General features: G+C 41.9%; 2 protein-coding genes across 4 annotated transcripts; one reads left to right on the forward strand and one right to left on the reverse strand.

The window, feature by feature from the left end:
- The first annotated feature begins 25,885 nt into the window (after positions 1 to 25,885).
- On the forward strand, positions 25,886 to 36,745 carry LOC133481026 (uncharacterized). The gene is made up of 3 exons (XM_061779891.1): positions 25,886 to 26,439; positions 36,094 to 36,333; positions 36,621 to 36,745. Exons 1-3 carry the CDS (start codon positions 26,420 to 26,422, stop codon positions 36,646 to 36,648), a joined length of 288 nt encoding a protein of 95 aa, XP_061635875.1. The 5' UTR covers positions 25,886 to 26,419; the 3' UTR covers positions 36,649 to 36,745.
- LOC133481025 (uncharacterized) lies at positions 36,578 to 40,446 on the reverse strand. 3 transcript variants are annotated; one of them, XR_009789430.1, is made up of 6 exons: positions 40,001 to 40,446; positions 38,015 to 38,185; positions 37,641 to 37,886; positions 37,389 to 37,560; positions 37,028 to 37,162; positions 36,578 to 36,955 (listed from the first exon to the last, which is right to left on the reverse strand). XR_009789430.1 is itself a non-coding variant. In XM_061779890.1 (4 exons), exons 1-4 carry the CDS (start codon positions 38,133 to 38,135, stop codon positions 37,066 to 37,068), a joined length of 636 nt encoding a protein of 211 aa, XP_061635874.1. In that variant the 5' UTR covers positions 38,136 to 38,487; the 3' UTR covers positions 36,578 to 37,065. The 3 variants fall into 3 exon arrangements, 1 of the variants encoding a protein (XP_061635874.1); XR_009789429.1 differs by lacking the exon at positions 40,001 to 40,446 and having other exon boundaries at positions 38,015 to 38,487; XM_061779890.1 differs by lacking the exon at positions 40,001 to 40,446 and having other exon boundaries at positions 36,578 to 37,162; positions 38,015 to 38,487.
- Positions 40,447 to 72,089: the final 31,643 nt, after the last annotated feature.

The raw sequence follows: 72,089 nt of genomic DNA on the forward strand, positions 1-72,089 counted from the left end.
ACAAGCGGAAATGAAACATGACTTAGGCAAAATAGTCTTAGGGTCGGACAAAGAATTCTCTTCGGAGAAAATACGTGACAAAGCATCTGGCTTACCATTTTTAGAACCAGGTCGGAAGGATAATGTGAAATTAAATCTAGTGAAGAACAGAGCCCATCTAGCCTGCCTCGCATTTAATCTTTTAGCAGTTTTAATATACTCAAGGTTCTTGTGATCTGTCCATACTAAAAACGGAGTCTGTGCCCCCTCGAGCCAGTGCCTCCACTCCATCAAAGCCACCTTGACTGCCAGCAGTTCACGGTCACCAATGTCATAATTTTTCTCAGCTGGGGTCAGTTTTTTGAAGAGAAAAGCACAATGATGTAATTTATCATCCTTGAGAGATTTCTGGGAGAGCACTGCTCCTATTCCGGCATCAGACGCATCGACTTCTACCACAAACTGCTGTTTGAGATCTGGCAAAGTAAGGATGGGAGCGGAGGTAAAGCTCGACTTAAGTTTTTGAAAAGCTGCCTGACAAAGCGGGTTCCATACAAAAGGTTTGTGTGGCGAGGTAAGATCATGCAAAGGAGAGGCTATAGAACTGAAATTTCTGATGAATTTTCTGTAGAAGTTTGCGAACCCTAAGAACCTTTGTACATCTTTGCGTGACGTGGGAGTAGGCCAATTAATAACTGCATCGACTTTGCAAGGGTCCATTTTGACTTCACCTTGAGCCAGGACGAAACCCAGAAAAGAAACGGACGCCTTGTGGAACTCACATTTCTCAGCCTTGACATATAGTTGATTCTGCAGTAACTGCTGCAAAACAGAGCGTACATGAATAATGTGAGTCTCCTCATCTGGGGAGAATATCAAAATGTCATCCAAATAAACAAAAACAAACATTCAACATGTCACGCAGGACATCATTGACAAGGTTCTGGAAAACAGCTGGAGCGTTAGTAAGCCCAAAAGGCATTACCAAATATTCATAATGTCCCCTTGGTGTGTTGAATGCTGTTTTCCATTCATCCCCCTCCCTTATCCTGACTAGATGATATGCATTTCTTAAGTCCAGTTTGGTCAAAATCTTGGCTCCCTCCAGGAACTCAAAGGCGGTGGAGATGAGAGGAAGAGGGTACCTGTTTTTTGTGATCTCGTTGAGATTTGTAATCGATACAGGGTCGCAGGGTCTTGTCTTTCTTGTCCACAAAGAAAAATCCTGCTCCCGCAGGGGATGAAGATGGGCGAATGATCCCGGCTGCCAGTGATTCTTCCACGTACTCCTTCATGGCCTTGTGTTCCGGCCCTGAAAGAGAGAACAACCTCCCTCGTGGGGGTGTGGTTCCAGGCAGCACGTCAACAGCACAGTCATAAGGTCTGTGGGGTGGAAGTGATTTGGCCTTGGACTTGGAAAAAACATCTTTAATATCCTGGTAACAGGTGGGCACTTGAGATAAATCAGGATCCCCAGATGGGGTCTGTGGATCGTCCTTAGAAACATGACCCTGAACATCACATGGCGACTTGAAACAGTTCCGGGCGCAATTGCTGCCCCATGACATAACCTGCCCAGAGGACCAGTCAATGTGGGGGTTATGTAATTTCAACCATGGGACCTAAGATAAGGTCATGATTCATGGCGTCAAAAACATGAAAACTAATGCGTTCCGAGTGAGAATCAGGAAATGTCAATGTGAGTGTTTGGGTGCGGTGAGTGATCTTGCCCATAAAACTGCCGTCTGCAGCATAGGTGTTGCGGAGGCGTTTTATTCCAAAGGTTCTAAGGTGCATACGTCTAACGAGGATGGAGTTGAGTAAGTTTGCGTCAGAACCAGAGTCAATTAATACAGGTGTATGAATTTCTTGATCAGGAGAGCATAGTGTCACTTTAGGAAGAACCCGTGTAGGGTCTTCCTTAATGAAATTCAGACTCACCTCTCCCGTGCCCTTGCTACCGGCACCGGCAACTTTGACGTGACAGTTGCTCACGGAATGACCCAACTGACCGCAGTAGAAGCACCGCCCTTCCCTCAGCCGGCGTTGATGTTCCTCAGGGGAGAGACGGAACCTGCCCAGTTGCATGGGTTCATCCGTGGGGACGCTAGCCAGTGGGTTGAGACCGGAACCAGGGGATCTGCCTTGGTCACGAGGCTCGTCCTCCAAGTGCGCGGTGATGCAGCCCTCCGCCGATCTCCATCTAGCTCGCGATCCAAAAGCCTCTTGTCGATTTTTACGGCGAGAGCGATGAGAGTGTCCAAGTCGGTCGGCAGGTCTAGCGGGACTAAATGATCCTTGACGGCGGGGGATAGTCCTTGAAAAAAGGCATCGAGTAGCGCCCGTTTATTCCAATGACTCTCAGCTGCTAGAATGCGAAACTCAATCGCGTAATCTGACACCCTGCGCTTGCCTTGTTGTAAGGTGACAAGGGAGCGAGCTGCCTCATGATCTGGAGTGGAAAATTGAAAAATTTGCTCCATAGTCTTTACGAAAAAAGCCCATGAATGACACCCAGCGGAATTGCGGCTCCATTCAGCAGTAGCCCACGCCTCTGCACGACCAGTCAGGTGGGAAATGACGAAAGCGATTTTTGCCCGCTCGGTGGGGAAGGCAGCTGCCTGCAGCTCAAAGTGGAGTTCGCACTGCGTGATGAACGGCTTAATGTTCCCAGAATTTCCAGAGAACCTCTCCGGTCGAGAGAGCTGTGGGCAGACAGCAGCGGAGGTGGCAGGTGGCTGTATGGTGACTACTTCACATGGAAATACCGTGGCAGTATTGGGTGTGGTGCCAACTGGTTCCTTCTCTTGAATAATTTTCATAAGAAGTTCAAACTGCGAGGCCACCTGTCTCATCATATTGTCCTGATGCCTTGACAGTCCCTCTAGATGAAGGTGGAGGGCAGCAATCTGCTCATCCTGCTTCGAGAGGCGTTGACCCTGCGCTTGAAGGGCTTTGCGCACCGGGTCTGAGTCTGCTGGGTCCATGTTACGGCCAGTCCGTTCTGTCATGAACGGAACAGAGGATAGGACCCAAAAATGCACGACTCCAAAACAAATGGACAGTTTCCAAAAAGAGAGGTTTAATAGACGGGCATAGGTCGGTACACAGGCAGGCAATCCAAGAAAGGCAACAGTATCCAAAAACATGAGGCAAAGAGGCAAGATCGATAATCGGAAAAGGGTCAAGTCTTACTGTGAGTCTGTGACGTGGAAACAAGGAATGCTGGAACGCGACGACAAGGTACAACGAACTGGCAACGAGAGGGAATGAGACACGAGGTTAAATACAATGGGTAATTAGGGTGAACGAGGCACAGGCGATGAAGATGCTCACAGGAGCAGGTGTGTGTGAAACAGAGGGGAAGACAAAACCCGGAACACACACACACGACAACGTAAGGATTTAAAAAAAGTTTTATTCATGACAGACCCCAGACATAAATATTAAAAATAAGGCATTTTTAACAGTTTTGGTTGTATTGTGTGTGGTGTGCTCTGATAATCTCAACACATAACACCACACACAAAGATTTTGCTCTGCCGCCGATCGACAAACAAGTCGTCGGAGGCAAAAATCTCGTGGGATCACACGTGATCACACAAAAACGAAGACGAGCAGACACTTCTGGGTATGTACCGATGTTACTTGAGTGTTTCCGAAGGTTGCCAGAAGCAAGTCTTAGTCTCGAATAATGTGGTCTTGAGCACAACACAAGACCGTGACAGCTGGAATTGGTTGAGTATTACTCCAAGATCAATGCTGTTTGATAGCTCATTTTATCATGTTAAATTGTTTGTTTAAAGTGTTAATTTATGAAGTATCATGTTTACATGCATTTTTTGACAAGAGGTCCCCCCTTTCCTTTCGGCGGCACGTTGGACGACTGGTTAGTACATCTGCCTCACAGTTCTCAGGACCGGGGTTCAAATTCTGTGTGGAGTTTGCATGTTCTCCCCGTGCCTGCGTGGGTTTTCTCCGGGTACTCCGGTTTCCTCCCACATCCCAAAAACATCCATGGTAGGTTGATTGAAGACTCTAAATTGCCCGTAGGTGTGCATGTGGATGCGAATGGTTGTTTGTTTCTATGTGCCTTGCGATTGGCTGGTGACCCGCCTCTCGCCCAAAGATAGCTGGGATAGGCTCCAGCATGCCTGCGACCCTAATGAGGATAAGCGGTACAGGAAATGGATGGATGGATGGGGTTTTTTTTCCCCAAGAGGAAAACCTTTTCAAATTATCTCTTTATTATTTGTTTGAAAGTTAAAACAAGTTCTGTTGCGAGATTGCAAAATTTGGCTCGTCCCATAAGGACTCACGATAGCGAGTACCTTGCATGATTTGTTTGCCACAATTTTTACATTGGATACCCTTCCTGATGCAACCGACCAATGTTTATGCGGGCTTGGGATTGTCAGTGGCTGGATAAGCTGATGCAAGTTAATGCTTGGGAAAAAAACTAAGAAAAAAAAGCTTGCTATAAAAAAACATGTTCCAAAGCTTGTTTGGGATCAGGAGAGGGAAAACAAATCCCAAAAGGGAGAAAGCAATGGGGAAGACTTACCAACATTTCTAAAATTGGGCAGCACATTTTGCTCCAGAATGCCTTTATAAGCTTAAAATTTCATCATATATGTAGTTTGAAGACACCCTGTGCCAGATGTAGCAAAGCAGCCCTAGATCATAACCAAGCTTCCTCCATATAACACAGTAGGTACAGTGTTCTTTTTTTTTTTTTAATGCTAGATTTCTGCTTCTGTAAACAGAGAGCTGATGTAACTTGCTAAAAAGCTCCTGTTTTCTCTCATTTGTCCAACGGCTGTTCTCTCAGGCGTTTCGTGACTTGTTAATATTCATTTTGGATCCAAGCAGACTGTACACTACAGTCTGACTGGGATATGGCATTGACCGTAATATGAAAACCTATTTGTACACCCTGAACTGGTATAAACAAACAACCATTCACACTTACAATGACACCTACGGGCAATCTAGTCTTCAATTAACCTACCATGCATGTTTGTGGGATGTGGGTGGAAAGCGGAATAACCAGAGAAAACCAATGCAGGCACGGTGTGAACATGCAAACTGCACACAGGCGAGGCCGGATTTGAACCCGGGTCCTCAGAACTGTGAGGCAGATGTGCTAACCAGTTGTCCACCGTGCCACCATATAATTAAAAAACATAATTTTAAAATAATTACTTACTGTGTAAATATTTTTTTATAGAAATTGCACAACTTTGAACATTTTCGAAATTTGCCAGCTGGAAATTTCTGAAAATGCACAATGTTTTTGCCTCTGCCGAAGTTTTTTTTTCCCACCCTTGAAAGTAGCATCAATGATGCTCCATTGCCAGCATTAATTCCACATTCATTATTGGTAATATATAAGGGGTTTTAATCATTTTTAGTGCCTAATTACCATTTAAAGTGCACGCTTGTTTATAGTAGAAAAAGAATGATTAGTTCAAGCAAAGAGCCGTTTCCAAAGCACCCAGAACAGTTTCACATACTGTAGGTCCTTCCCATCACTGCCTATTCATCTCTTTACATGCCACCTGACAGAACGACAGTCACAACAAGAAAAGGAGAGGGGGCTCTTGGCACAGAATCCTGGCTTTCCCGAATTTATTTGAGCAGCTGTGTCTCATGAAGTGAATTGCCCTAGATAAAAAGAAAAACTTGTACAGTACTTAATCCGGTGCCAAGAGAAAGGCAATGAAAGATGAATAGTGAAGAGATTTTGTTAAAAAGCAAAATAGACACAAGACAATTTCCAATCCAAAAGGACAAGCATCCAATGAGCCTACTGTTTGGTTGATTGGCTCAGAGGGTGGGTATCCTTCTCTTACTGCCTACATCAATCATATGTTTCATGTGCATCCATCCTTTATTTATTGTAGTCTTTTTAATGACTTTGACTTCTTGGGTCCTGTTTACAGTGTTTTATGTTTGTTTTTTGTTTGGGTTTTTTTTGGGTTTTTTTTGGGGGGGGGAGTGTTAAAACATTTGAAACACTTAAAAATGTCTCAAAGTCCAGTGTGTCCCAGTGTGTGTTAATTGGGAACTAACACGCACAACAAATCGGAGCGAAGCTCTGATGCTTTAAACGACATCGCTGCAGTGGAGCAAGCGACTTTACTCGTTAGCTCGCAGGCTAGTCATTGGCCCGCGAGCTAGCTTGTTAGCTCACAAACACAACAAACAGTTAATTTTCCCTTAAGTGTCTCTGGTTGTCTGAATCTAGGCATTGCACATTGAGCAAGGACGTGGAGTATTGGACGGAGCCAACACAGGCAAATGTGTACTGGTCCGCCGGCATTGCATGAGCCCAATAGCGGCTAATGACACAGCCATCCAACTCTGCCGGCTCACCACAACAGTGACAAAAATATGCATAATGGACAGTGCAGGTGAAATTTCCTAGATTCCTGTTGTTTCTTGTAAGGGAATGCGGTCAAATTAATTCTGGTCATTAAATGTAAAAATGTCTTGATGTACTTTCCTTTTGGGTCTCTCATTTAATATTTTTCAGTATGTGTTTTCTAATGGACTATAAGTCTGCTTAATGGATAGATGTATTTCTTTGCAATAAAACAAAGGGGGAAACAGCAATTGTTATTTATATTATTCCAGCTATTCCTTCGCTTCTGCCATTCATCAGACAGACAGACATCTTAAACTTAAAAAAAAGTGATGAAAAAAAAAAAACACATACGTATATCTATATATATATATATATATATATATATATATATATATATATATATATATATATATATATACACACACACATACACATATATACACACACATACACACACACATATATATATATATATATATATATATATATATATATATATATATATATATATATATATATATATATATGGTCAGAAGTGGTTTTATTCATTATTATTATTATTATTTTAGCACAGTAAGTAAGTAGTAAGATGAGCCTTAATGTTCATTTTGGTCAGCAGTGGTTTTGGCCTTGGACCTCTGCCATGAATGCCAATTATCCTCAGTCTCTTCCTTATTGTTGAGTCATGAACACTGACCTTAACTGAAGCAAGGGAGGCCTGCAGTTCTTTAGATGTTTTCCTGGGTTCCGTTGTTAAACTACTGGATGAGTCTTCACTGTGCTCTTGGGGTAATTTTTGTAGGCCGGCCACTCCTGGGAAGGTTCTCCACTCTTCTGTGTTTTCTCCATTTGAAGATAATGGCTTTCACCGTGGTTCGATGGAATCCTAAAACTTTAGAAATGGCTTTGTCAGTCTTTCCAGTCAATTATTTTATTTCTCGTCGGTTCTTGAATTTCTTTGGATCGTGGCATTTTTTTGCAGCTTTTTAATATCTTTTGGCTGACTTAATTTTGTCAAATAGGTTCTATTTAAGTGATTTTTTTGGACTGGACAGATTTGGAGGTAATCAGGCTTTTCAAACAAGTAGCTTTAAATATTTTCCCCCTTAATATATAAAATCCCAATTAAAAACAGCATGTTATGTGTTATGTTTACTTGGGTTATCTTTGTCTGGTATTTACATTTGTTTGATAATCTTAAAGTAAGGCAACTATGCCAAAATATAATATTTTGACATGGGGGAAAATATTTTTTCAAGGCACTGTAAAAACTTAATATTTCTGCTGGTAAATAATAATAATAAAACACCCTTGAAAATGATCATGGCAAATAACACTGAAATTCCCATTTTTTCTTTCAAGAAATATCTTATTATACATAGGACTTCTGGCCTGTTGCTTCTGTGGATTATAACAGAGTAACCTTTTAATTAGACTCTACATATTTGTGTATTTTTGATTGAAGTAGAGATCACACTTGGTAGAACATCTCTGTAAAGTTTTGCAAGTTTGTGTCATGTATAGTCAGAAACTGAGCCTTTCTATTGCATGCCATTCTATGAATTCATCTAGCAATGGCACAATGTCATCAAGGTTAAAGTAATCTTCATCCTTGTAGGCTCTACATTGACTTGTTAAGTGTTACTTACTTTTAAGACACTGCTAAGTACAAATCAACAGGGGCAAAGTTAGATTTGTAACTCAGTAAAGGCACTGACAGAAGCTACTTTTCAGATGCATCCCACTGCCCTAAGGTTAACTGAAACCAAAGAAAAGTGTTTTTAGACTACAAGTTTCTCTGAATAACAACTCATATTTGACAATGAATTTTGCTGGCGCAAGTGAAGAAAATGGATGGATGGATGGAATTTATTAGCTAAACCAAATATTGTCTTGTTGAACGCCGGCATAAGCTAAATGTGTGAATTACCATTACCTTGTAGCGGTAAATTGCATCATTATAATCTTTCAACACTCCATTAGAAAGTAGTTTGGTTCCATCCAAGGTTATGATGAACGCTTAACTGAAGTGAATCCAATTGCACTTTGAGATGTTTTGTATGTACTGCAAATATATTGCATGATTGCCAATTGAATGGAAATGTCTAGTACATAACATATACAGTATTTCCCCCATTCTGAAGTCTGCGCTGTCTATTGACGTCACATTTTCCCTTAGTGACATTCCAGGGGCAATGACATCATTTGAGCAGTTTTTGTTCATGGTTTACTGAACTCTATCCATCCATCCATTTTCTTTACCGCTTCTCCTCATGCGGGTCGCGGGCTGCTGAAGCCTTTCCCAGCTATCTTCGGGTGAGAGGCATGGTACACCCTCAACTGGTAGCCAGCCAATCGCAGAGCACATAGAAACAAACAACCATTCGCACTCACATTCACACCTACGGGCAATTTAGAGTCTTCAATCAACCTTTTGGGATGTGGGAGGAAACCCATCCAGGCACGGGGAGAACATGCAAACTCCACACAAGCGGTGCCGGGATTTGAACGCCGGTCCTCAGAACTGTTAGACAGATGTGCTAACCAGTCGTCCACTGTGCCGGTTACTGAACTCTAACATACCTAATTTATTGTGTATTTTCTTCAAGGCAAGAATTAAATGACGGAGAACAGGATTTAGAAGAGCAAAAAAACATGATGGCCTTGAGAACATGGATGATGCTTGTTTGTCGTAGAGTGCCATAGAAAAGAGCTGTGTGCGTCGGTGTGTGTGTGTGTGTTTGTGTTTGTGTGCGTGCAAGTGTGTGTGTGTGCAGTAGTGAAGGAAGGAGGTGGTGCAGGGCTGTGTGACAGTCTCTCTGCATTAATTGCTTAAATTGAAGCGCTGCCACGTCTGTGAGAGAAGCTTTGATATGATAATGGAAGCCTTCTCGGCTCAGGAGAGGCTTGCTATATGTGTGTACTGTGTGTGTTGTGTATGTTTGTGTGTGTGTGTGTGTATGTGTGTGTGTGTGTGTGTGTGTGAATACCATGCACCTGCCAGTATACACCACTGTCTCCTGTCTCCATCACTATGAGAGCCAGGAAGAGTCAGACAAACAGACTAAAAAAAACACAATTAAGCTTGGCAAATCAATTTTGGGTGAAAACGGTGACCAAGACGTGAATTCAGCTCTTGCCAACAGTGTCAATGTCAATACTTTTGTGTATTTGTAATATAATATTGTATTTTATGTCTGCATCATTTATAAATAAATGCTGTTTTTTACTTTTGTTAAAACAAACAGCATTGGTTGCTCTTTTGTCTATTGCTTCACCTTTCCATTTTGTGTTAATCTGCTGTAGTTTACAGAATTTATAGAGAGAATCAGTCAGCTATTTCTGATACCTTTTAATTCATTTGAAAATGATTTTTCAAAAAGATAGATTATTTCTAGTATGCAAATCCCACATAGTCACTATAGATGTATACATACGTTAAAGGGGGAAACGCATTTTTTTTTAATCATTCTGTACTTTTTGGTAGACTTTACACCGATTTTATCGGCTTTATCGGTATAATTAGCATTTTATGATGATCGGCTTGAATGTCATATTTCGCCAATCCGATCAATCTGCAAAAGACATTTACTCCGCGCCGCCATCGTGCACAGTATATTTGAATCCAAAAGCTAGTTTTATTTTTAGCCTGGTCGCGTGTCTTGTGACATAGTACTGTAAATATCTGACGGCCAATAAAGTTATTAAAACAAACAAAAAAAACATGTTGTCGGTGTGTGGCACGTAAGCCAGGGTAATTTGTCTTGTAGTCTTCAGACGACAAGACAAATTTGCACTATATCAGACTACTGCAATAAAATCTTGTATTCCGATACCACCGCATCCCGTTTTTTATGATCATTTGACTTTATCTTGTCAACTCAAATGCGACCGAATACACTCATTAGCATGGTGACGACAACAAGAGTGGATCGTGGCGACTGTATTATAAGGACAAAATGGGGGAAAACATGTGTTGGTGCTCACCGGTGTCCAGGACAGGAGAGGACGTTAGATTTAGTTGAGGTATGTTCACGTACTTTTAATACGATACGGCTCGCAAGCAGGCAACAAAAACGTTAAGTAGCCTAGCAAGCGAGTGGTAGCACTAACGGCTGTACGTAAACATGCTGCCATTCTGTCGAATCATGCTCCAAAGTTTCGGTGTTGGTGAAGTAATTTAATTACAATAATTTAATTACAGTGATTACCCATTATTTCTGTCATGTTGTAATGTTGGTTTGACCTGACTGATTAGAATACACGATCTGACTAGAGCAGTGATTTCCAACCTTTATGGAGCCAAGGAACATATTTTACAATTGAAAAATCTCACGCCACACCAACAAACAAAATGTCACAAAAGTGGATACATTAATTACTGTATGTACTTCCTGCCATCTAATAGAAGACCATACATTTGTTCTGTCTGTCACTATACCTCACTGGCATAAATAGATGAACAAAGATACATTATTTATTGTAAATATAATCTTTTAAGCAATTAAGTACACAAATATATACAGTAAATGAACAGGTCATTTAAATAGACACATTGCTCCATCTTGTGATCGGCTCTCGTTTTTTTAAACTCGCTGATCGGCCCCAAAAATCCTGATCGTGTAAACCCTACTTATTGGCATTTGCAGGTTCAATTTATTCACCCACAGAGATCAAGGTCATCTGAAGCGCACCTCTGGCTGCTCACAATTATCCAAAATGTTCAATCAAATTGTTTGCTCCTCTCACCCATTACCACAGTATCGAAAAACCCTCGCCTGCAACTTATCAATTAAAAGACTTCATTTTCCGACCAAGTCAAATGCAGCCTTCTCCACAACCTTCACCCTTGTGGGGTCAGCAAGTCTCAGTTGTATTTAATAACATATAGTTGCTAATTAATCAAAATGTCACAACCATTCAAAGCAAAATGGCAAACTGCACATCACAACCTAATAGGCCTACTGTACAGTATATTCAATAATCGGACAAAACATTGGGGAACACTGTACAAATAAGCTTTGATTTCATACTTTTATTTCTATATGGGTGACTGAGTCTTCACTGTGCTTTTTAATAATTACTGCAGTAACCATTAATAAACATGTTTCAGGAATTATTACCACTCAGTGAATATTGGACATTATTATCTTTGTAAAGGACATTTTTTATATACTGCTCTTTTATCACATCTCAATAGATTGTGCAGGTGTATCTCATGTTGAGGCTGGTGAGTACAAAGCAGGTAGGTCAGTATCATTGGAGGAAAGTATACAGCCATCCATCCATTTACCTTATCCTTACTAGGATTCTCTAAACTAAAAAGCAAGGATTTGTAGGAACAGGAACATGATTAATGATATTAAAAGGGTATGTGTAGTTCAAAAAAAAAAAGAAAAAGAAAGAAAAATACCTCCCCTTAAGGAACTGCAGAATGACACAACTTGTGCTTGGTTAATATGAATGAATGAATGTTCTTTTGGCTGTTTTTTATTTCCTTGTGTTCCCATTCCAGATGACTTGGTCAATCAGACTGTCTGAGTCACCGCCCTACAGGTTACCAACAGCCCTGCATCATCATGTCAAGCCAGCACCAATCAACTGCAATCTTTCCTGATGATGTCATAGGTCAACAAGGCTGCCATTAAAACACTGAGAGAAAACCGTGGCAACGGCGGATACGTTGCCGATCATCGTTGTTGTGAGAGGATTACTGGAAGGGAAGTGTGAATGTGTGTTCATGAAAGTGTGTGTGTGTGTACACGTGTGTGTGTGTGTGTATACGTGAGTGTGCGCGCGTGTGTGAGTTTTCTCCAACAAGGTTTGGGGCACTTCGTTGAGTCAGCGGCTACCCTCAAGCCACTGCTGCAACACGAGGAGAAAGGAAGCACTGTTTTCAAAGGTCTGAGACATACACAAAGAAGGGCCAGATCAAACACACACACACAAACAAACACACGCACACACACAGCACAGCACACAGACCTCCTGGCTGGTTGCTAAGCCAGCTGACCTTTACTCAGCCCACCCACAGCTGACCTGTCTATAACCATGTGACAAGGTGGGGGGGGGGGGGAGGATTAACAAACCAGGCTTGGGCTTTGTGATTGATATTGGGAATTTGTTTTTTTTTTTTTAATCATCAATTGGTTTGTATGGTTGTAGTAATACTTTAAATGATTGAATCACCCATTTTCTATCATAGGTGAGCTGGAGCCTATTGTCGTGGTACACCCTGGACTGGTTGCTACTCAATCGTAGACATTTGAATACATCTGATATCATAAATAAATAAAGTAGCTTACCACCACCAGGGTGTGACTGTGGAGTTAATGAATAATGTGTGCAACTCTAGAGCGTCTTTGAGTGCCTTGAAAAGTGCTATATAACTTATTATTATTATAATTATTATATACAAAAAAACTGACCACCATTTCCTTCGCCAGGTGGGGTGGGGGATATTTGCTGGATATTGGCAGAAACTGGAACACGCTGTTCTATACCTTGATCCAGAGCATCCCAAACATGCTCAATGTCACACATGTCCGGTGAGTTTGCTGGCCATGCAAGAACTGGGATGTTTTCAGGTTCCAAGAGTTGTGTAGAGATCCATGCAACATGGGGCTGTGCATTATCATGCTGCAACATGCAATGTGGATGAATGGCACAACAAAGGGCCTAAGGGACTGTGCATTCATAATGCCATCAATAAAATGGTCCTGTGTCCGTTGTCCACAACATGCGCCTGCCCATATCAAAACCCCACCGCCTGCATGGGCCACTCGATCTACGCGTGTACAACGCTGACATCAGCAAACCACTTACCCACACAATACCATACATGCTGTTTGCCATCTGCCTTGTACAGTGAAAACTGGGAAGACACCATTGAATGTGAGCATTTGCCCACTCAAGTCGGTTACGATAACAAACTGCAGTCAGGTCGAGACCCCACTGAGGAACACAAGGATGCAGATGAGCTTCCCTGAGACAGTCTCTGACAGTTTGTGCAGAAAATCTTTGGTTATGCAAAGCAATTGCGGCAAGAGCGGTCCGGCTGGCTGGTTTCAGATGATCCTGGAGATGAAGTTTCTGGATGCGGAGATCTTGCGACCCATTTTTGTGTCATTCATCCTTGACCATTGTAGTATGATAATACATAGCCCCATGTTGGAAGGATCTGTACACACTTCCTGGAAGTTGCAAACTTACAAGTTCTTCCATGGCCAGCCAGTGGCGTGCAAAGAGGAGGGCAGAGGGTGTGGTGGGCCCTGGGTATTCCACTCAGGGTGTGGGGGGCATTCAAACGGGTTTGTGTGGGCATTAAAACTGTGTGTTTTTCTTGGAGTGCGCCCTTGGAGTGACAATATCATCCATCCATCCATCCATTTTCAACACCATCCCAGCTGACTTCGGCCGAAAGGCGGACTACACCCTGAACTGGTCGCCAGTCAGTCGCAGGGCACATATAGACACAGACAACCATTCACACTCACATTCACACCGTCACTGAGTGGGAACTGAACCCACGCTGCCTGCACCAAAGTCAGGCGAGTGTACCACTACACCATCAGTGACGACAATATCATTATAAACATAAAAACAGATGACCTGAACAGGAGGGGAAGAAGGGAATGAGGCATATTGTGGGGAACCAACTCTGACAGATTTATGAGTGGCTCACCAAGTGTGTTTTTAGTGTGCACTTCTTCCTACTGCTGCCAAAGGCCCCTTTCCCATCCCTTGATGTGGAACATAATGTGCTTCTGTCACAGAGGCAGAGCAGCCTGAGAAACCGAGGGGCCTCAAACACACACAGGCACACACACACAACACAACAACAGCCATATTAAACATACATAGACAATAGTAAACTAGCACTTCTGCATCCAAACATCAACTAAGTATAATTCCAGTTTTCCACACATAAATGCAGTATGACATTGCAGAGACTCCACTCACACACAAATAGGTCCTTGTCCCATGAATAATAAGTGTTCAGCTATGGCAAAGGTCAATCCATGCTCCACTCCCCACAGCTTTCCCAACCGACACCCTCATTAGGGAAATATTTGTCCCAGTTGGGAAGGTGGAACGGGTGAGAGACTGTAAAGAAAAAACTTTTGAGGGTGAAGGGTGGGGCTTTCCACAACTAATTAAAACATGTTCATCCATTCTTCTTTGTCATCTTCTTCTTAACTTTTCCCTATTTGGGGTCAGCGCTATAGAAGAGTCTTCCCAAAACACACCCCTTGGTCTACTTCCTCCCCCCGCCATTTAATTTGATGAATCTTCGAATATCTTTCATCAAGCTTATATTTTTATATTTACATAACCTATATATCTATGGCATAGGTTATACGGAGGAATTGCCTTCCTGACTCCAACTATTTATACTGACATAGTCTCTCCAGCGTGTCCTGAATCATCTCCAGGGCCTCCTCCCGGTGGGGTGTGGCTGGAACACCTCACCAGAGAGGTGTCCAGGGGCATTCTTCCATCACTCATGAACAAGACCACAAGGTACTTGAACTTCCTCACTTGGGGCAAGATTTCTTCCTCGGCCCGGAGAGGGCACTCTCCTCTTGTCCAACTGAGGACCATGGCCTCAGATTTGGAGGTGATGATTTTTATCCTAGCTGCTTCAACACTCGGCTGCGAACCGCTCCTGCGAGAGTTGAAGAACGCAGCTTGTTGAAGCCAACAATACCACATTATCTGCAAAAAGCAGAGACACAATGCTGTGGTCACCAAAACAGACCCCGTCAACACCTTGGCTGCGCCTAGAAATTCTGTCCATATAGGTAATAAACAGAATCGGTGAAAAAGAGCAGCCTTGGCGGAATCCAACTCTCACTGGAAATTAATCCGACTGACTGCCAGCAATGCGGATCAAACCGGTCGTACAGGGACCGAATAGCCCTTAATAAGGGGTCTGGTACGCCATTCTCAAGGAGCACTCTCCACAGGACCTCCCGTGGGACACGGTCAAACGCCTTCTCCATGTCCACAAAACATTGTAGACTGGTTGGGTGAACTGCCACGCATCCCCGAGAACTCTGCTGATGGTGTAGAGCTGATACACTGTTCCCCGGATAGGACCCAGGGCCTTGCCATTGAGGAGCTTTTTAAACACCCCAGTGACCTCAACCCCTGAGATAGGAGAGCTCACCTCAGAGTCCCCAGACTCTGCTTCCTCATATGAAGGCGTGTTGTTGGAATTGAGAAAGTCTTCGGCCCACCGACTCACAACGTCCGGAGTTGAGGTCAGCAGTACCCCGTCCCCACTATACAGTGTTGATGGTGCACTGCTTCCTCATTCTGAGATGCCGGATGGAGGACCAGCATTTTCTTGAAGCCGTCCGGAAGTCGTTCTCCGTGGTCTCAGTTTTTGCCTCAGCGACCACCAAAGCTGAATTCCGCTTACATACCAAGTGGTGATCAATAGACAGCTACGCCGCTGTCTTCACTCAAGTGTCCAAGACATGCGGCTGCAAGTCTGACGATATCACCACAAAGTCGATCATCGAACTGCATCCCGTGGTGTCCTGGTGCCAAGTGCACATATGGACATCCTTATGTTTGAACATTGTGTTCGTTATGGACAGTCGAAGCTCACAAAGAAAGCACAACTGTAGTTGAGATCGAGGGGTGTGGGGTGTTCCTCCCAATCACACCCTTCCAGTTGTCATGGTCATTGCCTATGTTAGCATTGAAGTCACACAGCAGAAAGAGGGATCCCCAGCAAGAGCGCTCTCCAGCACCCATTCCAAGGACTCCTAAAATGGTGGGTACTATTTTCTCCGGGTACTCCGGTTTCCTCCCACATCCCAAAAACATGTCTGCTAGGTTGATTGAAGACTAAATTACCCATAGGTGTGATTGTGAGTGCAAATGGTTGTTTGTATTTATGTGCCCTGCGATTGGCTGGCGCCCAGTTCAGGGTGTACCTCGCCACTCAGCCAAAGATAGCTGGGATAGGCTCCAGCATGCTCCCTAGTGAGGATTAGCGATACACAAAATAGATGGAGACTCAAAGACCGCTCCCTATCTTTGGCCTCTGCTCAAATGCATACCACGACCTCAACACTTGGTTCCAGCAGTTTTATTAACCTCTTCGTTCCCAAAGTACATACTATTTTTGGCCGACCTTTTACATTTTCTAGCCCAAACTTCTGGAACAATCTGCAAAAAAAATAACAAAAGGGGTTGGGTGGCGGCCACTGGACGAGCACCGCCGGAGCCGGGACGGGAGATGGCCGCTGGACGAGAGCCGCCGGAGCCGGGACGGGAGACGGCCGCTGGACGAGCGCCGCCGGGACGGGAGACGGCCGCTGGACGAGCGCCGCCGCAGTGAGGTTGGGAGACGGCCGCTGGACGAGCGCCGCCGGAGCGAGGTTGGGAGACGGCTGCTGGATGAGCGCCGCCGGAGCGAGGTTGGGAGACGGGCGCTGGACGAGCGCCGCCGGAGCCGGAAGGGGAGCCTGGCGGAGCTGCCGAGGAGCCGGCACGGGAGCCTGGCGCGGCTGCCGAGGAGCCGGAACGGGAGCCTGGCGCGGCTGCCGAGGAGCCGGAATGGGAGCCTGGAGCGGCTGCCGAGGAGCCGGAATGGGAACCTGGAGCGGCTGCCGAGGAGCAGGAACGGGAGCCTACCGCAGCTGCCGAGGAGCAGGAACGGGAGCCTGCCGCAGCTACAGAGGAGCAGGAACAGGGCCTATCATCGCTTCCTCAGCCTGCCGCCATTGAGGTTTGGGAGTTGAGGGTTCGGGAGGGGCAGAGTGCACAGGGTCTCGGGAAGATGAACTAGGAAAAATGGCTGGTACTGAACATGGTGGCTTGGGGGCAGGTTTGACTAGACGTGACTTAATTGGAGCCGTGGAACAACGTGTGGGAAGGGGTGAAAATTAAGTGACTTAGGAACAGGGGAAAAAAAATGAGGGCAAAATTTGACCTTTACTTGGGCGCCTCCGTTGGCCACCACGCGGCGGTCCAGGGTAGATGGCCAAACGGGTGCCCAAGAAAAGGTCCGAGGGAAAGGATTTAGACTCACTGGGGTTGGAAACGGGGAGATGTGAGAAAAACTGACGAGGACGGATAAACTAGGGAAGGAATCAAAAAAATCTAAATCTATGTCAGAGTCAGAATCAGACAGGAGGTCAACTAAATCGGGGCCATCTTCACAATCCGAAAAATCAGAATCTAAAAAAACGTGGATGTAAAATAGTAGGGCATGGTGAATAACTAGGACAAGTGGGGGGCACAGATGAAAAGGACAGAAAAGACTGAACGATAGAGCTTACTGGAGGAGGGTAGGTATGGTTGGCAGGCTGAGGACGGTGGGAGGCAGTTTGGTGGTGTCCAGGGTGACGCCATGTTCTTCCCGCTGTGTCCTGTGTTGGTCGGTTCATTCTGTCACGTACAGGGTTAGGTCGAAGGCGAGGAACGCAAGGCAAGAACATGGAGGACCCAAGTTCAGGGAAGCAGGGAGGCAAGGCACGAGTGCAGGAGTCTCAAAAAAATAATATTTAATCTTCAAAAAACAGCCAACAAGGAACGTGGATAAAGAAAAACTAAACAAAGTACCACAACCAAACAGAAGTAACAAAGAAACACTTAAATACCTAAAACTGGAAACAAACTATCACTGGTGAGTAGGACGTAGAACAGATAGGGAAAATGACACCTGACAATGACATACTGCAAAGACAACGACCACGGCAACGACATGAACTGAAGGAAACCAGGGAACTAAATACAAACAGATTGACGAGACAACGAGGAACACCTGGACAAGACACGAGTGGCTGGAGAGAGCTGATTGGTCGACAAGGTAGACTTGCAGGTGGACACAACAACCTAATGAGCACACGACAAACATGGAACACAGGAAAACATGGAACACAACTAAACACAACCCAAATCAAAACCCAGACCATGACATTTTTATCTGCTGTCTGCATTCCAAATGAGAATCTGCTCTCAATTGCCTTACCTGGATAAATAAATATATACTGTGTGATTTTTTTAGATTCAAATTTGGCAGAATTGTTCACGACTCTTCTCAGTGGTGTGTCAAATTTACATCGTATCATAATGTGATGACACAAATAAAAGAGGTTACCGTGCTTCGCCAGGTATAAGTGTAGCATAGCGTGAGTGCAGGTTGGTGTGGATCGGGATGGATGTGTATTCATTTTATTGACAGTCCGGTGTTAGTGAGGAGCACATATTCAGAAAAAGCTGATGTGGACTATTATTCATTAGTCATTCTTCAAGTTTTTGGGGCAAAAGTTTAGAAGAAAATCAAGACTTTTCTAAATCTTCCTCAGAAAATAACACACACACACACACGCACACACACGCACACACAGCCCCCTCTGCTTCCTCTGAATGAATGAAAGCTTCTGTTTTGTCTGGCTCTCAGCCCTCTTCATACAATTGAAGTAACAAATTGCTGCATCCTTTGAATGATAATCAGCAAAGCCTTGAAGGCGGTTTTGTCTAAAGGAATCAAGTCAAACTTCCTGCTTTTTCTGACCACCAGACTGACTTCTGTGTTCCTGAACTTTTGCAAAAGTCCGAGTTCACGTTAACTTCTTCACTTTGCTTGCATTTCAAAAGTAAAAGTGCAATTCGTGTGCAAGTCATTTTTCAACACCAGCCCAAAGCCAATTTTAAGTCATGAACATAATAAACTCTCAGCAAAAGGTCTTGGATTGTTTTAAGTCTAGAAAAACCTTTGACTGATGTTTTTGACTAGTGAAGAGAGAGGCTCTATCCCCACTAGAGTGGGGAGAGAGCTCCACTCTCGAGCTCCAGCAGCTCCATCAACAAGTCAATAGAGGCTCTGGCTTGCTCAGACATTCGCTTGAAAGCAATGTAGGTGAGCAGGGCTTATTATAAGCCTCTTAGTGATTCTGTGAGAGGTAAAGAAAATGTCTCTTTTAGGGAAATCAATCCCTCAGTAATTACCAACCACACTGCCTGCATCTCAGGAGGAATACAACCGACCTGTGGCTGCGGAAGCTGGTGAGCTACAGTTCAATATGAGCCTCTTACGAGTGCCCACTGTCTCAGACTTACGGGAGGGGAGTGGCGTGATCATGGTAATCATGATGACAATGGTGATAAATACTAGGCCAGTCATCAAGTGGTGTTTGAGGAACACAAGTGCACAGCAGGAAATTTAGCTGCACATTGGCAGCCTATCTACGATCCATCCTTCCTTTCAGAATCCTGACCCAATGGGTCGAATGATGATGAAGATGACCATCCATCTATATCTGTGAGACTTTCTTATCTTTAGGGTTGCAAGCTCAGTATGCAGCGAGAGAGACAGGGAAACACCATGGCATGGATTAAAATTGATATATGATTTTCCTGACTGTGTGGGTTTTCTCAGGGTACTCCGGTTTCCTCCCACACAGTGATGCCGGTAACGCGTTACTAAGTAACTAGCTCAAAGCCAATTTTACAAAGTAACGCGTTACTCCAAAATGCTGCCATTTTGAGTAACGAGCAAAGTAACGCATTACTTTCCCCAGGAGAGTAATCAGACTACATTTACTTTTTCTATCCAGCAGTAGTTATATTTGAATCATCAGTGTTTCTCAGAAAGTACTGATTTGTGGTTGGTGGCTCAAAAACTCACAGTCCAGCCATTCAACAGCATTTAACTGTTCACGCAGACTGCGGATTTCTAAGTAAGGGAAAGAAAGGGATTGGGAGATGATTGTTGATTCTACAATGCACAGTGCAGTGCAGTACCATAAAAATCCAAAGAAATGCACGATTTCACTATCGCCACACTATTTTTGGTATTTCCTTTGTAAAAAGTGTATTTGATTGTTGTTAATTTTTTATTTACACATAAAGAATACAGTTTTACTGGCGTGTTAAGCAAAGCAAAGCAAATTTATTTATATAGCGCATTTTATACACAAGGTAGCTCAAGGTGCTTAACATGATTAAAAGCGTTTAAAAACAAAGAAAAAACAGCTTATAAACATTTAGCACAAAGAGGAAAACAAATTAAATAAAAATACAATTAAAACAGCGTACAGTGCAAGAAATATTTAAAAGTGGAAATGCTCTAAAAAGCATGGGGGGAAAAATAGTTTTTAACCTGGACTTAAAAACATGCACACTTTGGGCTGACGTCACTTATCTTTGTGTGTAGCATAATAGCTAAATGCTGCTTCACCATGTTTGCTTTGGACTCTGTGCTCCACTATTTGACCTAAGTCTGTCGATCTCAGAGACCGACTGTGTTTATATTCCATTAGCATTTAATTCATGTATTCAGGACCTAAACCGTTTAGTGATTTATAGACCAGTAGCAGAACTTTAAAATATATTCTAAAGCTGACTGGAAGGCAGTGTAAAGACTTGGAGAATTGGAGTAAGTTCGGACCTCTTTGTTCTGTTCAGAACCCAAGTTGTAGCATACTGAATGAGTTGCAGCTGTTTAATGCTCTTTTTAGGTAATCCAGTCAGAAGACCATTACAATAGTCAATTCTACTTGAGATAAAAGCATGGATAAACTTCTCCTGGTCTGCCTGACACATGCAAGCCTTCACTCTGGATATGTTCTTCAGATGGTAGAAGGCAGTTTTAGTAATTGATTTGATATGACTGTTGAAAGTCAGGTCGGAATCTATCAGAACACCAAGGTATCGGACTTGGTCTTTGGTTTTTAAAGAGAGTGACTCCAGGTATTTACTAACAGCAATCCTCTTTTCTTTATTGCCAAAAACAATTATCTTTTTTGTTGTGGTTTAATTGAAAATTTTGGCTCATCCAGATATTTATCTGTTTTAGACAGTGACACAACACCTCAATTGAACTGTAGTCATCTGGGACACTGCAAGATATAATTGTGTGTCATCTGTGTAGCTATGATAGTCAAAATTAAAGTTCTGAAGATTTGACCCAAGGGTACCATATACAGGCTGAACAGGAGAGGTCCCAGAACTGACCCTTGAGGGACCCCATAGGTCACTGCCATTCGATGAGATCGAACACTTCTAATGGTTACGAAATAACTGCTTTCCTCCAGGTAAGACCTGAACCATTTAAGGACTGTTCCATTTAGTCTTACCCACATTTCCAACCTGTTCAGCAGTATATTATGATCCACCGTATCAAAAGCCGTACTGAGGTCCAACAAGACCAGAATTGACACCTTTCCCGAGTCAGTATTCAACCTTATATCATTTAGCTCTTTGATAAGAGCAGATTCTGTACTGTGATGAGTTCGGAACCCTGATTGAAATTTGTCAAAAGTCAATTTAAGTTCAAGAAATTGCTGAGTTGATTAAAAATAACTTTCTCAACAATCTTTGCTATGAAAGGGAGATTTGAGATGGGTCTATAGCTTGCTAACATGGAAGCGTCCATTGTTCTATTTTTTAGCAGAGACTGAATGGCAGCTACTTTAAGAGCTTTAGGAAACTTGCCTGACTGAAGTGAGCAATTGAATATTTGCTGCAAATCAGCGAGCACAGACTTTGCAATAGCTTTGAAAAAGTCAGATGGTATTGAGTCAAGACAGCTCGTTGATGGTTTCAGCTGCTGAACCGTTTTCTCTACAGTTTTTTTGGTCAACTGTATCAAATTCTGACATGGTAATAGTTTTTTTCTGGGTGGCTTCAGATGTAGTATCATTTTGCTGATTTGTGCTAATATTTAACCTGATGGATTGTATTTTTTCACTAAAATAACATTTTAAATTCATTGCATTTATCTGCTGTTTGGAGTTCTGGAGCTATCTGATTCGACAGGGTGTTTGTGTGGGGTGGGGTGCGGCGGGGGGGTGTTGTGAGTGCGAGTATTGTTGAAATTCTTATTGATGATTTCAGAAAAGTGTTGCTGTCTAGCCCTGACTAACTCTTGGTTAAAATTACAAAGACTTTGTCTGGAGAGGTCATAGTCAATTTGGAGTTTAGTTTTTCTCCACTTACGTTCTGCTTTCCTCCACTTTGATTTAGAGGTCTTTACCATCATTGTGCTCTTCCACAGTGTTCGAGGTCGCCTCAAGATTGTCTTAGTTTTAATACAGCATTCAGGACATTTTAGATTTTACAGGTGAAATTATCCAAAAGTTAATCAACTGTCTCAGCATTCCCAGTTTGTGGCACAGCAAATGGTCTCCATAAACTCTCTCATGAATGTACCTTTTCTTAATAGACAGAGGTTGTCTGAACTATTGGAAGAATCTGTAATTCAAAGAATACACAAAAATGGTCAGAAATAGCCATATCCTTAATGTCAATTGATAGAATTTCAACATCCTTAGAGATGACCAGGTCTAAGATGTGACCTTGAGTGTGGGTTGGACTCTTAATATGTTGAGAGAGGTCAAATGTGTCTAGTATAGCAGAGAGTTCTTTGTTATTGTCAACATGAATGTTAAAGTCTCCCGTTATGACAAAATAGTTTTAGTCAGTCCAAATAACTAACAGCAGTTCTGAAAAGTCCTCCATACATTTTCTATTGTATCTTGGAGCCCTATAAATTATTAAAACAATAACCTTGGGGTCACCTTTAACTAAAAAACAGATATTCAAAAGAGCTAAAATCACCCAGTATAATTTCTTTACACTGAAATAATGACTTAAAAATAACAGCAATACCACCGCCTTTATCCCTATTCGACACTTGTTCATAAAATTAAAATTTGCTGGTGTTGCCTCATTTAAAATGGTATTACAGCTACTTTCTGTTAATCACGTTTCATTAAGTAACAAAAAGTTCAGCTCATAGGTTGTAATGATGTCATTAATCAACATTGATTTATTACCCAGTAACCTGATGTTGAAAAGAGCTACTCTCGCAGAGATAACTGGAGTCAATGGTTTGATAGATTCACATTTTATCCTCACTAAGTTTGTAGTTCTACTTTTTTGTGCCATATTTCTTTGACCAACTTTCTGTCCCTGGGAATTACCGGGATCTAAAATGCCTGATCTCCTTAGGGGTCTGACTTATTCTCGTAAAGACCCCGCAGATAGTCAGATTCGCAGATAAGGTTCTTCATGGGTGGAGGAGGGGCCCTTCGCATCTTAGTGGACAGTGGTTTCACGCGAGGGGGGATGGGAGGAAGATCTTGGCGTGGTGTGTGTCGGATTCCAATATTGACAATCGCCTTCATCCTGTCCGACAAACCTAGGAGATAATTTAGGCTAGTAGAGAGTGAGTTTTGCGTTGGGCTTTGCTCCAATGAGGGAGGGAGGAGAGTGGGAGATTCAAAGTGCTGGCTCATCTCATTTGTCATTCGCTCCTCCGATTGTTTGGATGACACTGATGAATCCGTCTGCGCCTCGTGTCGCCTTATCTCCTGTTCCTCTGATTGTTTGGGAACAACTGTATCTTTTTGTCCTTCAGCCTTGTCACCAAGGCCAGTGTTTTCTTTTTGGGCCGCTGAATGACATACACAGTAAAAAATGTTGGCAGCCAATAACTTAAGCCCTTGTCTATTTAGACAGAAACCGTATGCCTTGTAAAGATGTCTGCGCTCCCAAAAAATGCAGAAATTGTCAATGAAACTGACGGTTAATGCCGTACACACTTCTTTGAGCCACTTATTTAATTGACTGAGCCTAGAGAAATGTTCATCTCCAAATCGTACAAGTGGGAGAGGTCCACTAATAAAAAACCCAGCATCCAAAGATTGCACTTTTGTTAGGAGATCAATGAAATCTCGCTTCAATACCTCTGATTGCTGCTTGAGAACATCCAGGGCCCCTGTGTATATAATGACATATTTCACAGTTGGGTGCTGATTAGTGATCTCCATGATTTTTTAGAGATATCAGACACCATTGGTAAAACACAGTACTTTGGTGTTCTTCTCACTGCAAAAACGTTTCACATCCTTGACAGCTCCATCACCAACTATTAATGTTTGGGGTGCCATTTTTTTCTTTCAGGGGTGATGGGGTATGAGCATTCTTGGCCAGGGTCTTGTAAAAGTGGCTCAAATCTATTTGTAAATCTGATGTCAATGTTGTGCATTGACTCGCGTCCTTCTTTCTTGCCGTTCGCTGTAGCGACCGTCCATGGCCGCTCACTCGGGGTTGAAACAGCCCGCAACGCAGGCCAGCCGGATTCCTCTGTAATCTGCTGGTGTTGTGTCCTCCCTTTTAGAGGTTGTCCCATATCTTTGGGCTTTGCTCCAAGTAAATTCCAGGGAGAACTGCTGGATGGTCCATTACTGTTTCCACAGTCTGCATCCGTCCTCTTTGTTGAGATAAGTGGCTGTCTGTTAGCACACTTCTGCTCACCATTTTGAGACATCGGTAGAGTGGTTTCATTCCCCGACTGTCCATTTACATCCACATACACTTCAAGACAGTGGATTTTCGTTTCCAGGATTGACATCCTCTGTAGCAGTCCATGATAGTCCTCAGTGGAAAAGGGAAGCATCTTGATTGCTGGTCTTGTTGCTAATAGCAGGCTTGTGCTAATTAGCAACAAGGCCACGCTCACGTAATGGTGAGAGGGTATCAGAAAATATTGGAATATAGCAACAACTGATTATCTACAAAATAAAAAGTACAGTACCACAGGTTTAAAAATATACAGGAGTCGCTGCTTCAAATTGTTTTACAAGAAAAACAAGCTTATCAGCAAGAAAAATGTAAACAGAAGCGAAGCAAGCAGAGCGAGCAAAAAAGTGTGTGCACTGTACGAGAGCGCACAATATATTGTGGGTCATACCGAACTGGGCGTTCATAAATTGGTCATGGTTAAGGACCGTCTCACCGAGGGACTTAAATACTATACTAAAGTAATATTTACAATGAAGAGTGAGAGCTTTCAACTTCATTGTAGTCAGGACTGTGAGCTGGTTTGACGCGTTACACGGCTGACGTCACATAAGTAACCCCCACCCTCCGTCAATCACCCACAGCTTTGCTAGTGAAACAGCTGCATAATCTTGTCACCTTTCCGCACTCTTTGCATTAAAATGATGGTGGGAGCAATGGTGTGTGTGTGTGTTTGTATGCCCCCAATATCAAATCGCCACTCATTTTCAAGTTTACGTACATGCACCCACAAACGCACGCAGATGCACACACATACACACACACACACACACACACACACACAGTTGCCTTCATGGACCACAATCGGCATCCAACTATCTATCAGTTAAGAGTCTTTAGAGAAGTGTACTGAGAATGGTCTGCTTGTTTGCGTTTAGGTACTTACTGTACTGTGTTATGTCAAGTCTGCACAAAGTTGCTGATTTAATGTGGCTTCAACTACACTAATATTTAAGTTATTGGTTCATGTTGATGTAACTAACTTGTGTGGCGTACATTACCAATGGGTACAGTGAAGCTAATGCTTTATTGTACTGTGGATAAGTGATATTCCTGCCACTTGGCAGCTGCGGAAAGTAACTAAAAAGTTACTTTTTCTAACATAGTTACTTTTGACATCAAGTAATCAGTAAAGTAACTAAGTTACGTTTTCAAGGTAACTGTGGCAACACTGCTCCCACATTCCCAAAATAATGCATGGTAGGTTAGTTGAAGACTCTAAATTGCCCGTAGGTGATAGCTGGGATAGGTTCCAGCACGCCCACGACCCCAGTGAGGATAAGCAGTACAGAATATGGATGGATGAATGTCACTTAAACTGCTTTTAACAAAGTCTGTTAGTTCCAGAATTGGCCGCTGTGGTGCAATGCAGGCAGAGAATGGGAGTGACGCATTTCCGGGTCACATATATACAATATGACTAGACGTGCCTCCCATGCTTACTTGGCGGCCAAGTTGAATGTGGGGCATTGACATGGCGGCCATGTTTTGATGGATATATCTATTGACTATTGTACATAGACTCACAGCGCAGAGAAAGAGCACGGCATAGTTTCACTCTGAAGAATACAAACAAGTCTCTTTGAGTCTGGAACATACTGTTTTTGGAACAGTAACTTTTTTTGTTTTTGTCAAGCGTTTCGCCTTTGGCAATGGATTCGGAACTAGGAAGCACCAAATTCGCTCCGGCTCATGAAAGCGACTCGCCTATGATGAGTACTGTACGTCAACAATGTCACCATGACCAAGCACACTTGCAGGTAAGTTAAGTAAGCAGTCATTTTGGATACAATCTGAAACCTTTCCAACATTTTCAAGCGTTTTCTATTATTTAGAAATCCCAAATCCCAAATCATATCAAATAATAGTCTGTTGTATCCAAGTTCCACTGCAATTTGATTCAATATTAGTAAGTGCGTAAGAAAAAAGTGGTTGGAAAAGAAAGGTGCAGAAATGCTTCTATTGTGGAATGCCTCAGACGTGTTGAAAATGTCCATCCATTTACTGAGCCGCTTCTCCTCACTAGGGTCGCGGGCGTGCTGGAGCCTATTCCAGCTGCCATCGGGCAGGAGGCGGGGTACACCCTGAACTGGTTGCCAGCCAATCGCAGGGCACATAGTAATAAACAACCATTCGCACTCACAGTCATGCCTACAGGCAATTTAGAGTCTCCAATTAATGCATGTTTTTGGGATGTGGGAGGAAACCGGAGTGCCCGGAGAAAACCCACGCAGGCACGGGGAGAACATGTAAACTCCACACAGGCGGGGCCGGGGATTGAACCCGGGTCTTCAGAACTGTGAGGCTGACGCTCTAACCAGTCATCCACCGTGTCGCTGTTGAAAATGTATCTTCTCTTTAATCAAAAAGGTTAATTGATTTTAATTGAACTATAAAACGTGACATTAAATACTGATTTAACAAACAGAGAAACTGACTGGCTACGAGATACTAATCCTGAATAAGTAGACATACTATATACTGTGATGGAAAATAAGCAGACAGGCACATTGCTGAGGCCTTGCTACTGTGACAGCCAGGAGGTAATTTGCAACAACATAATAAGGAGAGAGAGGAGAGAAAATAGGTAAAGCGAAATCACTCTTTAATTTGAAATCCAAGAGTTTGGGGGGCAGAGTTCATCCATAAGTGGAGCTGCTACAACACAGCACAAAAAAAAAAAATCTCATTCTTTAATTTTCAGAATAAAATGGCCAGCCATTTCAGGGCGAATAATTGTTTGAACCAATGATTTTATCATTAATCCGACAGCAGCCCCTGAGAGCTGGGGGTCACACCAGAGGTTGATTAGGTACGAGGCTGCACAAAGAGCTCTCCAGTCGATGCCATTGAAAAGGAGCAAGTCATTTAGATTGTGAATTGGTCCCGGGGTTGCGGGTCTCGCTCCATTACAGGCCATTTTCAATTTTAGCCTCACAATAAACATCAAGCCGGGCAAAGGAAATTACAGCATCTTGGCGATGTAGCCGAACAGATAGTTGGGGCATAGACAAGATCAGTAAGACTGTTGGGAGAGGCAGGTCATCAAAAGATTTTGAAAGGAAAAACTAGAAAACAGGGAGAGTGACAGAACAAAATTCCAACCTCTTTGACTGACTGAAATCTGAAGATTTTTACTCGCAGAATAAGCCCTGAAAACACAAAACCAATGTAATATTCATAAAGGCTGTAAATTTCGATGGACCAAAAGAAATACAGCTAATTTAGGCTTCCCACTTTTACATTCCCTTACAGCAGTGGTGGGCAAACTGTGGCCCGCGGGCCACATCCGGCACATTGATCATTTCAATCCGGCCCACCAAAGATTGGTACAGAATCGCCCAATGCCCAGTGGTTCCACCAGGTTGTCCTGTAATGCCCAGTGGTTCCACCAGGTTCTCCTGTAATGCCCAGTGGTTCCACCAGGTAGCGCAGTAGGTACAGTGATACATTGACTTGACTTTGGCTGTTCTGTTTTTACTCTGCTACTGCTCTGAACCCTTCCTCAACCAAGAGTGGGCCAAAGAAAAGAAAAGTCGACATTGAGTGCCGAGTGTTTAATATAAAATGGACTACTAAATACTTTTTCATTGAAGTCCAGTCAAAGGCTGTATGTCTAATTTGTTGAGAAACCATTGCAGTTTTAGAAGAATATAACATTCGTCAGCAAGCATGGTGATTATGCTAACAGCCAATTAACGCGGGAACTGATGGCTACGGCTCAGCGGTTAAAATCAAGCTTGCAGGCTCAGCAAAACACCTTTATCGGACAAACTTCCATCCAAGATTCAGTCACACAAGACCCTGAAACAGCGCCACGGGAGCTGCAGATTGAAATAATTGATCTCCAATGTGATACTGTCTTCAACTCTCAAACTGGATGAGTTTTATACTTCATGAAGCGCAGACATTTTCAAAATCCAGAAGATGGCACAGAGGATGCTGGTGGTGTTTGACTCTACATACGTGTGAACAGACTTTTAGTATGATGAACACCAACAAAACATCCTACAGATTCCAGCTGAGTGATGAACACCTCAAATGTGTTCTGAGAATGGCCACAACAAAACTAACACCAGACTTAGATGCACTTGCAAAAAAAGGTGATCAACAAAACAACACTCTTCCCATTAAAAGTAAATCAAAGTATTAACACTACAATGCATTTTTTGTTTGTTATGTTTATTTTTTATATGTAAGCATCTGATCCTGGCTTGGCCCGCCTGTCAAATTTTAAAAGTCAATGTAGCCCCCTGAGCCAAAAAAGTTGCCCACCCCTGCCTTACAGACAGACATATTTGATGGGAGTCATAACGAAATCACATAAAAACAAAATGTTGGTCCAATTAATAATACACTCATGAATACACGCACCTAGATAAAGCGGTATATTTAGAATGCCAACAAATCATCATCTAAGTACCATTATTAATTTCATACAGCTTTTAATTACAGCCAGACGGGCCGGAACAATGGAGGGTTTGTCCATTCAAATTGTGTTTGACACTTGCTAATACATTACTATCTAATCTCAAAGTGGACATATGGTTGGTTGTAAATATCTTTGCAGCATGTGACTACAACTGCAAGTGTTGTTCACATCTTAAATTACTTAACACTTAACACAAAGTTAATTATTTTAGTTTAATTTGTGCTGCACCGACAAATCAATGCAGATAATTGCACCGCTTTTTGTGACAATGGTCTTGTTTTCATTGTTTCATTGTGTGTGAGAAAATCCATGACTCTGAACTAAGAAAAAAAACATTAATTCACATAATCGCAGTCAACATATTTGATTCATTCTCATGTTCATTCCACACAGAGATTAACTTTAAAATGAAAAGAATACGCATTTAATAACCCAGATTCGATGTGATCAATGATGAGAATATCTGAAACAAAGCATGTGTGTTTAATAGAATGCAATTTGCAGGTGACCTAACTGAAGTTGTATATACAGCAACATAATCAATATGGCGGCACGGTGGCCGACTGGTTAGAGCGTCAGCCTCACAGTTCTGAGGACCTGGGTTCAATCCCCGGCCCCGCCAGTGTGGAGTTTGCATGTTCTCCCCGTGCCTGTATGGGTTTTCTCCGGGCACTCCGGTTTCCTCCCACATCCCAAAAACATGCATTAATTGGGGACTCTAAATTACCCGTAGGTGTGAATGTGAGTGCGAATGTGGTTTCTTTCTGTGTGCCCTGCGATTGGCTGGCAACCAGTTCAGGGTGTACCCTGCCTCCTGCCCGATGATAGCTGGGATAGGCTCCAGCACTCCCGCGACCCTAGTGAGGAGAAGCGGCTCAGAAAATGGATGGATGGATAATCAATATGAATAATTTCAGTTCTAACTCCATCTTTTCACGCTACACACCCTAGATATTGCATTCAATTGAACACACACATCATATCAAACAATTTCCAAAGCTAGTTTCTTCTATAGAATATTGCTTGACAAAAGCATCATCACGCGACTTCTCAGCACATCTCACTAGTGGTCATTTCAGCCACCATCAAAGAATGAATGTGTTTGCTTGTGTGTGTGTGTTTTTTCCCCCTTTTAATACCACAGAGTTAGTGTATTCCTCAGTTTCCAATGATCACCAAGTGTTTCAGTGAAAGTGAAATGAGTGGATTTGAGAAAATTCTAACCTGTGCACCCATTTTTTGTTGAAAAAAACAAACAAAAAAAAACATTGAAGATGTACTATATGTTGCATTGTCATTACAACCAGGGAAAATCCATCCATCCATTTCCTGTACCTCTTATCTTCACTAGGGTCGCGGGCGAGCTGGAGCCTATCCAAGCTATCTTCGGGTGAGAGGGTGGGGGGTACACCCTGAACTGGACGCCAGCCAATCGCAGGGCACACATATACAACCATTGGTACTAACATTCACACCTACGGGCAATTTAGAGTCTTCAATCAACCTACCACGCATGTTTCTGAGATATGGGAGGAAACCCGAGTACCGGGAGAAAAGCCAAGCAAGCACGGGGAGAATATGCAAACTCCACACAGACGAGGCTGGGATTTGAACCCCAGTCCTCAGAACTGTGAGGCAAATGTGCAGTCGTTCACCGTGCTGCCTCCAAGGTAAACAAATAAATACAACTAAAAAGGCCCCCTCTAAACAGATAAGAAAAACATGTTTACAGCTCTCCCGCAAAGATTCTCTCATGCCGTCACTAAAGTGGCCTTGAACAAGCCTTTGCCACTTGGCAGGTGAAGCTTATGCAAAATGGCTGTTCACTAGCAGTCACATCTGGCTACAATAACAATTGTTATTGTTAAAGCACTGACGGTTGTATCGGCGTTCTGTCGAATCATGCTCTAAAGTTTCGGTGTGGGTGAAGTAATTTAATTACAATAAGTTAGCACCCGTTATTTCTGTCATGTTGTAATTAGGCTTTACACAATCAGGATTTTTGGGGCCGATCACCGATCAGCGAGTTTAAAAAAACAATAACCGATCACAAGATGGAGGAATGTGTCTATTTAAAAGACCTGTTCATTTACAGTATATACTTGTGTACTTAATTGCTCAAAAAATTATTACATTTTATTATGAATTATGACATTAAAGCCGATCAGCATAAAATGCTAAATACCGGCCGATACCTATCAGCCCGATAAAATCGGTGTAAATTCTAGTTGTAATGTTGGTTTGACCTGACTGATTAGAATACACGATTTGACGAGAGCAGTGATTTCCAACCTTTATGGAGCCAAGGAACATATTTTCCAGTTGAAAAATCTCACAGCACACCAATAAACAAAAATGGCACAAAAAGTGGATACATTAATTACTGTATTGACTTGGTGCTATCTAATAGAAGACCAAATGCAGCCCTATGGGGGGCACAAGCCAGTGCAAACTGTAGGCCGGTCCCAAGCCCGGATAAATTCAGAGGGTTGCGTCAGGAAGGGCTTCCAGCTTAAAACTTTGCCAAACAAATATGAGCGTTCATCCAAAGAATTCCATTCGGATCGGTCGTGGCCCGGGTTAACAACGTCCGCCACGGGCGCCGTCAACCTGCAGGACGCCGTTGGAAATTCAGCCTCTGTGGGTTGAAGTCGAAGAAGAAGAAGAGGTGGAAAGCGGGTTCTTCGGCAGAAAGAGAGAGGGAAAGCACAGAGCCTCGAACTGAATGTGGGGACTTTGAATGTTGGGACTATGACAGGAAAATCTCAGGAGTTGGTTGACATGATGATTAGGAGAAAGGTTGATATATTGTGTGTCCTGGAGACCAGGTGGAAAGGCAGTAAAGCTAGAAGTTTAGGGGCAGGGTTTAAATTGTTTTACGATGGTGTAGATGGGAAGAGAAATGGAGTCGGGGTTATTTTAAAAGAAGAGTTGGCTAAGAATGTCTTGGAGGTAAAAATAGTATCAGATCGAGTGATGAGGCTGAAACTTGTAATTGAGGGTGTTATGTATAATGTGATTAGTGGCTATGCCCCACAGGTGGGATGTGACCTTGGGGTGAAAGAGAAATTCTGGAAGGAGCTCGACGAAGTAGTTCTGAGCATCCCAGACAGAGAGAGAGTCGTGATTGGTGCAGATTGTAATGGAAATGTTGGTGAAGGAAATAGGGGTGATGAAGAAGTGATGGGTTCGTACGGCATCCAGGAAAGGAACTTGGAGGGACAGATGGTCGTAGACTTTGCAAAAAGGATGCAAATGGCTGTAGTCAACACTTTTTTCCAGGAGAGGCAGGAACATAGGGTGACCTACAAGAGCGGAGGTAGAAGCACGCAGGTGGATTACATCTTGTGCAGACGATGTAATCTGAAGGAGGTTACCGACTGTAAGGTAGTGTTAGGGGAGAGTGTGGCTAGACAGCATAGGATGGTGGTGTGTAAGATGACTCTGGTGGTGGGGAGGAAGATTAGGAAGACAAAGGCAGAGCAGAGAACCATGTGATGGAGGCTGATACAGGACGAGTGTTGTGCAGCTTTTCGGGAAGAGGTGAGACAGGCTCTCGGTGGATGAGAGGAGCTTCCAGAAGACTGGACCACTGGAGCCAAAGTGATCAGAGAGGCAGGCAGAAGAGTACTTGGTGTATCTTCTGGCAGAAAGGAGAGGAGACTTGGTGGTGGAACCTCACAGTACAGGAAATCATACAAGGAAAAAGGTTAGCTAAGAAGAAGTGGGACACTGAGAGGACAGAGGAGAGGCGAAAGGAATAGATTGAGATGCGACACAGGGCAAAGGTAGAGGTGGCAAAGGCCAAACAAGAGGCATATGATGACATGTATGGCAGGTTGGACACTAAAGAAGGAGAAAAGGATCTATACAGGCTGGCCAGACAGAGGGATAGAGATGGGAAGGATGTGCAGCAGGTTAGGGTGATTAAGGATAGAGATGGAAATATGTTGACTGGTGCCAGCAGTGTGCTAGCGAGATGGAAAGAATACTTCGAGGAGTTGGTGAATGAGGAAAATGAGAGAGAAGGGAGAGTAGAAGAGGCAAGTGTGGTGGACCAGGAAGTGGCAATGATTAGTAAGGGGGAAGTTAGAAAGACATTAAAGAGGATGAAAAATGGAAAGGCAGTTGGTCCTGATGACATTCCTGTGGAGGTATGGAAGCATCTAGGAGAGGTGGCTGTGGAGTTTTTGACCAGCTTGTTCAATAGAATTCTAGTGTGTGAGAAGATGCCTGAGGAATGGAGGAAAAGTGTACTGGTGCCCATTTTTAAGAACAAAGGTGATGTGCAGAGCTGTGGGAACTATAGAGGAATAAAGTTGATGAGCCACACAATGAAGTTATGGGAAAGAGTAGTGGAGGCTAGACTCAGGACAGAAGTAAGTATTTGCGAGCAACAGTATGTTTCATGCCTAGAAAGAGTACCACAGATGCATATTTGCCTTGAGGATGTTGATGGAAAAGTACAGAGAAGGTCAGAAGGAGCTACATTGTGTCTTTGTAGATCTTGAGAAAGCCTATGACAGAGTACCCAGAGAGGAACTGTGGTACTGCATGCGGAAGTCTGGAGTGGCAGAGAAGTATGTTAGAATAATACAGGACATATACGAGGGCAGCAGAACAGCGGTGAGGTGTGCTGTAGGTGTGACAGACTAATTTAAGGTTGAGGTGGGACTGCATCAGGGATCAGCCTTGAGCCACTTCCTGTTTGCAGTGGTGATGGATAGGCTGACAGATGAGGTTAGACTGATATCCCCGTGGACCATGATGTTTGCAGATGACATTGTGATCTGCAGTGAAGTTTATAAAACAGTGGTGAGGCCAGCCATGATGTACGGATTAGAGACAGTGGCACTGAAGAGACAACAGGAAGCAAAGTTGGAGGTGGCGGAAATGAAGATGTTGAGGTTCGCTCTTGGCGTCACCAGGTTGGATAAAATTAGAAATGAGCTCATCAGAGGGACAGCCAAGGTTTGATGTTTTGGAGACAAAGTTAGAAAGAGTAGACTTCGATGGTTTGGACACATCCAGAGGAGAAATAGTGAGTATATTGGTAGAAGGATGATGTGGATTGAGCTGCCAGGCAAGAGAGCTAGAGGAAGACCAAAGAGAAGGTTGATGGATGTCGTGAGGGAAGACATGATGGCAGTTGGTGTTCGAGTGGAGGATGCAGGAGATAGGCTTACATGGAAAAGGATGACGCGCTGTGGCGACCCCTAACGGGCCAAGCCAAAAGGCAAAGAAGAAGACAAGCGGCATTAATCTCAAACTTGTAGCTGTTTGCCTCTTAAAGAGGCTGTGGGGTGAACGTTTTTGTCCCAAATGATACAAGTCAAGCTCTGAATTAGATTAGCTAAAACAATGCTAATAAATTTACATAGTAGGTAAAAATAATTTAATTGCTACTAAATTTGTCTTAACAAGTGATCACGGTAACTGCATCACACGTGGGGACTGCTCAACTGAAGAACTGGTGCCTTGGAGAAGGCCTAGATCTGGCTTATGCTTTGCTGTTGAAAGAAGTTCCACCAGAAGCGGAAGTGAATGTCATTGAAGAAGCACTGCAGACTATTAAAGCACTTGGGAGAGTCCGCGTGAAAGGACCAGCAGTCTCAAACTTTAACTGTGCGGTGTGAGTGCAGCGAGCAGATCAACATGCATGTTGGATTGGTCCAGGTCCTCTGATCATACTTCCTGGCACTGAGCGCATTGCTATATGCAAAGTATATGAAAAGCAAGACATTGGAGACAGAATACTAATCATTGAACGTGGTTACTCTCCTGCTCTCCCCCCAACTGTTCTAGTCCAGTCAACAGTATTGTTTTCAAAGCTGCTGGACCCTAACAAGTTTCTGGTGCTTTTGCGAAACGAGTCCCTAAAACCAACCGCCATCCCAATGGGGACTGTTCTCACTCACTTGGATGTTGCTGATATGGTGACAGATACCTCCAGTCCACAATATTTATTGGTATAAAGAAAGACCGTAAAACAACTCTTAGCAACATCAGCAGCAACCTCCAAAGTGCAGAAATTAAGGTTATGAACTTAAGCACAAATACTACACTGGAAGATGCACACCATTCATTAGCAAGAAGAATATTAAAGGTCAGATGACAACTATGTTATGGGGTCAGTTAAAATTCATATTTATATGTTATGTAATACATGCATGTCATTCCAGCAAGTTGTCAACTATAGTTTAGATAAAAATGAGGTTTTTATTACACTTATTGAGCAATCCCCGAACATACCCGAAGCTCGAGACACCGGGTTGTGGTTACTCTATCCACCGCAAGGGCTACCAGAACTGACGTTACAATTGCCAAACACCGCGCACTACACACTATATGCAATGGCGAGCAACGTGTTGGAATAGGAGGAGGAGGAGGTTTTCGACGTACAGGAGCACCCAACTGAACTTGGCATCTTCAAACCGTACGTTTGAGCCGATCAGGAGGTCAGAACCTGACAGTGACGACGACGAGCAGCTGTACAACAGAAAAGGAGAGTGGCCATTAGCTCGATGTGACGGCACTGCCTGCAGAAGAGACGACACAATACCGCGCAAAGCGGATTGGAAATACAGACTGTTATGTTTGTGCAGCCCATAAATCCATAATTTACTTGTTCCGGCGAGAACACTCTTGAAAAAGAGACAGTGGTCTCAGTGGGGTTTAATTTCTGGTTAAATAAAGGTATTGATTTTGTTTGGTTCTTGTCACTGTTACAGTAACAATAAAAATCCATTTGGGATCCCTTCATAAATAGCACTGAAGTAAATGTTTTATTTTTAACAAAAAGCATTAGTGAACTACGAAAAACAAAGCTATGCACACGGAAATTATTATTAAGTTGGAGGATGTCTATCGTGAGATCATGAGCAGAAATGCTTGAAAACAATGTCAATGGGAAGAAGTGAAATGTGAAAAGTAACATTCACGTTAATGGTCTGATGTTAATTACAAATCATTGCCATTGCAGGTGTTCCTGTGGAGAATGCCATCCACAGCCAGCAGGGTTGGAGAGTGTCTGTTGCCAGGATTTGTCAGCAGTAGCAGAAAGGTTGACTGTTGGAATGAGTTGCCTCATTGAACATGAAGGATTTGAAGCCAACTGTCTAAATCAGTATGTGCTGGAAACCAGCTTCTGGGAGTACATCCAGACAAATGGCCCAATTGGTGATGAAGACCCAGTAAATAAGTTTTTCAGAGAGAGGACGAGGTAGACCAGTGATTCTCAAACTAACTATTTTCCACCAAGTACCACCGTAAAGAAAATACTTGCCTCTCTACCACCATAATGACCAGCATTAAGACACAGTAGCATATTAGGCATATGTGTTCATTAAATAAAAAGGCAGGTTTTATTCCTACAGAGTATTTTTTATATTACTGTAATAGTCAAACATTATGCACAGTTACAGCATCAACACTGGGCTTGAAAATAAGAAAATGGAAAAAGTGCATTTCACTGACTTGTTTTTCTTTATTCTTTTTTTTAACATTCAGGGTCTACAGGTGCATTGCATACAGATGATTCACACAATGGATCTATCACATCCTTGGGAAGAAAAACAGAAGAGTTCTGCCATCCTGTGTTGTTAGTAGAATACGTGCTCAGTGGGAGAGTGAGAACAACAATTATTGTGGATTTAAGTATCCAAAAGTCTAATTAAACCGGAACTCTGTTGAACCTGGTGCATTCTTTTTTTCCACATACCACCTGCATCTTGTCAACCCTGTCATATTTCTCAAAAACATTTCGTGGCAGAGATATCTCAACCCCAGCTGCATACGAGGTTGGAAATTTTGCATTACTTCATCCAGCAGGGTCTGGACATAGTCTTGAACAAAAATGAACAAATCTGAAGGAGCAAGTATTGTTATTAAACACAACTAACACTAATCATACTCACCATAGGCAATTGGCACCTTGACCTCCTTTGCCACTGGCTTACCATCCTTCCCTTTTGGGTAAGAGATGCGCCACTGTAGCGCCCCATCTTTCCTTCGCGCTTGCCGTCTTTTTCAGTTTGCATTGAAATGTAAAGCTGACAGAAGCAACCGAAAATACAAACAACTATGAGCAAAAATAAACAGAAGGATAAAAATATTTTGCAATAATCGATTCTAAAAATATTCAATAGTGACAGCTGTATAACCAAGTTTAGAGTCGTGACAAATTTAGCACATTTCATTTGCTCCTCAAACACATGAGCAATGTACATTGTGGCTGTGTGGAACTGTATATTTATTTTCACCACTAATGTACAGTACCTTGCTTTCATTGTCTTATGTGAGAAATGGGAGGCCTTTGGAGCGAAGTACAGCTCTACTTTATGGTAGGCTTCAAGGCTTGATGTTTGTTGAATAGGCGATATGTTGCCGATGTCTTTGAGCAGCATCTTACTATTTACTATTATTAGCAGTTCCTTGTGTGCTTTTGACCCTGGAACACATCATCGGACAGAATTAAGAGAAGTAGCATCTCTGAATCATCTTTCAATAAGCTTATTTGATTCACTTTACCTTTTATGAGCCATTCTCTTTCCTCTACCAGTTCATCACACAGACATGCTGTAAATGCGTCACCATGGCCCTCGTGAACATTAACGACATGGTTGGCGATTGACATCCACTTCTGCCGACATTCCTCAGTGTTCCCTTTGCTTGATGCTGCTGACCAATAAATGTGATTGGTGATGGACGGCGACCATTTCAACACCGCCTCGCAACCAGCCATTTTTGAAAGGGCCAGGAGCTGCTTCTTGATTCCTGAAAAGAAAATCATTTTCAGTCCAGTGCATCAAATACCTTTGTGTGATTAGTCCTTCAATGTAAAAAAGAAAAACTGAAACATGCATGGACAATCATAAAAGTGACAAACTCAGAGGTAAGACTACCTTTTGCGACATGCCAAACGTCAAACCAGTGGCAAAGGTCCTTATGGGTTTCCCACAGAAATGTTTGAATTTGAGAGTGGCGGTCTGTCACAATGTTTTTCATAGTGGCACCTTTCCTCATCTCTTCAAGCCCTCCAACTCCATGGCCTGGGAGTTCTTCACCTCTGTAACCTGAAATGGGAATTATTTGCCCAATATATGAATACACAAAACATTTTGGCTGACTACTAGCTAGATCCCAAGAAATGTCATTGCAAAGATTATTTACCTGTATCAAGTCAACCTTTTTTGTTGACTGTCTGACATGAAATCAGACTAAACCTTTCCTGTTTTAGGATTACCAAAATTATGTATTTTCGCTAAATGCCAGAATAGTGAGAGAAGGATACTTTTGTTACAATAAAATGTAACAAGCATGCTCATGGGGTCAGACAGTTGAGGGGAAAAAAAGCTTTTTATAGTCGTGGCTAGAAATAATGGCACCCCCAGGAGTGCCAATATTTTTGAGCACGACTATACCTATTATATATTCATATATGTTTCAGTGACACGGCACAAGCTTTTACATCTATCCATCCATTCATCTTCTACCGCTTATCCGAGGTCGGGTCGCGGGGGCAGTAGCTTTAGCAGGGACCCCCAGGCTTCCCTTTCCCCAGCCACTTCATCCATCTCTTCCGGGGGGATCCCGAGGCGTTCCCAGGCCAGCCGAAGGATGTAGTCTCTCCAGCGTGTCCTGGGTCGTCCCTGGGGTCTCCTCTCGGTGGGACATGCCCGGAACACCTCACCAGGGAGGCGTCCGGGAGGCATCCGAATCAGATGCCCCAGCCACCTCATCTGGCTCCTCTCGATGTGAAGGAGCAACGGCTCTACTCTGAGATCCTCCCAGATGACCGAGCTTCTCACCCTATCTCTAAGGGAGAGCCCGGAGACCCTGCAGAGGAAACTAATTTCGGCCGCTTGTATCCGGGATCTCGTTCTTTCGGTCACGACCCACAGCTCGTGACCATAGGTGAGGGTAGGAACGTAGATCGACCGGTAAATCGAGAGCTTCGCCTTTCGGCTTAGCTCCTTCTTTACCACAACGGACCGATACAAAGTCCGCATCACTGCAGACGCTGCACTGATCCGCCTGTCGATCTCCCGTTCCATTCTTCCCTCACTCGTGAACAAGACCCCAAGATACTTGAACTCCTCCACTTGGGGCAGGATCTCATCCCTGACCTGGAGAGGGCACGCTACCCTTTTCCGACTGAGGACCATGGTCTCAGATTTGGAGGTGCTGATTCTCATCCCAGCCGCTTCACATTTGGCTGCGAACTGCTCCAATGAGAGTTGGAGGTCATGGCTTGATGAAGCCCACAGAACCACATCATCTGCAAAAAGCAGAGATGCAATACTGAGGCCACCAAACCGGACCCCCTCTACGCCTCGGCTGCGCCTAGAAATTCTGTCCATAAAAGTTCTGAACAGAATCGGTGACAAAGGACAGCCTTGGCGGAGTCCAACCCTCACCGGAAACGAGTCCGACTTACTGCCGGATATGCGGACCAAACTCTGACTCCGGTCGTACAGGGACCGAACAGCCTGTATCAGGGGGTTCTGTACCCCATACTCCCGAAGCACCCCCCACAGGACCACCCGAGGGACAAGTCTCTTCTCCAAGTCCACAAAACACATGTAGACTGGTTGGGCGAACTCCCATGCACCCTCGAGGACCCTGCCAAGGGTGTAGAGCTGGTCCACTGTTCCACAGCCAGGACGAAAGCTTTTACATAGTATGCAATATTCCTATATTGTGTGCCCCTCGCTCGAGTTGCGTTACAACACGCCACACAAAAAGTATTTGCCTGTGTCTGTTGGCTTGTCGTATAGGCAAAAGTACAGACGACAGAACTGAAAAGTACTGCGTGGGTCTTTTTTTCCCCTCTGCCCAGTGCATAATAACCATAATAGAGTCATACGTATATACAAGGAAATCCTCACCTCTTCTCTGTGACGGCAGCGAGATTTAGTTCTCTTGTGGCGGTGGACGTCCCGATGGCCGTTGGAAAAATAGTTGCCACCGCAGCTGGTTTCAGCCTCGGCCAAACTACACCTCTGTATCCAATGCTGTCTGCTAAATGTTTATCAAAACATGCCGGTTCGAAGTGATCAGCACAGAGTTTGGAATGCTTGCTAGGCACACATAGCTGAACACGTTTATTCCCCTGTTGATTGACTTTCCCGATCCACTGGTCACGTATTCCTTTTTTACTTGGAAAGGCAAAAAAAAAAAAACTCTTGCCGCTGCCTGAACCATTTGTACAACTAAATGCCACACAATAAACCATTGTGACATAATTAAAGGACGGATGGGAACAACAGCACACAACGTCGAATGAACAGGATGTTTGGCTTGTGTGACGTCACAGCGCCGGAAAGAGACGAAGACCGGAAGGTGCGGGATGCAAAAAGCAGAAGGCGCATTCTGCATCATATTTATCGATTGAACTGCTGTATATCTCCTATATAATCACTTCGAAATGGCAGTGGTGGTTTGTAAAGGGGTTCTAGAGTTATCCAAAAAAAAAATTATATCTTTGTCCTCTGACCTTTAAGGCAAGGGTGGAATTTTCTAAAAAAATATAAAGATGATCAGCCTCAGAAATTCTGGGACAATGACAACTAATGAGTTAAATAATGAGTCTTTACCGAAGGGATGGAAAGGCTAAAGCTTCTTGATGCATCGACCACAAAGCAGAAGTCGTTCTTACGTCACCATATTATCGAGGATGTCAATTGCTCACTCTCAACTTGCCTCACTGCAGAAAGAAAAAAGGAGCAAGGAAAGGCAGGGGTACGAGCCAAAGAGATGATCTGAGTGGCCTCTTGATTGACAGCAGTAACATCCAATAGAAGTTAGCAAACAAGGCCCCATCCACATTCATCCGGCTCTTTTTTTTTTCCAGTCAGTACAGGCACGACAATTTTTCAGATTTTATTTTGTAGTAACGAGTAATGAAGATGGTTAAGGAAAATGTGTTGGCGCAAACAAATACATTTTATTGAAGAAATGTTCTGGAGTAAAAATGAAAGATGCCAGATGTATAAGTAACAAAGTAATTTACAGATACATCCCTCCATTTTCCGTACCGTTTTATCCTCACAAGGGTCGCGGGCGTGCTGGCGAGAGGCGGGCTACACCCTGAACTGGTCGCCAGCCATTCGCAGGGGACATATAAACAAACAACCATTTGCGCACACATTCACAACTAAGGGCCATTTCGAGTCTTCAATCAACCTAGCATGCATGTTTTTGGGATGAGGGAGGAAACCGGAGTACCCGGAGAAAACCCACGCAGGCACGGGGAGAACATACAAACTCCACACAGGCGGGGCCGGGATTTCAACCCCGGTCCTCAGAACTGTGAGGCAGATGTGCTAACCGTTTTTCCACCGTGCCGCCTATACAGATACAGTATGTGAAAATCCTACGTACAATCACAAAGTATTTGATTTCCGTTTTATTACATTGTGATTGGAATGGTTTATTTGTGACTCCCATCATTAACTGCCCGTATGCCAATGCTTGACTGGGGAGATTCTGTATAAAATCTCCGCCAAACCAATTATTTCCGGTTGTCATCGTCTCTTCAGCATTCTGCCAGATTTTCGAAAACGCTATCTGCTGGTCAACGCTACGCTTATGAAATAAAATGCAGAAGTTCAAGTTTCAGCAAACAAGAGTCACTATTGCTGAGCACTAGTGTGCCTTCGTGTTAGGTTTATAGTCAGTACAACAGCGTTCTTTGTTTTTGTTAACATTTCTCGTGGATGAGGAGCTTCGGCATAGACAATTTTAGAAAAACACCTCACACCAGTGTGTAGCCAGCAGTTAAAATGTTTTCACTTATTTCAAGTCCATATATTCCAGTATTTTTGGTTACCCCCAAAAATATAAAAATGACAATGTTGTCTTCTAAGTTCTAAGTGCATCTGATCTATATGTGGAAATAAAAGCTGAACTGTTGATCTCGTATTAATCTTTTCTTGTCAAACGCAAAAATTTTCAGTTTACAGCATATTAAAAGTAATTGGCTTCACTGTTGCGGTAATGACAAGATTTGAAAATGCTCATAAAAATAAAATTTTTACTGAGAAAGAAACATTTTCAGCATACATACAGGAATCAATGCAACTTATCTGAAGACTATGCACTTATAGATGCATTTTAATTACCACATAAAATCCTGTTAAATGTCCTTGGATCCCTTGGAAAGTGATATAGTACATCTAAGTTATTATCTTTCGAACTTTAACTCATCATGAGAGATATATCTCATTGTTTTTGTATTGTATATTCTGTAAAGTCATAAATGCATACATACCACATTTAAATAGAAGAAACAAAAACCAAGGCAATAAAATAATCCCTCTCTGTGGTGGTATTAAGGACATTAAGCACTGATGTTTTTTTCTCCATCTGTGGCAGAAAATCAATAGTCGCGGCCTGCGAGGACAGTCGGAGGCTAATTTTACCCTGCATTTTCTCTGCCAGCTAATCCTGCAGCCCAGAGCTCAACCATAGAGTGCAAGAGGAGTCGAAAAGAAAAGTGAGCTATCCCTCCTTAAATGAATTTTATCAGCATGAAAACAAAGTGACTACCTGAACAAAGTCTATTTTACAGAACCACTTCAATAGATTCCCCACATCTCTCGGCTCCTCTGTTTGGCAATTGGGGGTATATACAGTACATCTATATGCTGTATAAATAAACACTACTAAAAATGACCCAAAAAACACACACACACACACACACATTAAACAGAAAATAGAAGAAGACTGAGTCTTGAAAGCAGTTTGAAGACAGAAGCTTTCTGATATTTACTTTACAATCCCTTATCGGAATGAATATTACAATAATCATCAAAACATAAGTGGAGAGACCAAATCGATTAGGATTTGAGTGTGACATGTACTGCATAGACAGTACTAAAAATATGATGATTTGTCCTGATTCAATATTTAAAAATAGATTTCAAGAAATACATTTCACTTAGCTGGCATTAAAAAAAAAAAAAAAGAATCGCATTAACCACATACTGTATATGTTATGTCTGACAATGTTTACAGTCCTTGAACCATATAAAACATACTGTTCACGCCACTTAGCAACATAGCAATATGAAACGAGAAAACATTTTGAATTCGTGCCACCCTGAACAAAATGTAATGAGTTTAGGCTTCGTTCGTGTTTACATATATCATATCATATTTGTATAAATAAATGATATACATGTATTTAACAGTTGTCCGAAGACACCAGCCATAAAGAAAACATTATGTCATCAACCCGTCTTTATGCTCGTTTTAGAGGCATACACAGGAAGCCCGCTAACCTGATTTGACATGAAGTGCTTTGTATTAATTTTGTAAAATACACTCATCTTAAAAATATTATATGATCTTTTTTTTAATTTATTCAATATTATTTGTGTAAGGTGAAACAGCTGACATTATTGCGGTACGTTGTAATTATGCAACAGCAGTGACGTAATTAAGCGCACCCACTCCCTGTAGTGTGTAGTCATTAGGGAGTAGGGAGTGACTGAATGATTCCAAACACAGCCATGGAATATTGTTACCCTGCTGATATCAAACATTTTATTTCTTTTCCAGTTTTAGATTATACAGGTCGTGCTCGGTTGACGACATTTCAAAAGGTAAGAACGGCATAAGAATACGATGTCAGGCAGTACAAGAAAGCACGCTCAGTTGCCCCTGTACATTGTTGGATTATTTTATATTCATGGCCAAGAAGTGTTTTTCCTACAGATATTCACTGTAATTATAACTTTTCTGCTGCATTAGTGTAGTTTAGTCATAGGCTACAAATGTGGGTTACGTCACCACCATAGCATTGGAATGCCGTCAAAACCCAAGAACTCCTGTAATAATTGTTTATTATTTTATTGCTTTAGGTTAGCATACCTGTGATCATTACCCTAAGGCAAACGACTATGGTCTAATACTGGTGATGAAAATGTTTCAAAGTAAGGATAATTTATGTGACGTGATGATATTTTGTATTAGCGTCATAACAATGCAGTTGCTCATAATTAATGAGACACCTGCATGAGACATCTGGCTTTTGAAGCAAACAAAGGATATGTACGGAGTGGCACAGGAATATATGCATTATTAGAATTGCCCAAAAGATTTGGGCGCTATCAAGCTTTTTAAAGCTTGTTAAGTCTCCAAGTTTGACTAATACACGCTTTTCTACTCCATCATCTTGTCGTTTCCTCCTCTGGGCATGTCTTTAATTGTCACAACGGAAGTATGGAGGACCTAAAAAAAAAAAAAAAGAGTCACCCTCGGACATGCATTGCATTGTGAGTCTCTCTCTCATTTATGGTTGTGTGCATCTTCTACAATGAGACAGATAGGGGGGTGGTATTGTTTTTGCCATTAAGGAAAGGAAGTGAGGGGTGAAGTCTTCTGAGAGAGCTATATTTCTATGGAGTCATGGTACATGCTCTATCACAGCAGGCACAACAAACACATTTCTGCTCTGGTACTATTACACTGTGCTCTGTAGCCTGGAAACAATACTCTCAACTGGGAGCATGTGTGTGCTTGTGTGTCTGTGTATGACTAAACCTACAGTATTGGCTTATCAAGCGTCTCTTTAACCATAGAGATTAACGAAATTAAAAATGCTCTTAAGATTTATCTTCACAAAACAGTTTGTTTTCGTTAATCACGTGGGTTTCTCCTTGCCATTTTATGTCTCCAATGCAACGTCCACATCCAAAGTTTTTTTTGGAATGTCCATCAAATAAAGATTGTTTATTTCTAGACAAGCGGTACGGTGGCTAACTAGTTAGCACATCTACTTCACAGTTCTGAGGACCGGGGTTCAAATCACGGCCCCGTCTTTGTGGAGTTTGCATGTTCTCCCCGTGCCTGCATGGGTTTTCTCCGGGTACTCTGTTTTCCTCCCACATTCCGAAAACATGCACGGTTGGTTAATTGAAGACCCTAAATTGCCCCTAGCTGTGAATGTGAGTGTGAATGGTTTGTTTATATGTGCCCTGTGATTGGCTGGCGACCAGTTCAGGGTGTTCAGGGTGCCTTCCCCCCAAAGATAGCTGGGATAGGCTCCAGCACGCCGAGTAAGGATAAGCGGTACAGAAAATGGATGGATGGATGGATGAAAATAAATTAATGCATTGCAATAAAGAGTCTGTCTATGCTGACAGGCTGTTGGCATTAGAAAGGTTCAAACATTTCAATATGGTGAACCTATTTGTGTCTTTGCATGTGAGAAACATAATACTGGCATTAATATAGATATATACAAATAATAGTGATAATGACAGTCGGTAGTGATAATAGTGAATGCTATAGCACCTAATTATGGAAGCATTCTCGGTGGTGGCAGCATCAAATTTCACAAATACAAGCTAAAAATAGCCAACTGCCTTTGACACTGGTAAAGCTGCAAGGCCAACCTGTGAATACGGCAATTTTATGGGTTTAACATAAAAAACTGAGCCTACAAACCTCTCTGAACGATACAGTATATCACACATATGAAAATATACACACACACACACGCACACAAACCACAAAACCCCCACTTTAATAGGATGATGATACAAAGGGGCACAGGAGAGAGGCAATGCTTGGGGGTAAAATGGAATGAAGAAAATAGACAAAACAGGATGAGAGGAAGTAGAGAAAGAAGGAAGGAAGAGAGAAAAGAAGTCTGGGGCCATCTCCCACATCACTGCCTACAATTTACCACACACGTGGTAAAGTTAGCAGATAACACTGATAGTTTCGCAAAGGCTTTCTATCTCAGTCGGTAAGAAATGGGAGGCAGGTGAAAAGATGCTGGAAAAAATGCAGTCCGCGGACAAAAGGAAGAAATAGGAGGCAAAGAAAAAAAAAAACATCAGTGTGCCATCAACTGTGGCTGTGTGTGCATGTGTGCGCGCGTCCATGCATGTGTGTGTTTGTGTATGTGTGCTGAGATAAACCCCAATTCCAATGAAGTTGGGACGTGTTAAAACATAAATAAAAACGGAATACAATGATTTGCAAATCATGTTCGACCTATATTTAATTGAATACACTACAAAGACAAGATATTTAATATTCAAACTGATAAACTTTATTGTTTTTAGCAAATAATCATTAACTTAGAATTTTAAGGCTGTAACACGTTCCAAAAAAGCTGGGACAGGGTCATGTTTGCCACTGTGTTACCTTTTCTTTTAACAACATTCAATGAACGTTTGGAAACTGAGGACACTAATTGTTGAAGCTTTGGTGAAATTCCCATTCTTGCTTGATGTACAGCTTCAACAGGGTCTCCGTTGTCGTATTTTACGCTTCATAATGCGCCACACATTTTCAATGGGAGACAGGTCTGGAGTGCAGGCAGGCAAGTCTAGTACCCACACTCTAGTAAAAGAGTGTGGGTACTAGACTTGCCTGAAGCCACGCTGTTGTAACACATGCAGAATGTGGTTTGGCATTGTCTTGCTGAAATAAGCAGGGGCGTCCATTGAAAAGACGTTGCTTGGATGGCAGCATATGTTTCTCCAAAACCTGTATGTACCTTTCAGCATTAATGGTGTCTTCACAGATGTGTAAATTACCCATGCCATTGGCACTAATACAGCCCCATACCATCACAGTTGCTGGCTTTTGAACTTTGCGTCCATAACAGTCCGGATGGTTCTTTTCCTCTTTGGCCCGGAGGACACGACGTCCGCAATTTCCAAAAACAATTTGAAATGTGGACTTGTCGGACCACAGAACACTTTTCCACTTTGCATCAGTCCATCTTAGATGAGCTCGGGCCCAGAGAAGCCGGCAGTGTTTCTGGGTGTTGTTGATAAATGGCTTTTGCTTTGCATAGTAGAGTTTCAAGTTGCACTTACGGATGTAGCGCCGAATTGTATTTACTGACATTGGTAAGGCCATTTGAGTATCACAGATTATAACCTACTGATAATTAATGCAGCATTTCAGGATGTTGGAATCATGCAGAGGACATTTCCACATTACTTTTCTTATTCAATACAGAGCTTAGCAATCCCAGCACAATTGCTTTCTAATACTGTATTATTAACCATCAAGTTTGTCCATCCATCCATTTTCTGAGCCGCTTCTCCTCACTAGGGTCGCGGACGTGCTGGAGCCTATCCCAGCTGTCATCGAGCAGGGGTACACCCTGAACTGGTTGCCAGCCAATCGCAGGGCACATAGAAACAAACAACCATTCGCACTCACAGTCATGCCTACAGGCAATTTAGAGTCTCCAATTAATGCATGTTTTTGGGATGTGGGAGGAAACCGGAGTGCCCGGAGAAAACCCACGTAGGCACAGGGAGAACATGCAAACTCCACACAGGCGGGGACGGGGATTGAACCCCGCACCTCAGAACTGTGAGGCTGACGCTCTAACCAGTCGCCCACCGTGCCGCCATCAAGTTTGTAATGTTTCCCATTATGTTACGCTGAACTGTTACTGAAGTGAATGTCGTATTACAATAGAAGAGACAATTACAAGTTACAACATATTTACAACATTACATGAACAATTTGTCTCTAACGCATCCCATAAAATAAATTGAACACTGTTTTAGACCACTAGGTCAACTTTAACTGCTTGTGTGTGGATTTTTAAAAAAGCACTGAGTTATAGTCAATTGACACTTTAAAAGCCTAGTTCTTCTTCCCAATGGTTACATCCCACCTTAAACACTATTTTAAGTTGTTAACTAAAGAGTTATCGTCACCTTGCTAGAAACATATTGCTACTTCATTAGTTTTCAGTTATTGACGGTTGCAATTGTGAGTCTGGAGGATTTGTTATGGTGTGATAAAAGTAGCTTAATGATGAGCAGCGGACAATGAATAAGGAGTAGTTCCAACCGAAATGAGTGACGGGAAACAAAGAATGACCACTCTCATGGATGTTGGTCGCCATTAAATTGTTGTGTGTGTGTGTGCGTGTGTGTGCGCGCGCATGAGTGTTTGGAGGCAACAGGCAATGCAGCTGGTCTGCACACACTCTAAATGGTATGCGATTGTTTCAGTTCAGCCTCAGTTGGATAATGGAGGCTGTGCTGTTGGAGCACATTTGCTATTTGGAATTGCATCAATTCCAAATAGCCGTCGTAAAATGGTCGTTGTTTGTTTACAGTTACACTTGAAGATAACAGTGCTGTTAGTATCACTGCAACTGTGTGCACTTTGGCTAAATAATTCAATTTAGGAACATTCAGGTGTACGAGTAGATGGCTGGATGCGAGGGCGTGTTTGCATGGGAAAAAAATTGTGGAGTGGCAACCACTGAGGTGAAGTTAAGAACTCAACTTATTGTCGGATTTCAAGTGGGGGCAGTGGCATGTGTAGGGGGGGCGGGTGGTGGGGTTTTGGCCTTGGGTATCCAACTCAGAGGGGCATCTAAACAGGTTTTGGTGGGCATTAAAAAACTGTTCCGCCACATACTTTTCCAGTGACAAATTTATTTCGATGGGGTAAAAATAATATATACTGTATTTATATAGGCAGCACCGGGGCCGACTGGAGCGTCTGCCTCACAGTACTGAGGACCGGGGTTCAAATCCCGGCCCCGCCTGTGTGGAGTTTGTATGTTCTCCCCGTGCCTGCGTGGGTTTTCTCCGGGCACTCCGGTTTCCTCCCATATTGCAAAAAAAACATGCATGGTAGGTTATTTGAAGACTTTAAATTGCCCGTAGGTGTGATTGTGAGTGTGAATGGTTGTTTGTTTATGTGTGCCCTGCGATTGGCTGGCGACCAGTTTGGGTGTACCCCGCCTCCTGCCCGAAGATATCTGGGATAGGCTCCAGGGCTCCCGCGACCCTTGTGAGGATAAGCGGCTCAGATAATGTATGGATGGATGGATGTATGTATGTATATATATATATATATATATATATATATATATATATATATATATATGTATATATATATATATATATATATATATATATATATATATATATATATATATATATATATATATATACACACATATATATATATATATATATATATATATATATACATATATATATATATATATATATATATATATATATATATAGATATATAAATATATATATATATATATATAGATATATATAGATATATATAGATAGATATATCTTTATCAATATCTTTATCTATCTAAAATTTATTTGAAGTATACCATTTATATATAGTATACATTGAGGGGTTCATTGGATAAAAACATACATGGTTTACTTAATATGACCATTTTGACCAGTGGTCACTTGTAACTAGATATGAACATGGAAAGCTGTTTATTGTATGAAAACCTTTGGAATTTTTCACACAAATACAAGGGTTAGAGTGGTTTCACAAACCAATTTATGTCCAACTTGTTAATGCACCGCAAAGTATCGAGTAAAAAATTTACTTAGGGCAAATATAGACGTGTGTAACATTGACTAAAAACACAACATGGAAAATGAAGGACCTGAATACTAACAGGTACAAGTGAATGAATTCAGTGGATATCAAAACTTAATAGGACTAGTGAATTTTTCAATATCAGTTTCCTTACTTGGTATGATACCCTTCACAGTTAGACCATCAACTTGAAGTTTGACAGGAGGCCTTTATAATCGGAACCGAATCCAAGTTTAATAATAAGGATTAAAGTATGAGTATCAATCCTCAACACTGCTGTGACTCGTCAAAATTACCAGCGAGTCAGCAATGCAGTCAGGAGACACAGAAAACAGCCTGTGCAGTAGCGATAGAAAACGGTTCAAATTCACCAATCATTTCTCCTTCAACGAATCAAACAAGAAACCATCTAATACAAACTCTATACAAACTCGCTTTTCATCATTGCTAGTAACTTGACCGTTTGAGATCAAAGCTTGTAACATTTTGACATCATTTTCTTGAAAACACTTACCAAATTCTACCGGCTCCTCCATGTTCCCATCAAGCTCATATGCTGCCGAATGCTGCTCGTATGTAAGTGGGTGATCGATGTCGCAAAATAGTCGACAGTTTTTGTTATTTTGTCCAAGTCGCTCGAACAAAAATATGACAGACGCTTAGAAATGTAAGTCAATATTGTCTCCTACTCCTTCTGAAGCATTTGATTGATCCTTCGATGATTATTTTTGGAGATTATTGCATCAATTCCAAATAGCCGTCGTAAAATGGTCGTTGTTTGTTTACAGTTATGAAATTGAGTGGCCGCTTGCTCGTAACACGTTTTGACTGACAAAGTTACAAGCATGATGCCTATTTCTAATAAGTGCCTCTCAGAAATCTTGCCATGGAATGTCGTTAACTTCTGTTGAGTGGTAGGCGCACCCGTTTTAGCAGATATTGGCGAAGTGGTTGCAGGATTTTGTCGATACTTTTCACACTGTGCCTATTTCCGTGGGTGACCGCTAAAATGTCACACTTCGGCGCTGGTCAATAACCACAAAAATGCGTTTGACATGGTTTATTGCAAAATAATTGGAGTAGGAAAATTCTTGATACAATATTATTTTATATGTTCATGTTGATATCTGATTACTGACGATACTGTTGTGTGTTAATATTTGATGCCTTGTAATGTATTTTGCTGTTAATAATTGCACCACATCCGTGGAATGACCCATATATATATATATATATATATATATATATATATATATATATATATATATATCCAGTCATCCATCTATTTTCTGAGCCGCTTATCCTCACTAGGGTCCCAGCTATCAACGGGCAGGAGGCGGGGTACACCCTGAATTGGTTGCCAGCCAATCGCAGGGCACATTTAAACAAACAACCATTCGCACTCACATTCACACCAACGGGCAATTTAGTCTTCAATCAACCTACCACGCGTGTTTTTTTTGGGATGTGGGAGGAAACCGGAGTGCCCGGAGAAAACCAACCAGGCACGGGGAGAACATGCAAACTCCACACAGGCGGGGCCGAGAATTGAACCCCAGTCCTCAGAACTGTGAAGCAGACAATCTAACCAGTCGTGTATATATATATATCTAAACGGGTTTTGATAGGCATTAAAAAACTGCCACACCCAAAATAACATATACTATATATGGTGGCCACTGGTTAGAGCGTCAGCCTCACTGTTCTTCTGAGGACCAGGGTTCCATCCCCGGCCCCGCCTGTGTGGAGATATTTAAGATATTTAATGTTCAAATTGACAAACTATTGTTTTTAGCAAATAATCATTAACTTAGAATTTTATGGCTGCAACACGTTCCAAAAAACAAGTGCGTGAGAAAATAGTCGAACAGTTTAAGGACAATGTTCCTCAACGTACAATTGCAAGGAATTTAGGGATTTCATCATCTACAGTCCATTATATCATCAAAAGGTTCAGAGAATCTGGAGAAATCACTGCATGTAAGCGGCAAGGCCGAAAACCAACATTGAATGCACGTGACCTTCGATCACTCAGGCGACACTGCATCAAAGACCGGCATTCAATGTGTAAAGGATAACACCACATGGGTTCAGAAACACTTCAAACAACCAATGTCAGTCAATACAGTTCGGCGCTACATCCGTAAGTGCAACTTGAAACTCTACTATGCAAAGCAAAAGCCATTTATCAACAACACCCAGAAACGCCGCCGACTTCTCTGTGCTCGAGCTCATCAAAGATGGACTGATGTAAAGTGGAAAAGTTTTCTGTGGTCCGACGAGTCCACATTTCAAATTGGTTTTGGCAATTGTGGACGTCGTGTCCTCTGGGCCAAAGAGGAAAAGAACCATTCGGACTGTTATGGACGCAAGGTTCAAAAGCCAGCATCTGTGATGGTATGAGGCTGTGTTAGTGCCAATGGCATGGGTGGGTAACTTACACATCTGTGAAGGCACCATTAATGCCGAAAGGTACATACAGGATTTGGAGAAACATATGCTGCCATCCAAGCAGTCTTTTTCATGGACGCCCCTGCTTATTTCAGCAAGACAATGCCAAACCACATTCTGCACGTGTTACAACAGCGTGGCTTCATAGTAAAAGAGTGCACGTACTAGACTGGCCTGCCTGCAGTCCAGACCTGTCTCCCATTGAAAATGTGTGGCACATTATGAAGGTTGCGCCACACATGGTTGCAGACAGGAATCAACTATCAGGCTTCATTGGTCTGGTGTTTGTCCATCCATACCCAAATCACACTTTTCCTCTTTGTGGTCTCATCATCACGTTTTGCCTTTGGCAAAACCAAACATAAGCATAATGTAACACTTGAGTGGGTTCTACAGTACGATGTGTATAAAACTGTTAAGAATAGATTTACAAAATTAGCCAGACAGTGATCTTTAAAAAAAAAAAAAAAAAATCATGTATGGGGAGGAAGTAAATATTGATTGATAGTTTGTGCCACAATTTTAATCAGTAGAGTATACAGAAAAAAAAACATTTGATGTAAGAGGGTCCCCTTGAGCGACCACACAACAGCACAATTTTGTGGATGGAAGTTTAGACTTCTCACCCACAAAGCGGTCCGTATCGCCATCCTGTGCCACTTTCCTATCATTCAGCTGTCCCTACGTCCATCCTCACTCCTCTCAAAACACAGAACAGATGGTTTGAGCGGCTCTGAGCTGTGGCACAACAGCAGCCGCTGTTCAGAAACTAAGACGTTCTAATTTTTTACTTTTTATCGTAGCCATGCAGACCACTTTCACTCGATTTCCCATTTTGCCCAGTTCTACTTCCAAGCTGCCCAAATCTCTACTTCTCCCAAAAATCTTCACTGCCGAAGAGTCTCAGATGACCTCCCCTCCCTGAAATCTTGCTAGAGCACCAATCTTGGCTTGATGGCTTGCATGGAATTAAAAACCAGGCAATTACAGTGAAAAAAAATGAAATCTTGTGTTTTGTCTAGGACTGGTGTGCCGAGGGGGGGAGGGGATTAGTCCAAAGCTGGAATGGCGGTTGAATCGTGAAGGGTCCCTGAAAGACACCACTTGTTATTAAGAGTGTGTAAACACTGCCAAGCTGCTCAAAAGCTGGTAAAAACACATCGGACATAAAGACGCTGCCTGTGGACACGTCATATTATCCCTCAGTACATTAACTGGCTGCTAAATACGTAGCTTGAGGATTCCAACTCTCCTCCCTTTCCCATTTCTGTCTCCAAACATTTCTCCCCCACTGTAATCTTTTCTAGACAATAAGCAAAGAGCAATATCAAGAAGGGGAGAAAGACATGGAGCACTCCAGCTACTTTACTACAGCAAGTCTGTTCAGAGTATTGGGTTTATCTCTATCTCACACTGAGGCTAGACACTGATGTTAAACCGCATGAGATGTGAACATCTTACAAACAGAATGAAAAAACATCGTAAAGACGATCTGCTGTCATTAAAGTGGTCACCAATCATCTGAAACCAGACATGATGGGTTCAGCATGTTAATATATTAACACTGGCTTTAGGGTGGAGATGGGTCCAAACCGAGATAAGCTTTTATCATCCAATCCGACACACAAAAAAGGCAGAACTATCTTTCACTGTATGGGTTGCTTTCATGAGATGGCTGATCTGTTTGAGGTGTCCCACCAATATTCTTCCTTCGGAGGTAGTATCAGCGCCGTAACAAAGCTGTGTAAGTGGTGAATGCAAGGTTGGCGGCACAGGGGTGTCCATGTTCACACTTTACAATAACTTCTCCAACCCTGTTGTGTTAAAAGCCATGTCATTGTCTGAAATAGGTCACAAAAAAAAGCACATAGAGTTCCGCAATAGGCGGCACGGTAGACGACTAGTTAGCACATCTGCCTCACAGTTCTGGGGACTGGGGTTCAAATCCCGGCCCCGCCTGTGTGGAGTTTGCATGTTCTCCCCGTGCCTGTGTGGGTTTTCTCCGGGCACTCCGGTTTCCTCCCACATCCTAAAAACATGCGTGGTAGGTTGATTGAAGACTTTAAATTGCCCGTAGGTGTGAATGTGTGCGCAAATGGTTGTTTGTTTATATGTGCCCTGCAATTGGCTGGCGACCGGTTCAGGGTGTACCCCGCCTCTCGCCCGAAGATAGCTGGGATAGGCTCCAGCATGCCTGCGAAACTAGTGAGGATTAAAGCGGTACAGAAAATGGATGGATGGATGGAAGGTACGCAATATTCCTTCTTCACAGGGTTCTGTGTAAAAAGCAAAGGTGGCTCATGTCAGTAGTCATTTTACAGTTACGTCTTGTATTTATCACTAAATAAGTTAGAATAAGGGCATCACAGGGGAAGTGATGGTTAGCATGTTCGAATATCGGCTCAGGCCTTCCTGTGTGGAATTTGCATGATCTCTCCATTCTTGTATGGGTCTTCTCCGGCTTCCTGCCACATTCCAAAAACATGCATGTTAGGTTCATTGAACATTGTAAAATGATGCTATTTTGGATCCTGGCTACTGTCTTGTGCAAAGTACCTAAACCCCCCCATCGGCTCACCCCACCTGACATCGCTCCTTGCATGCCTGCGTGTGTGGTCTGCTTCCTCTGTGGTGCGCTCAAGTCAGCTTGTTGATGATGTAAGGATATTTTTTAACATTACATCTGCATATTGTGGCAAATTTGGCTCCTTCACTCTACAGCTGTTTTGTACCTTTCAATATTTGGATACTGTATCACACGTGCTGTTTAGAGTTCAGCGGTGCTATTCATCATTTCCACAGTCCCATGATACACTATAATTTCACATTTCTCAATCCATGCCATGTGTCACCAAGTGCTATTACAACAACACGAAGCAGAGTAAGCCTTCATTATCTGTAATATATTGCAACCTATACTCTTTATGTCATACATCCCCCACTCCCTTGTGGTGGTGAATGAACCGCTCTGCATAGTAAAATTAAGCCTGTAATTATACAGCTAGCAGCATATGCATTGTCTCCATACATCTAACACACACAGCCTTGTGTGCACGCACAAGCACACACTAGCACGCACAACCACACACACACACACAAAAAACAAGGTGAGCGGCTGGCCCTGCAAGGCCATTATAGTAAACCACGTGCAGTCTCTATTCACAGCTCTCTATTGTTCACTCCAAGGTAAGTAGGGGAGCCTTCAGACTGTAATCACCTGCACACACGCACAGCCGCACACATATTGATGTGGAAATAAAAGGAAATAGAAAGTGAGAAAATAAATATTAGGACGTAAGCCAGCTGCAAGTAAGAGGTAGACGCATCTACTTGCACGCGAGTAGATACGTTTTATTGCACATCTGTTTATAATAATTACAGTTGCTTTTTTGGTAACAAGATTGGACTGGCTAATTTAAAAAAAAATTATGATCACAATGATCTGTATTTAGTTACCAAGGTAAAAAACGGAAATGCAAAATATAAAGAAATCCAAAACCTGAATTGGGTTAAGAACAGACTGTCGAACAGAGGAGAGGGGCCTGACAACAGCGGGGATAAACAGATGAGCTAAAAACCTTCTCAGGGTCCACAACACTTTAATACACAGTCATGCATGTATGCATAGGCTAACTGGCATTGATATAACAAACTATAATCTAAACTATGGTACATCTGCTCAGTCAAATCCAATTCAAACCAATAATGGACAGTTCTTCATTTCATTTAGAAAATTTTAAATAAAAACCAATAACCAAAAAAATGGTTCCACAGGGAAACAAAAGAAACCTGCTTGAAAGGGAGCAGAAAAGCAACATGCTTCTTCTGATCTGCCCCTTATTCCGCTCTACAATCCATAGCATATTTATAGTCACCTCGTCTACTTCATTTAATTATAAATGTTCTTCATAAATTAGCATATATATTTGTAGACTCCTATTTAATTCACGGCGACATAGTCGCTCCAACGTGTCTTCTCTAATGGAGAGCCCAATCACACTGTGAAGGAAACTTATTTAAGCAGCTTTTATCTGTAATCTTGTTCTTTTGGTCATTACCCACAGCTCGTGACCATAGGTGACGATGGGACCGTAGACCAACCAGTGAATGGAGAGCTTCATCTTTGGGAGCCAGCTAACTCTTTACCACAACAGTCCACATCCGTACAGACATTTTAGCAATCTGCCCGTGTATCCCTTGTTCAATTTTGTGCTCACTCTGTAACAAGACCCTATACTTGAACTGCTCCACTTGGGGTATGATATCATCCCCTCCATGGCTGAGGACCGTGGTATCGAATTTGGAGGTTCTGATTCTAATCCCAAGCGATTTACATGCGAACCACTCCAGTGAGAGTTAAGGATTACTACTTGATGAAGCCAAAAGATCCACATTATCTGCAAAAAGCACAGAGTCAGGACTGAAGCCACCAAACTGGAGCCCCTCGATGCCTCTGCTGTGACTCAAAGTTTTGTTCATAAAGTTTATGAACAGGTTGAATGACAAAAGGCACCAACTCTTACCGGAAAGGAATCTGACTTACTGCAAGCTATGCCGACCAAACTCTGACACCAATAGTACAGGGAATGAAGGGCCCCTATCAGGGGGTCCAGTGCCCCATACACCTTGAGCATATTCCATGGTACTCCCGAAGGAACATGTATCAAATTCATTTTCCAAGTCCACAAAGCACAACTAAACCAGTTGGATGAACTCCCATGCACTTTCCCGAACCCTACTGAGTGTGTAGAGCTGGTCCACTGTTCCATGGTGATTATAAAAAAACACACTGCTCTTCCTGAACCCTGAAGTTTCAATTTGCCGACAGTCCCTCCTCTCCAGGGGCCTCACGTACAAAGACTTGTGGATTTCCTACTGAAACATGGCGTACACTCAAATCCAGAAAACGTCGTACGCACAAAAATATCCAGATGTATGAATCTGTGCGTACGCATGATTCAAAGCACAATTCCTTCGTACATCTCAATCAACGTAGAATTGAGCGCACATGTTGGAGTAGCCGACCTCTCCCTGTCCGCGCCCACATTTAAAGATGCAAATCATATTTAAATGAACCCTGCACCTGAGATCCCGATCTCTGCATGATCAGCAAAAAAGGAAAATGAGCAAGGTAATGAAGAAAAATATTTTTTCTGAATGTGAAATTGCTCAATGAAGTGAAGGTGCGCAAGAAAAGCCTCTTTGGCACGCTGTCCTCCGGCGATAACAACAAGCGAAAGAGGAGCGAATGGGACAGCGTGTGTGCGGCTGTCAATGCTGTGAGGTCGGAACAGTTCACACACGCTGAACTAAAAAAGAAGTGGTCAGACATTAAGGTGGACGTGAAGTGGAAGACAGCTGCCCACCGCCAAAGTGGGGACAAAACAGGCGGAGGAATCGACGCGGAAGGCCTCACGCCGTTCGAGGAGAGAGTCGCTGTAATCATGGGTGACACTACTCTCTCAGGTGTGCTGGGAGCACATGTGGTTGAGTCTGATCACCCCACAAGGTTAATACCATGTATTTTTATAACTCACAACAAATGTGTTCATACAGTAACCTACACTCAGCCCTGTGAGATAAAGGTTCATGCGTAAATGTTGTATGTATGGTTTTTGTAATAAATATTTTGAATTCAAATAGAAGCACATCAGCATATCAAAGATGATATCAAAAACATTGACTCATTTCTGATTACTCAATTTGTTATTTTAATACACAGGAGAGGACACGCAGTCGCAGCTACGCACTACACTGAAAAAAGAGTCGTTTGAATTTACTTGATTTGAACATTGGTTGGACATGATTAAAATTTTTAAAATGACATAATTTACCCCTCTTCTCCTTAAAAAAATAAAAATAAAAAAATAAAGTCATTTTAACACATTATAATCATGTGCAACTGATGTAAGGACTCTTTTTTTTCTTTTCTTCTTCCATTGCATGTGCCGGTGTCACAAGAAGAGTGTGAGGGCAATACGCAGCATAAATGATCGCCTTGATCAATTAATAGTTGTTCATCAGTACTAATTGTTCATGTGTCTCTGATGTGCAGATTTATGATAACAGTTTCCCAGCATCACCTCTAAGTGTCGCCAAAGCACCAACAGCTGCAGAAATGTGCGTACGCCAGCCATGAAGTTAACGTCAGGCACCGCACATTTCCACGCTCATTTCACTCTTGATACATCTGAACTTTGCCGTGAAAAAGAACATGTGCCACGTTTTTGTGCGTACGCCCCTTTTGTACATGAGGCCCCAGGACCCCTGAATAGACCTTACCCAAAAAGGTTGAGGAGTGTCAACCCCCTGTGTAAAACATTCTCAAACTAGCAAAAATCTAGCCCGATGACGCATAGAGGTTGGGGCATATACTTTCTGGTGTGAGTCGGCCTTCCCCCACTATATAAGTACTCAGCGCTGTCATTTTATACACATAAAATGGCTATGTCACAAATGCAAGTTACTTAGTAATAAAGCTTTGGCCCATTTCTACCACTAGTGTGCAGTTAGCCATCTAGCTATGTCCTACAACCCCAAAAAAATTATTGTTCCCTAAAGTGTTATGCTACGCGCGGCGCACAGAGAGAGCTAATGGCAAGTTAGACGTTTCCACTGTAAATTTGCCTGCTATAGCTGCGAACTGCTTGTAGCTATTAGCCGCTAGTGGACTCGCGGACAGGCAGACCGGCTTTGGGTCCGTCCAATACTACACAGCCTCACTCCATGCACTGCGCGTAGATCCACACAACAGAGACACTTATTGTTCAGTTAACTGTTTATAACCTTCGCTAGCCCGTAAGCGAAAGAGCTACTGAGCTCGCGAGCTAACGAGCTTGCTGAACCACGCCTGATTTGCCAATGATGTCAGCGCCTTGCTTGGTGTTGTTGTGTGGGTCCCCGCATAACAGAGACATTTAAAGTCTGCCACACACTGCGCAATGCAGTTGAACCCGATTGGACCGGACCATCGCGTAAAAATAAGAGTTGCCGACGCGACCCTCCCGATTGAGCGATTGGATATACGCCTTGAACAGCAAGCCTGTATAAGTGTTTGATGTGTGTAAGTGTTGAAAGCTGTATAGACAGTATATTGTACTTTATCACATTTCTTAAACCATAAAAAGCTAGGTTAATAGTTAGGTGATAGGCAGGTTGCTAAAGAGAGTGGACGCGGTTGAGAATAAAAGTGTGAGTGTGGATATTTTAAAGGAGTATCGCTGACTTCATTCATTTGAACATACCCAGCTACGTACGTGCCATTCCCATATATTTTGGTCACAAGCTTCGCTTTATCATCCACAGGCACATTATACGTTATTAATATAGTTAAGTATTGATGTAAAACACAATATTTGATGCTTTGTATATGCCAATTATTTGACTCGCTTGCGTAAAAACCCGGAAAGTATTTACAGCGTGAGGGAAAGCTTGCGTGCATTTTGATTGGCCTTAAGCTGCGACGTTGCGACGGTGTGCCGACTGATCGGCCACTCATAAAGACAGTTGCCAAACGAGACACACACGGTGTGCGGCAGGCTTTAAGTCAGAATTAACAGTTTACTGAACACAGCGGCACACATTTTTCAGCCAGTAGCTAACAAGACACTTGAGCACACAGCGTACAAGCGAACGTATTTGATTGACAGGTGAAGGGCACATTTCCACTGCCTTCAGCGGACATGCCCAAACATTCCGGCAGCTCGAAGGTGGGCCTTGTTTTCATTATTTTAGAGCCTTTCTTTTTTATGTATACTTATAATATACTTATATATATATATATAATTTTTTTATTCATTCAAATTGGGTAGGCTCGTTAAAAACACGTCTCTGAGGTGTGTCAAATTTACATTCCCACCCCCCGCAGTCCCCTTAAAAACACCAATGATGAAAACAATGCTGTTTACTCAAAAATATATAGACAACAGAAAAAGTTAATTTCAATGTTTTATTTAAATTTGAATCAGCTTTAAAAATAAATAATCAAATAAAAAAAGTCATTTTTCAATGTTTTCCCAATTTTTCACTTGACAAGAAGTATATGCAACACAAAAAGACAAATATGTGATTGCCGACATTTGGTTTTGCGTGATGACAACTTTTCAGTTCCAAATATTAAAGTTCATTATATTATCATTATACAGGGTGCTTGGTTTTTTTTGCATCTTTTTTGATAGTGAGCTATAATATAAATATACCGAGATGAAAAAACAACCAGATTTGGAGCCAAATATAGCCAAGGTGTGAATGTTTTTAAATCCGGATTAAAAACTCTTTTTTTTCCCCTCATGCTTTTTAGAGCATTTCCACTTTTAAACGATACGTCTTGCACTGTACGCTGTTTTAATTGTAATTTTATTTTTGTCTTTGTTTTAAATGTTTATAAGCTGTTTTTTTTCTTTGTTTGTATATGCTTTTAATTATGTAAAGCACATTAAGTTGCCTTGTGTATGAAATGCGCTATATCAATGAATTTGCTTTGCTTTGCATAATGTGAAAAAATATATATCATCTGAGATTCCTTTAATAGTAACCATGGGAGCCATGCTCTTAACAATTCAAAATAACTTTAATTATGGTGTATAACAGAAGATTTTTTTTACACTTTCTGTTGCGTTCTAGCCATACATGATTTTGGGGTAAAAAGGACAAGTTGGATTAACCCATTGAGTACTTGCCATTTCAATGTCGGCTAACTGATTTTATTAAACAGCCTGTTAACTACTCTAAACTGAAACTAAAGGCAAACAGGTATTGTTTTAGCCTTCATTGTATTTCCATCTATTTCCATTCACTCCTTGACAGCCCACCCTCCTGACATGCCTTTATTAGTTCAGTGTGGTGTTCCTTAGAAATACAGGTAAAGGTTACCGCCCTCGGTGGCTGTGGGGAGGCAACAGAGCGAAGTAGGTGGATTTTTCCCCTTCTGGCTTTTTTTTTTTTTTTTAACAAGCAGAAAATTGTTTTGTGGTGTTTCACGGCTGACGGGTTATGGTAATCCAGGAAGCGCACCGGTCTGGAAACTAATGAACTGAGCTAGAGGGAGTGAGATGAGGTATCAGCGTATCACAGATTGGATTTGCAGTTGTTCTTGTATCATTGATGCTTTATTTTCTCCATGGAAAGAACTTTTTTTTTTGCCGTGGTTAATGAAAGTGCCTTCAGCTTTAGAATGACTGACCTGTGTGATATAATGCAAACAGATATAGCGCATATGAGCACATTTAAGTTGTTGCTAGGGATCGTGACTTTATGTAACTACAAAGCTCAGTTGCAAAAACATTAACTGTTAAGCGTGGTGGTAGCATTGTATTTATTTTTATTTTTTTTATTGCTGTCAGTGGTAGTTGTGCACGACAAAGTGGATGGAATGATAAATGAGACCTATTATTATAAAATTCATATCAACACCTGAAAGGCTGAAACTTGGTCACATTTAGGTTTTCCAACAGTACAATGATACAACCAGACATTAAAACTGCTCTTATGCCTATATCAGACTACAGGATTTAAGCCCCGATATTGGCCGGATTAACTATCGCAGCCAATTTCCCAGATCGGGCCCGACATATTTTCCTGGGAACGACAATTGTAGTGTGACATAATCCACGACCAACAATTTGGCCCTACGATAGCCCTATGACGCAAAAATTAAAGGTGTTGCATATTTGATTTTATGTATCTTCCGTTTAGTGTGACATATCAACGACAACTCTCCGATAGTGCACCGTGACGTCGACCAACAGGATTGCGTATTGTGACCGGCGCACCGCCTCCTGTGCTTGCCGTTGTCAACATTTATTCACACGCACAAACCACCGTTAACCAAAGCTTTAGAGCATAATTCGACATTGCGAGGCTACATAACGTTTTGTTGCCTGCTTGTGAGTCGTATCGTATTAAAAGTATGTGAACATACCTCAAGCATGAATGAACATCCCCTCCCGAGCACCAATGACAACCACCACACATTTTCCTCATTTTTGTTCAAAGCAGCTTCCAGAAAGGCCTTGCAAAAGCCCTGATCCCAACAACAATTGTGGACGATGCATTAAATATACTTGTTTACATTGTATAATAACTCCACCTTGGAAAAAAAAAAAATCTCAAATCAATCTCTAAAAGCCAAAAATGCCAAACGGTAAAAAGTACAGTTTTATCAAACTTGAGGATATTATTAAATAACAGAGATGAGCTGCAAGTTCCTTCTATACATTAATTAGTTGCCAAACCCCACTATTTCCCTTTTTCCAATTTATACCCCTTCATTGATTGTTCCCCACATCATGTCCTCCTGTGTTGTTTTTATGTCACTCCTCATCGGTCCATCCCTGCCCTTCCTCCTCGGACTTCACCATTTCCCAGCATGTGTGTGCTGGGAAATGCTGCTCCCCGCTCTATCAAGCCAAAACAGGTGCTCTATAATAGTAAATTAATTAGATGGTGAAGATGCTCCTTGTTCACTGCCAGAGCCCCTTATGGCCTGCCAGTATCTGAGACACACACACAAGCTCATGCACGCACACACACACAGACACACACGGGAAAAAAGCCATCTGGGCAAAGAATGATCCCATGGGACCATGGGAAAGTGTAAATATGTGCAGAGGAGCATGTTTGTTTGTGTGTGTATGTGTGTGTGTGTGTGTGTGTGTGTGTGTGCGTGTGCGCACGCGTGCATGTGTGGGTGAGACTGATTGAGATTTGTGTGATTGGCCGTGAAGTTGATGTTTTACATGACAATTAACCCTATTGGCTGTGCAATGACTTGTGCTTGCTGTACCAGGATTTTGGTTGCTCTCATAAACAGTATCCAGACAGAAATACCCCCATAACGCCATTATTGCATCATTAGATTAAAACGTTGCAAGGAAGAAGGAAAAAAAAAAAAAAAAAACTTACGAATTTAGCTTTTAGCGTCAGAATCTGTTCTCAATTGCCTTACCTGGACATAGGGCAAAGAGATTTATTTTCAATATAACTTAATTTCCTTCAATAAATAATTGATATGTATAAATTTTATATTTATATACAAAATACAAAGGTAATAAAACTGGGGGGGGGGTCAGAAAAGTGTCCCATAATCGTTATTAGTGGTGGTATTTTTGGAGTCATTTTCTTGTGTCTGTCTGACTTCCTGCTCCTGTCAGCTCCCCGTCAAGGGAAAGCAGCACCAGCAGATCACAAAATTCATATTTCATAGCCATTTTTTCAGTTGATCAATCATGCAGTTATGATTAACTTAACTCTGCCTAGCAACAAGTGTCCCAATTTATCTGGACTTATTCATTAAAGAAGAAGAGCAAGAACAGTGTTGATGGTTATCTTGATGAAGAGGGTGTTTCCACTGTTTTTTTTGACTGACTTAAGAGACACTTGTGTTCTTCTCAAGTATTTTATTATTCATTGGCTCCATTGCTGATAGACTTGGACAATGATCAATGTAAAAGAAAGTGTGCCTAATTATTTTATTTCGCATCTGTTCTTTTAAACTATTTTAAAATCTTTTTCCTGGTGCTGTTTCAAGCGGATTTATAAAACATGTGAAATGTGTTTTGTGAAACCAACAATTTCATGTTAAGTCTCAATTGTTTTTTCTTGGCTTAATTCAGTCACAGCAGACAACTACTATGACAGACCTAAAGAATAACAATGTTCAAATGTCCCTTTCTCTATGATCAAAACATTCAGAAGTTTCCAGCAACACCGGAGATCCAAAAATTGAAGGGGCCAAATTCGAAGCAATGCTCCACTCCACTTAAGTGACAAGACACAATGTCGGAAAACAACACATAAAGTGCAGCGTAGTACATTGAAATTGTACACAAATGCAGAAAAACCAGAATGCAGCTGAATGAATGTGGACACTTTGTAGTGTGCTGACAGCACAGTCTGAAGTCATCAGCGATAGAGACAGACAGAGATGTGAGAGACAAAGCAGTAGAAGTGACAGTTGAGTGTTTGATTGACAGGATGGTCTTTTGATTTGGATGTAATTACTGAAGGGGGGTTGTGGTGAGGGAGGTAATATAAGAATACAATAGAAATGTGAGGGAGGAGGAGGTGGGATCTGGGGTTTAACTAATATTGGGCTTTGAATGGGTGATGGCAACAGTTTTGTTGCAAGCAATTAATGACTGAATAAAATTATTGCACAGGCCAGAATTCCCTTCAATATGATTAAACTACCATTTCGAGGCATCAAAAATAAATACAGCATTTAAAATGAATGAATTTAATGCTATGACCACAAAAAAAAAAAAAAAAAAAAAAGATTTCAGTCTCTTTTGTAAAATCACCAGCACTGCCAAAGTCGACCACAATCTATTCTTGACACTGGTCAACATCCAATTTGTTGTAATTTTTTTTCCCAACCAATTCCAATAATTTTTTCCAGTGCCAAACTTAACTTTCATAGACATAAAAAAAATACGTTAACTGGTGAATAAAAAAAAAAAGAAAAAGTTTTTAAGACATTTTTACAGAATTTGTGGTTGAACCCCAACTGTAAGTAGGACTTCAGAAGCAATTGACATTGGGAGTTCCGCTATATGGAATATGGAAGCAGCAGTTTCGATAGGCTTTGGTGACCTATTCAGTGTGACCCCTTACACAGACTAGTGTCAAACTCAAAGCCCGGGGTTACATCTGGCCCACCACGTCATTTTATGCGGCCGGCGAAAGCAAATCATTTGCATCAACTTCCACGATTCCTGCTAAACTCTGTACCAACATTTGAAATTGTCATATGTAAGAAATAATAATGTTGCAATATTGCAAGCATTTTTTTCGTTACCAAACACCTTTTAACAGTAACTTGAACAACTATTATCCTTGACTTCTGATTTCAAAACTAATTATACATCAATTTGTTGCATCCATTTCCAACCACTGATCCTGGTCAGGTCACAGGTGACCTTGAGCCTACCCCAGCTATCTTCGGCCAAGAGGCGAGGTACACCCTGAACTGGTCGCCAGCCAATCGCAGGGCACATATCAACAAACAACCACACGCACTCACATTCACACCTACGGACAATTTAGAGTCTTCAATTAACCAACCATGCATGTTTCTGGGATGTCGGAGGAAACCGGAGTGCCCGGAGAAAACCCACACAGGCACGGCGAGAACATGCAAACTCCACACAGACGGAGACGGGATTTTAACCCCGGTCCTCAGAACTGTGAGGCAGATGTGCTAACCAGTCGTCCTCCATGCCACATTATCTTTTTCTTTCAAAATAATTCTTACAGTATAATCAATTGCACCAAAATTCTAACCTGGAACCTTTTGCAGAGGGTCATGGTTCAATTCCTGCTGTGTTGCTGCTGGAGAAATGCAAAAATACTAAATAGGGGTTGGCGAGATGCTAGTCTGTTTCCTGTCTATGCCAAGGTGCCCTTGAGCAAGGCAAAGTTCCCAGCACAAGAGTTGCAGTACTGTTTGCGCTCCCCTTCATCATTCCTTAGATGGCTGCATGTCAACAGGCGCAGGTTGGTTTTATGTACGGTGTGCAACACAAACTTATAAGGAGAATAATAAAGTAAATATTAAAGCATTCTCACTTGATGAAAGCATAAGTGATTGTTTTAAAAGAAAATTTGATTCATTTCTTCAGTAGTACAGATGGCAGAGTCAAAATGTTCCGCAATGTGTCGCAGGCATAACCACATAGCAGTGTACTCATACCCAAGCGAGGTACTTAAAACCGTTGGTATTACCTAACAAATGTATAATCATACCTAAATCGTGGCCTCTGTCAAACTCAGCGAAAAAGACGTTTTTCTGATAATTATTCTTTACTCTTTAAACATCATGGACTTGGACGGTCAAAAGGTTAACAGAGAGCATGACATCAACACTGTCTGGTCTAGCAGTGCAACTGTTAACAATCAAAAACAATGCAACCAGTGGCACCCGGTCAATAGAGGGCGCCGCCTCATCGCTGCAGAGTCACTTTAAAACAACAAAAGTTAAATAATAATAATATTGTAGTAATATAAAAATTGTACTATTTCTTAATCTATTTTTAGATGAGAAGGATAAATGGTATACGGATAATGATGACTAAAATTGATTCGTTTATTGCTGACATTTCATTTTATGGCCGGGGGAAGTGACCTGAGCGAGAAGTGTTGGCTAAGCGGCCCGGACGAGTTGAGGAGTGATACGAAGCGAGATGAGACTGGAAAATGTAGTAATTCTTTCTATATGTGTGTTACTCAATAACGGACGAGACAGTTGTTTGTTTACAATTAAACTCGGCCTGTATTGAAATACAACCAGTTCAACGGCCAGTTCATACAACAAAGAGCATCTATGAATGGATGTTTTATGTATTTATTTTTGGTATTGTATTTGTGACAGACAGTGGCCTCGTGAAAAAGTAATTTGGGCCCTCTGTGTGCTCCACATACGTATGTTGAGGACTGATAATGAAATGCTGCCAAACCATCAAACGTTTTTCATTTTAAAGGTAAGTTGGCTACCATTTGTTGCAAACTCACGCTCATGATTGCCAGCTGCATGTGCATGTGTGTATGTGTGTGTGTGTGTGTTGATTACTATTGCTCGTTTAATATTTTAAATATGACTAAATGGTAATTTTATGTATTGGTCTTTGTGAGTGCACATGAAAAAGATCAAAATAATCGTAGCCATTCGAATTCAGGGTAGGCGGATCCATAATTTTTATTATTATTTTTTTTTTATTGTTGATAAAGCACACATTGTTTTTGCTTTGCAGCTCCGATAGACAGAAGCTTTGCGGTCTTATTTTAAACATTCTAAGAATGCGTCAGCATGAGAAAATTAAAAGAGTAGATTTTTTTTTTTTTTTTTTTTCCCATCACCCAACCTGGAGAAAACTCCACCTCCCTTGAATGCAACAGCTTGCTATAGAGATTGGCTGTGGATTTTACATTTTAAAACACTCAGTTTCTCACTCACTCACTCACTCACTCACTCACACATACATGTAGATTTCTGGCAGCGGTTCAGAGCTTTGTCCTTGAGTCCCACAGGTTTAGTGTTTAATCAAACAGAAAAGTGGCATGGGGAGAAAGAGGAGAAAGGAGGGAGGGAGCTGGCTCATGTGGAAGGCACCCCCCGAGGCAAGGCTGTTTGTTGGGCCCCCGGTGGAACCCCAACATTAGCCCACTGGGGCCCTCAACGAGCCTGCAGGATCATAGACTTGACAAATATTGGGATTGGAGCTCTAGTGAGGCAATGTGTATGTGGGTGGGGGGCGTAAACCCCTGAAGCAGATGGTCGTAAATGTTCATTTAAGACAGACGATTGATTTTATGAAACAGATATCCAGCCTCGTTAAGCAGAAAGTACCTCTGGGACCTGGTGAAGAGGGGAGGGGGTGCTGGAGGGAGGTAGAGAGAGATTGTCTAACCTCTGCCTGTGCCAACTGTTGAGAGATGGATGGAGAGCGCAAACAAGGAAAGAATAAGTGCACCATCGAGGGCAAAACTGTTCCTATTGGAGTTCTTATTGGTGTTCGAAAGGGGGAGTGGATAAATGAAGAGTAGGAAAGTGGAGGGGAAAGAGAAGAGGATAATTGGGGTTAATGCCAGCAGACAGGACGAACTGGTGTTGAGGTTAACACACACACACACACACAGATGGTGGGAAGCCCATATTTGATTTGTGAGTTATGTGTATAAGCACACACTGGTGTCGATTGGATGTGCATCCATGGGTACTGTATGAGTGCCTGTACCTTTACATTTCACCTTTGTAATTTAGGACAACCCCTATTTTATCATATCATAAAGGTATTTCAATTTCATCAATCGGTAACTTCATTGGTACCTGCCATTAAAAGAAATGAAATATCTCTGTAGAAAAGATATCCCCGGAACTTTCAGTGCCCTCATGATAAAGGAAAGCCCACAATGGTCACTGGAATAAATAACTTGAAAAAGACAAAAGTAATGATTATAAACATAAACAACAACATAAACATATAAACATTAGGAATATCTTTTTGCTTTTGGATTGAGGGCCAACATACATCAATACAGTGTTCCCCCAAATTCCTGTGTAGTAGAAAAGTAGGACTACTTTATTTATTGAATTTGAATTTACATATCAAATATTGATAACAATTAAAAAGATTTAAATGAGGGGTTTTTTTTGTATGATTTTGTTGATGTTTTGTTTGTCCGTTTGATTGTTAAGCAAATGTTTTATCACAGATAAAAAGTAGTAATTATGATCTGAAGTTGTGTCTCTCAACACACACATCCCTGTTACTGAAAACATTTTAGCCATCAAGAGCAGTGATTCTCAGTATGGTACTAAAACCACTAGCGGTACGTGGGTTCTCTCTAGTGGTACATTAACAAATTACCGCCTAAGTACAATTCAGTTGTATTTAACTTTTAAGTCCAATGCATTGCATTTGATCTTTGAGAATGCTTTACGTAATTTCTTTCTGCCTTTATTCATTTGCAGTGTTAACGTTCAAATAGCGCACAATGTTACAGTGGCTTACAATAATATATACGCTTTTTTAGTAGTTAAACCTTTGTTATCTTTTATGAACACCTAGGCCTACTTCTATTTTGTATTTTAATCTTGGTCATGTTTGTAGTAAACTTGGCTGTGTATTTTTTGAGGTGGTACGTTTTGTAAAAGGTTTGGGAAGCGTTGGGGATCTAGAAGAGGAAGGTTTAAAAAAAAAAAAAAAAAGTGGGCTTGATGATTCAGTAGCAATTACATCGTTAAGCCAATTGCTCTGACGATGGATAGGCCGAAGCTAAGTCCTCTCTTCTATTCATCATGTTTTCAGCCGTAATGGAATGAGCCACTCAAACCAATGCAACAGAAAAAGACAATATCTGAGTTTTTCGATTCCACTACTATATACAGAAGCCAAGTTTGTTCTTGGCCAGCTAGCATAGAAGTTAACACAGCTAACGTGTACTGTATTCTTGAGCAAAAAATCAAATATTTGCATTGATTTGAAACCCTGTTACATGCAAACCCTGTTGCTTTAATTAGAGTAATACTAAAATTCAATTAGTATTCCCCAAAATATTTTTTAAATTTAATTTTAAAGGGTTTATTCAGCATTATATTGAAAATCTATGTTGGTCACGTGCCTGAGTATGTCTAACAGGGTTGTGAAAATATCTCGTAAAAATTGCTGTTGATGGTTGAGATGGACAAATCAAATTATTTGATGATTTATTACCTGTTTTTATTGAAAAACATAATAAAAAATGATAAAATAAATTGTCAGTTTTTCAGAAATGTTGGTGACAAAATTGTCCTTCAATTCCGGAAAGACAAACCTTTTGGGAGGGGGCGTCAATTGCAGCATTTGTGGCATTGCTTGGTCCTCATCCCCCGCCAATAGCAGGGGATTACTGTACTTAAAAAATACAAAATTATTGCAATGAGTCTGGATAAAAATTATGTAATCCTTAATTTAATATTTTGTTGCACAACCCTTTGCGCAAACACTGCAATAAAACGATTTCAGTCATTCTCAATGAGACTTGTGTACCTGTTGACACGTATTTCGGCTCTCCTTGTGAGCAAATGACCCCAGATGTCTCCAGACTGTATGCGTTAGCTCATGGTGACAAACTGGTGGCCCGGGGGCCAGGTCAGGCCCACCGTATCATTTTATGTGGCCCGCGAAAGTAAATCAAAAGTGCTTATTGTGTTCCACTGTAATAATGTTAAGATATTGCAAGCATTTTTGTTGCCAATCCCGCTTTGGAAAGAAATGTAGTAGTTAAAACATGTTTTTATAGGCTTCTGATTTTACAACTAGTTATTCATCAATTTGGTGTGTATATCTAATTATATGAGGTGATAATTCCTTCATATGGGTTCGCAGTCATAACGGCCCTCTGAGGGAAGTCATAACTACAATGTGGCCCATGAAGAAAATGAGTTTGACACCCGTGCTTTAGCTTATTCCACAAATGTTCGATAGGAATTATTTCAGAGCTCATCAACGGCCACTTAGGTGAAGCCAAGCTTTCTGACACTAGGCTTCACTTTGCTCCGCAATTCCCTTGATAGTCTTGGCATTTCATTTGTACCCTGCACAGATTCAAGCCTCCCTATCCCGAATGAAGCAAAGTAGCTCCAGAACATATTTCACAGTAAGTAGAGTGTTCTTTACATTTATTTTTTTTGCATCTGTAAACACAGGGAGAATGTGAGCTTCCCGAAAAGTTCAATTATTTCTCCATCTATCCAAAGGACCTTCTCTCAGAAGCTTTGTTGCAGATTCACACTGACACAATTGCAGTTCAAGTTAATTCAGTGACCATTATGTTTTCTTATTCTTCAAGTGGTCGAAAAACGTTCTCCCTTTGTGTAATAATGTTCAGTTTTGATTGACACCATCAGAGATGTATTTAAACAATAATTTCATCATTATAGTTGTAGTTTGCAGTGGTGCAATTTAATTTCACATTCCTCAACTAATTAAAAGTAAGCAATGGTCCATTTTGAAATTGGACTTTGTGCCTCTACGAGGGTTTGCTACATTTAAAACGCTCCCCAACTTACACCAATCAGTGTATTTGAAAACAACAGTGCCATTTAAGTACAGAATTTTAAAAAACAAAAGTTTTATTCAAATTACTGTGTCTGCGTGCATCTGTTTTTCTCTGTGGGCAATCGGGTCAGCCATGCCTCCTCACTCAGATAAAAGTCTGTGTCTTGTCCAATGACTTAGTTTAAGACTCCTAACTATTTTTTTTTAAACTAAGGTAGGAGCTCTCTGAGAGGACTTTGAATCTTTATGAATATAGCTCCTATACTGCATCCTAGTGACAGCTATGTCTAATACTTAGCTCCTCACATATGGCAAAATAAGGTAACTAAAATCCAGTACCAGAAAAAGCACTCAAGATAACACTGTAGTTCTACACCACTGCAAACTACAACCACAATAATAAACGTGTTTATACCTCAGGTTTTTTTTTAAAATAAATAGTAAAGGAAGAATTGTTAATTACAATTTGCAAGTTTTATATTCCAAAAATATATATATTTATGTTGAGTGTCAGTCTTGTGATACTGAAAAACAAAAGTCTATGTTGTGTGTCTCTCAGCTGCTGGAGATCATCTAGATATAAATAATAACAATAAATATTCCTGAAATAATGGGGTGCTGGGGAGAAGATGAACAAAACTGAAATGTCACACTGAAGTGATCAATAGAGGAAAATGTAGAGGGGGGAAAAAATTGTTGAAGTCACACGGATTCAGTGAGAACACTGGCCTCAGTTTTCTCTTTCCGTGATGAAATGGTCTGAATCACATAAAGCATTACAAGAATTGAACTGTGACGTATAATGATCTTGTGATTTTGTTCTGAGTGTATTTGCAAAATACAATTTTTGTTACATTGTTGCATGTTGTCTGACTCATTTCTCATATTTCCAATATGGGATGGAGGGTGGAGTGGGGGGGATACATTGAAGAAGAAAAAAATAACGGAACAAGTGTTTTATCACCGTCGTGACATTGGTCCTACATGTAAATTCATATTTGTGTTCATGCTTGCAGCCGAGGCCATGCTGTCACCTTTCGGCTGAGCGGTGATGATAGCAGGATAGCAAAGATTGTAAGGCACACTCTTCCCGAAAGGTCTCTGCTGCTGTCTGCTAGTACACATTATTCCTGATCTGCCACTCTTTATTAATCAGTGATGTGACACGGCAGGAAGAGAAGATTGTGTCTTCTTCTTCCTGCACGCTAAGTGCGACCTGTCTATAGTATGACATCAAGCCTCTCTCACTCTTGCATCCCTTTAATTGGCTAAAATGATGGCCTTTCATCAATATTGCCCTAAAAATGCTTGTTATCTCTCGCTCTCTCGCTCGCTCTCTCCATCTCTTCCCACCTTCCTCTCACTTTCCATATTTTCACCGCTTTATTCAATCAAATCATGGTCAGCGTGGAGCTCCACTGAGGCCAAACCGCAGCCAAGTCTTTGTGTCCCAGCATTAAGAAATTACCACCGAGAGGAAGAGAGGCGAGGTCTCATTAGTCCGACAATCACAAAGAAGCAGATTATCAACCTGTGCAACAGTTGGCGTTTTAAATGACATAAAAGGACACTAAATGGACCGGCTGTCATTTTGATATGATACCTAAGGAGGACAAAACCTAGC

The sequence above is a fragment of the Phyllopteryx taeniolatus genome, chromosome 7 (assembly GCF_024500385.1).
Source record: "Phyllopteryx taeniolatus isolate TA_2022b chromosome 7, UOR_Ptae_1.2, whole genome shotgun sequence".
Lineage (NCBI taxonomy): Eukaryota > Metazoa > Chordata > Actinopteri > Syngnathiformes > Syngnathidae > Phyllopteryx > Phyllopteryx taeniolatus.

What these genes read in the sequence shown, in the direction of transcription:
- LOC133481026 (XM_061779891.1), top strand. Translation starts at nt 26,420, where the DNA reads ATGACCAAGCACACTTGCAG. An exon ending in ATGACCAAGCACACTTGCAG is followed by an intron (nt 26,440 to 36,093) that starts GTAAGTTAAGTA and finishes TTGCCATTGCAG; the next exon opens with GTGTTCCTGTGGAGAATGCC. An exon ending in TTTTTCAGAGAGAGGACGAG is followed by an intron (nt 36,334 to 36,620) that starts GTAGACCAGTGA and finishes TTTAACATTCAG; the next exon opens with GGTCTACAGGTGCATTGCAT.
- LOC133481025 (XM_061779890.1), bottom strand. Translation starts at nt 38,135, where the DNA reads ATGAGGAAAGGTGCCACTATGAAAAACATTGTGACAGACCGCCACTCT. An exon ending in AAGAGAATGGCTCATAAAAG is followed by an intron (nt 37,561 to 37,640) that starts GTAAAGTGAATC and finishes GATGTGTTCCAG; the next exon opens with GGTCAAAAGCACACAAGGAA. An exon ending in CATAAGACAATGAAAGCAAG is followed by an intron (nt 37,163 to 37,388) that starts GTACTGTACATT and finishes TGCTTCTGTCAG; the next exon opens with CTTTACATTTCAATGCAAAC.